This window comes from Hippopotamus amphibius, chromosome 11 (genome assembly GCF_030028045.1).
Source record: "Hippopotamus amphibius kiboko isolate mHipAmp2 chromosome 11, mHipAmp2.hap2, whole genome shotgun sequence".
In the NCBI taxonomy this organism is placed as follows: Eukaryota; Metazoa; Chordata; class Mammalia; order Artiodactyla; family Hippopotamidae; genus Hippopotamus; species Hippopotamus amphibius.
In genome coordinates, this window is record NC_080196.1 from 87,215,615 (window position 1) to 87,287,703 (window position 72,089).

Here is a 72,089-nt window from a genome sequence, read left to right on the forward strand (position 1 = left end):
GCTAACCAGTATGTCCACTGCATGCAAAGGCACCGCAGCACTCCTTTGTCAAAACGTTTCAGCACCATTTATAGGAGTTTTGTTGCAATAAATACATAAATGTCTAGGATGTTAATGGTATTCCTTTAGACACGGTGCATTTTTTCAGTGCACCCCCTTAGGTACTGGCTGAGGATACCAGAGACCTACATGATGGGCCTGACACTAGCCTGAGTTTAGTTTAAGAGCTGGAAAGGTGATGCATGGACAGAAGGAATGATAAAAGTCATAGGTAAGGGTGGAGGTTTTCTCTCTCTTCTGCTGTGTGCAGGACAAACAATCAGATACTCAATGGAGCTGAATAATTGCACAAGTGCATTTAAAAGCTAAAAATGTAGACGCCTCAGTGCCTCCTGCCATCACCCATCCCCATGCCCCCCTGGCCGGGGCGTGCAGCGCAGGGTGGAGAGGTGCGCACTTCGCGCCCGCCTGCCTCTTGGCTCCACATCTAGGGAATGCCTACCTCAAAGGGTAACCCCGAGTGGCGTTCTGGGTCAGTGGGGGTTTTGGCTCTTGTCTGGAGCCTCTTTGTCTGACTGTTTACCAAACCAAACACTGTGGTCCCAGAACACAGGGCAGAGGGATGTTCTGTACTCATTTTGCAGTCTTTGCTTCTCTCTGTGGGGGCGGGGGGACAGGAAGAGAAGACTGAAACTGCTTTTTCTTTAGCGCTCTCTCTTCCATTTAGAAAAGCCCTGCTCAGGATGCAGAAGAGTCCTCTGCTGGCTCCTCTCCTGCAGAACTCCTGAGTGTGGTACAAATGATTTGTAAGGTTGAATTGCCTATAGATGCATACATCAATATCAAGCAGCAACCAAAATGAAATAGTGTTGGGATAATTCCTGAAGCAAATAATATATATTTTAAAATACCTACAAATGTAAGACACTGTAGGAAAAATATTTAAATCGTGTCATTATCCATAGGTTTGTTCTTCCTTCTGCATTTCTTCATCTAGTTCTTCTTTCCTCTCACATATATTTTTATGAACTTGCTCAAAAACCTTTCTGGAAAGAAAGAGATCTGTTATCAATAAAAAGAACTATTACTATCCTCCAGCCCAGGTGGGACTGTGCACTATAAAATATTTTTTTAAATAAAAGACAATAGCAGATTTGTCCCAGGGCCAAGGAGACAGCCACTTGTAAGTGAGAAACATGGACATAACTGCTTTCAGCTCCCAGGAGTGCAGTGTGGACGAGTGGAGGGAGGAAAGCTGGGTCTGGACGCTTATGCAAAGTGGGTGGGGAGAGAGGAGAGGGGCAGGAACTTTCTAGGGGCAGAAACTCTATGAAGAAAGTCAAAGAGGAGCGAAACCTCCTCTTTGTTCAATTGTGACTGAGGCAGGCAGAGGGTGAGAGACGAGTTCTGAGAACCAGGAGAGGAGGGGCACAGTAAGGAGGGCCTGGGGGCAACTTGGGAAGGGAAACAAGGTTGGTTTAATGATACCAGGAGGGGCTGAAAAAGAGTCATTGAACTGTGTAATTAGAGCTGGATGCTCAACATCACTCATCATCAGAGAAATGCAAGTCAGAGCCACAATGCGGGATCACCTCCCACTGGTCAGAATGGCCATCATCAAAACATCTAGAAACAATAAATGCTGGAGAGGGTGTGGAGAACAGGGAACCCTCCTGCACTGTTGTTGGGAATGTAAGTTGGTACAGCCGCTATGGAAAACAGTTTGGAGGTTCCTTAAAAAACTAAAAATGGAACTACCATATGACCCAGCAATCCAACTACTGGACATATACCCTGAGAAAACTAGAATCCAAAAAGAAACATGTACCATAATATTCATTGCAGCACTATTTACAATAGCCAGGACATGGAAGCAACCCAAATGCCCATCAACAGATGAATGGATAAAGAAGATGTGGCACATATATACAATGGGATATTACTCAGCCATAAAAAGGAATGAAATTGAGTTATTTGTAGTGAGGTGGATGGACGTAGAGTCTGTCATACAGAGTGAAGTAAGCCAGAAAGAGAAAAACAGATACTGTATACTAATTCATATATATGGAATCTAAAAAAATGGTACTGATGAACCCAGTGACAGGGCAAGAATAAAGATGCAGATGCAGAGAATGGACTTGAGGACACGGCCCGGGGGGTAGGGGTGTGGGTAAAGGGGAAACTGGGACGAAGTGAGAGAGTGGCATTGATATATATACACTACCAACTGTAAAATAGATAGCTAGTGGGAAGTTGCTGTATAACAAAGGGAGATCAACTCGATGATGGGTGATGCCTTAGAGGGCTGGGACAGGGAGAGTGGCGGGGGGGGAGTCGCAGGAGGGGGGGGATATGGGGATATGTATATAAATACAGCTGATTCACTTTGGTGTACCTCAAAAACTGGCACAACAGTGTAAAGCAATTATATTCCAATAAAGAGCTTAAAAAAAAAAAAGCACCTACTAACCTATGTATGCACTTGTCATTGAGTGCCCAATTATTCCTCTAATGTCCAGCTTGGGGTTCTCTCCAAAGCCATAGCCACTAGACGAGGGCAGACCCTGGTATCTTGGGGTCTTGCAGTGTGAGAACTTGGCTCCCGCCTGTCCACTTCAGGGTTCTTGCTGAATATTTGTCTCCATGCTCATAACTACACCCCTTTGAATGTCAGAGCCAAGAAGACTTTTCCACTGGTTCAGGCTGGGAAGAGGAACCCTTCCAGGAATCTTCAAGGACAAATCAACCCAGATTGAAATGGGCAGACATGGAATGGTGGCACCATGTGTCAGGTACAGAGATTTGCATTCATGGTTGGAAAACTTCATCACAACCTTACAAAGGAAGTCAACTTACCCAACTTTACAATGAGAAATCTGAGGTCCAGAGAGGCTAACATACCTCAGGTCACACAACTAGTTAGGGACAAAGCCAGGAGTCAAACTCAGGTCTGTCTGACTTGGAATCCCACATGCTGTGCACTGCCTTGTACATACCATATAGCATGGCTGTAGTTTGTAACCGGCACTTAAGGCGTGACTTTACAAGGACCAGAGAAGAGGGCAGGGAGGAAGGGTGGGGAGGAGGTGGTTCTGCAAGCAGACTTAAGACTCAATACACACCCTCCACCCCTGACTAGCCCACTCAGGCCACTGAGGCAGAAAGCTGCATGGGTGCCACGGGGAGGTGGTTTCAGGATGATGTCTAGAGATACAAGTTGATGGCTGAGCTCACTGAGTTAAATAATGAATTAATGAAAGGCCAACAATGGGCAGAAGTTGGAAATACTGGATGATGCTAGGGTACCTCAACGTACAAGCCTTGATGTTAGACTTTGGACAAGTTGTTTAAATTCTGTGCGCCTCCGTTCCCTCCTCTGTAAAATGCGGATAATGGCATTTACCTCATGGGACCTTTGGGACGGTTCAATAATTAACACACATGAAGCGCTTAGCACAGTGCCCAGCACACAGAGGGGATGCCCAACCATGTGTGCAGTTCTAATCATCGCCACTATTACTATTACCATGATGGATTGTAGCCATTTGCGTAAGGAACTAACTCATGGAAACACTGGTGTGATTCCTTTCATTCCTATACCAAGCCCTCAGACTATCCTCTTGTGATTCATTTTTCTCCTTCAGGGTAACCCGAGGAATTTGTTTTCTCCTTATTTTCCCAGGAAGAAAATGGTTGGAGCTTGGCCTGAACCTCAAAACTCTGATCATGAACCTGGACCTATGGTCTCCCTCCCAGGCCCCAGACACACACACCCTGAGCCTGCAGGGGACACTTGCAGGGACGGAATCCCCAGGAGGACAAGGAGCCCTGTGGTTTGGCTGGTGTCCAGGGGGTGGAGCCCAAGAGTTGCTGGCCGCCTCCCTAACGAGGGTGATCAGTTCATCCAGGCGGGAGGGAGGCCCTGCTAACACCTGCACAGTTTTCTGTGGGTTTTTCGTTGTTTTCAAGTCTCCTAGAAATGGTGCTCATAGAAATGCACCAGGGTTCGTGTGATTTCTGCCATCACAGAACAAGCCACAAAAGTGGAATTTAAGAAAAATGGGGAAAAAAGGGATTTGTCACTTGAATTTTAGATTCCTCTGCTATGCACTGTTTGCCTCCTGACTTTTAAAGGCAGCAGAGTTTGTCCTGAGATTCTCACCTGGAAAAAGAGGGGCACTCCAGGAAAACATTTATATTTTTGTTTTCCTCCTCACTGGGGAAAAGGGCAGGTCCGTTTCCAGAAAACAGCTTGTAGACCCCGGTTCTTCCCACACTTGCACCACACCCAGCAGGACTTTACTGGATTCCTACACTTGTGCAGGAAACGCACAGGTGTGAGAGACCCTCCACCCCAGGAGCTGCCATTTAGCTCCAGAGTCTGCTGTGTAGCAACCTGTCTCTAGGTTTTTAGTTTGTGACATCCTTTTCAGTTACAAATCTTCCCCAGAATATCTCAGGGTGAGGGTAGGCACTAAAGGAAACAGCATGGGAAAGAGAATGATGAGCTTGAGCAGGACTGTTGCTGGACAAAGACCTGGGAACCCACAGAAACGATGGCAGAGCAGCTGGCACGAAGTCAAGAACAGAGACAGACAGACAGGAGGTACAGGACAGAGGGCCAGTTCCTGGGCAGTGCTTTGGCCCTGATGCCTGAAGTGGGAGGAGACAGCCAGATGCACAGATATGCAGAATGGGTTCTGAGTATAAACGTGTTGGGTGCCACTCCCAGCACCCTCCTCCTAAGCACCTCCCTTTTAATAGAGCCCAGCAGGGCTTTATCAGCCAGTGCCTTCTACCCGGGGAGCCAGCTGCAGTGTGAGTACTCTCCTCGTCTCTGTTCATTTCCAACGGTTCATTGCGGGGCGGGGAGAGGGGAGGGGGTGAGTGTTGTCTTCTTAGACCTCTCTAACTTTTACTCTTTTTCACTTTTTTTTTTAATGGAGAAATATGTTTCAGATGATTGGAACTGAGTAAAAGCAGCAAAGTCAGAGTTCTGGTAGACTAGAAAGCCATTTACCCAAACCACGGGCTTCTTCCTGGATGCTTGAAAGCAGTGTCTTGGTTCATGGTTTCTGCAACAGGGTGGATCAGCACCAGAGCTCCGTGTGGAAAAGGGTTTCAGCAAGGAGTTCCCTTGAGGTGCTAAAGGACTCTGAGCTCAACCAGCGCTGTATAGGAGTTTCAGGCTCTGTTCCTGAAATAAGTAAAACTGGAGATGTATCAATACAACTCAAAAAAAAAAAAGTCGGTACTGGGAACATCCCTTTCCAACCATGGTTTCACGGATCATCCTGCATGTGCTGTTGTGCTGGAGGGAGGTGCTGGAACACCCCCTGAGAGAACGAGGCAGTCACACTGCAGGCACGAATTTGGCAGCTTCTTTGCAGCTACACTCTCTGAAGTGGAACTCAGACCTCTAGGCTTCTAGGGGAGTGTGTTCCGAGGAGAGAGGTATTTTAATCAGGAGACAGGCTACCTGACAGCATTTTCTTTGTTTCTGACTATAGCTCTAGAGAAACCTGAGCACCTCCCACTGCTTAGAATCAAAAACTACCTAAAATAAAGATTACTGTAAGTATCAGATAAATGTCAATGCTAAAAAGTCTCTTATTTATGATAGAGCATGAATGTTTATATGCTTTCTTCTATATCTATATCCAAAACTTTGTGTAATTTTTACAAGTGATACTTGAGACATAGAAAATTAAAGATTTTCAGGGCTCTCTAATTATACAAAGTTCTAATATATGCTGAGAATAGAATGAGTTATATTTCCTACAATAAAATAAGGAATGTAGTTGAACTGAAATCTTGATATTTCAGCATGATGAGTACTGCTTTGTTTCACTAGTGATCTGGGCTATGAAAAGTGCTTTCTGACTCCTGGTGTAAGCTCATCGGGTGCAGCTTCCAGGATATTCTCAGGCTGTTAACTTCAGGGCTTGTGAATATGACAGCGATACAGGAGAGTGAGGCTTTCTTTGAGGCAGGGCGAGATGTTTGTTTGTCAGAAGAGTCACTGCTTCTGGCAAGGGCACAGGGTGAAACCAGGGGTAGCAGAGCCCTTTGTTGTTTGTTCAACACCTCCCCGCCACAGGGTTATGTCGGGGAGGCCATAAGACAGGCTGTGTCCACTGTGTCACTGAGCCCTAACCCCTCCTGCAGCCCAGCATTCAGAAGCTGCTCTTTCACTGTGTGTTGTCTTGAATAGAATCTCGGGCATCAATGTGTGTGACTCCAGCCTGGAAGACAAAGAGCCACCAGGGCTTACCTGTTCCATAAGGCTAACTGTTCACTGCTGAGTGAACGTGGATGGTCCCCACGCTGGACCCCAGTTTTCTCCTCTATAAAATGAAGGCTTAATCTATATGCGCTCTCAACTTTTTTTCTCTCTTGGCTCTAAGAAAATATCAATGTTAAGCTCAAGGATGTCATTCTCCAAGATGTGTGTGATTTTGGTGGTGGGGAAACATGACAGGGAAATGTCACAGTCCTGCCTGTCTCCTTTTCTTTTTCTTTCATTCTTTCTTTCTTCTTTTTTTTTTTTTAACTGTGTATAAGATGAGAGCCCTACATGGGTTTCTTGACGTTGTTCTTTATCAAACAAAAATAACCCATAATGCAACCCACCGGCTTGCTAATAGCCAGATGGTTTAACCGTGGTTAAACATACACACATACACACAGTTTTTTTTCTAAGACATGTCAGTAAAGTTTTCCACAATTGTGGATTTTTCTGAATCACTCCAGTAGAGTGTACATTTTCAGATTTCAAACCAAGCCAGTAGAAGAAAGTAAAAATCAAATAAAAGAGAAAGAAAAAATAAATACCACACATACACCTTTTCTGGAACTTCTGAAGGAAGAATGCTATCCTTGGATGTGATGGAAGTTTTTTGTTTGTTTGCTTGTTTGTTTGTTTGTTTGCTTTTAAGGGGGTGTCAGGGACAAAAATTTGCCACACTTGAATTCAACTAAGAATTGTTTATTATTAACAAGGTGATGTCCAATTTTTAGCAATTCCTATTCAGATACAAGGGGGGAAAATGCCATTTAGCTTTCTCTTAGACTGGGCTTTTGCTGTGCATAGAAATTGTGGCTAGCATCTTATTACAGAAAATAGAACCCATACCAGGCCTTCTCCTTCTCACATTTGTAAAGATCAAGGCTGAAGGAAATTGTGGCATTGGCTTTGACCCCCAAAATGGAGCCCTAACAGTTTGCCTGAAGCGTTTCAGAGCCTGAAACCCACCCCTCCCTCTGGAAGAGGCTTCAGATCTGTCAGCTTCCTGCTAGTGGAGAAATACAGCAGAACAAAATCTCTGCATGGGTCTCTGTGCAGGATGGTTTGCCATTTTTTTCTTTTGTTCTAAGTGAAGTAAAATGAACGTTCGGTATCTGCAGTCAGCTCATCATCTCTTTTGCTGATGGTGCTTTTGCTGATGGAGAAGTCTGCCTTCTCTGTTGAGGTCTCCTCTCCCCAGGAACTCCTTGGGAGAGCTCCTGCCTCCCTCTACCTTGCACTTCACATCACAGCCAGGGCACGAATCCTGCTGGTCCACGTATTTTTGCCCTTTGTCGTGTATGGAAAGAAAGGAAAGATGAAAGGACGGTCTTTGATTGGCGCCGCTGGTGACGCCCCTCCTGGTCCTCTTTGGAGGGACCCTTTTGGAAAAAAAGCTGGTGAGGCAGCGCGCAGAGGCTTCTTCTGGCTAAGCTTGCCCCTGGTCCATGGGCCACCAGAACAGGTATGCTACCTTTGTGCAGCTTCTGTCTCTGTCACTCTGCTATGTCTTTTCTGAACAGAGCCTGGGAAGTGGGGTCCTCATGCAGCTTGGGCTGAACCAGATGTACAGGGGTCTTTGTCAATAAAGTCACACGACACTCATCTTGGGTTGGATGCTGGACCTTTGTGCTGCAGAGTTTTGAAAACCATGGAAAAGCTAAGGAAAAGTATTCTGCTCCTATTTTACAGAGTTTCTTCCTTTTATTTTCTTGCCTGTCTTTTTAGCTGAAATTTAATGACCTACTTAGATTGAGACGTTTGAGCATCGGTTGAAGTTCCTGCTTTATCACCTTGCATTGCCTTCCCAATTAGGATGTGTGGATTCTTAAAGTTCCCTAAAGAGATGCAAACAGTCTAGTGTGATAAAATTCTAGGGTGAACCACAACCATTAAGTTACTGGTTTCTCATAACCAGTTCTCATGCCTTTGTTCTGGAGCAAGTCGTCCGGGTTCCCGGGGCTCCCGAGTATTCAGGTGTTCAGAATAAATTGTTCCTAGGGGGTTCGGCCACAGCAGCAACTGTCTGCTCAACTCACGGGAAGACCCCTCTCTCTAGGCAATGGCAGCCCCACAATCCACCCCAATATGTGGATACTGGAAAGACAAAGCACAGCAAGCCTCTATATTCTGAGCTGTGGATTCAGATAAATGGTTCAATCTTCATCCGGATTTGGGTGGCTGGGCAGGGAACTCTGGCCAGTCAGGTTCTCAATCATGTCTGGCCAGTTAGAATATCAGGTTTCATATCCGTATCTCCAAAATCTCTGAGGTGATGATGTATTTTAAACCCTCTAAAATAAATAAATAAATGCTGCAAATTTGAGAACATGAATTTTTCACCCTAGAATAACCCATATAGCTAATTGCTTCTGTAAGTGCTGCAGAATGCCCACTTTAATGTTTTCATTCAGTCCTGCCTCTGTAGGGCCAGATCTACTCAGTTACAGAAACTCAAGGCAATTTCTTGTCATTGCCTTGACTGAAGCCTGATGCCTCTCTTAAGATGTATGGCTTTGAGAATGGGGTCACGTTAGTTGAGGAAAGGGCTTACAAAGCAACATTTTCAGTTATGATGTTTAAGGAGAGAGATTCATGAAAATACATGATAGCCATCACTTAGATTATGAAGTAAAATCCAATTTTTCATAATTGCTTAATAATTCGAACAGTTTTCCTTGTTTAACTTTGGGGCCAGGTGAGCTCCGTATAGACTTAGTTTTGGCTCCTGCCCTCCAGCATTTTTCAGTTTAAGAATTTCTTAATGCAAAGGTTCATTGGAAGTCTCACAAATGCTGGTTTCTATCACTATTTTGCCAAGACAAAATGACCTTGGTCTAGAATGCATTGCATAAACAGCTCCTACTTTGTGGAATGGTTGGCCATTGTTTAAAAGCAGAATGGTTACTTGGGCAACAAAATAATACAACTGAAGTGTAATTGTGACTCAGTAAAAAATGAGTTCCATTGATTTCTGTACTGGGGTTGATAGAAGCCAAAACTAAAATCAGGATTGCAAAAAAAATAAAAATTTTAAAAGCCATAACTTTTATTATCTGTTATTAGCTATTTGTTGGCTATGGTAAATGGAAAGAGAGTGGGACCAAAAATAGCCGTAAGAACCCCTTATTCACAGCTTGGCTGCAGGGAGAAGACGAGCCGGTTGAACTGCACGAGTTTTGGGTATTGCCTCGGTCATGACTACATGCCTGTGGCTCCCACATTCCACACTTGTGCCTTCCGGGGGTCTGATGGTTTGGGTGTTCCCCTCCTTCACACCGGCCTGGCTGCGCTCTTTACTTTTCTTGCAAACTCAAGGCGGTTTTGCCATTGTCTTTCTCCCTTTGCCTACTTCTGAGATAACATCACCGATGTTCTTTTATATCTACCATTGGCACCATAAAACCTTCATTTTTGTCAGCCTGTCATTTTGTCAGGGTACCATATTCTGATGATGCTGGTGCTTTCCTATTACTCACTTATCATGAGAAGTGAAGAGTGAGCACAAGTCACAGTGATGCTGTTAGTATTTCCCGAGGCACACTTATTATAAGTATGCCCTGTATATTCTTATAGGGTACAGTTCTTAAACTGTAATTCTTTTAGTTTTCAACAGCTTGGTCCATGTCCACCTTTCCCATTTTCTACACCTTTGTGGAATATTATTTTGCCAGTCTTTAAACATTTAAATAAGAGAAATAAAGAGTATCTGAGGCAGTTGCCTGATGTGAGGACAGAGTCAAGAAATCTTTGACTTGGAGAGTATGAGGGGGTTTTCTTAGGCAGTGTCAACATACACAAACTGTTTTGTAAACATTTCTTCTCTTTCAAACTTTTAAAAACAAAACCCTTTTTTGTAAAATAAAATTTTAATTTAAAATGGCTGCTTGTTTTGGAAAGTGGCTGATCGGTCTGCATTAGTGAGCATCATTTTGTAACCTGACATCTAGCTCCTTTCATTGGCAGCAAGAAGCTTAAGTACTTGATCTTAGCTGTTTCTATATTATTATCTGACTCATTATGTTGAAATTAACTATTTTTCAGTCTTTCCCACTAGACTGAGCTCTTTGAGCGTAGGGTATATGTGCTCAATAAATATTTGTTGAGCTAGAAAAGGGTTCAGAAAATGAAATTAAAGATGAGAAACTTCTCACGGTGGCATTAAAAACAGTGATGACAAAAGTAGTATGGGGTTTGGGTTTTGCTAATAATCTCCATGACAATATTTCAGGAGAAAAGTGGTGCTTTCTTAGTTCCATGGGATGCCTTGGTCCAGATGAAGTGCCTTTAAACTCGTCCTCTGTGGCTACTGTGACCAGGTCCTACACTGGCCAATCTGAAGTGTTCTGCATTAGGATGTTATGAGCTCCATTCTTTCCTCAAGGATCCAGAGGAAGAGCTATCCATGGAGGACGGCCCCACTGTGGTTAAACTGGACCAGGGTAGAAATCAGGGTTCACCAGGTCGCAGGAGAAGATGCCTCCCCAAGGCACTTGGTTACATCACTGGTGATATGAAAGAATTTGCCAACTGGCTTAAAGGTATTTATGCTTCCATCCCTTGGAGAAGTGGCTTTGGGGGAAATGGTTTGTTGGTTCTTCTACTCATATCTTTAGTTATACGCCCCGACCTCTCATCTATCTCTTTCCTCTCCACTTTTTACCTTTTTATCTTCTAACTTGCAAACTTCTTCAAAATTTTTTTTAATGGAGATAGCAGTCAGGGCCAGGGTCCTGTTCCTATCAGAGGAAGGCACCTGGTTCCACCTCGTAATTCCGGTACTTAAAAACTAAAATTTTGCTACTGGTAATTCATTCCCTTGGCTCACAAGTCTGAACCTCTAAGCATGGTAAATACATGCATTCAATGCTTTCTGGAACTGAAGTTCTAGTAGGGGCAGTTGGATTGAACAGAAAGAAACTGGATGCTTTCAGGGATCTGAAGGTCACCAAAGGGGAAAGGGTTCAGAGAAAAAGCTTCAAGGAATATCAAAAACTAGCTTCACCTTCATCAGAGGTGATTTTGCTCCGGGTAGGTCCTGGACTTGGGAGGGAGCCCATTTGCCTTGTCATTTCCTTAGCTCTGCCCATCTCTTCTCTTCCAGACAAACCCCAGGCGCTCCAGCTCGTCGACTGGATTCTTCGGGGCATATCCCAAGTGGTGTTTATCAGCAACCCCATCAGCGGCATCCTGATTCTGGTGGGACTCCTGGTCCAGAATCCCTGGTGGGCTCTCAATGGCTGTGTAGGAACGGTGGTCTCCACCCTGACGGCCCTGTTACTCAGTCAGGAAAGGTAGGCATGTCCCTCCAAGCCTCCACTCCTTGCTTCAGAGAACACAGGAGCCAACCAGTGACTCTGGGCAACAATGATAAAAGCCCCACCCTCCCCAGGAGAATCAACCTTTTATTCCACAGAACGCTTTGTATTTGCCTTTAGTCAGAGGTCAGGAAATCATTTATAGCTTCTTTATTCGTGGTACCTGAATAAGCAGCCAGCCTGAAGGATGCCAGCTCCTCCTGGCACTACATGGTGACCAGAACTAAGCTATAAGTAATTCCCAGGGGAGGGTCCAAAGGCATCTGCTTTAATGATCGATCAATTACTTCTCATCAGCATTTTGTTTATTTGGGCAAAAAAATGCATATGGTTCAGGAAAAGTTTTAGTGGCTTAAAAATCCTACTATTCCCATTATATCTTATTTCCATGTTTAGTTTAGCAAATTCATTCTTCATGGACCGTGCAAAGTTTAGCTCAGCTTCCAGAGATATAAACTGACATAAATTCCAAGTAAGCAAATTCTGACTTAAGAAATGTTACTGTGTTTTCTGAACTATGTGTTAGGCTAAAAATAGCATGTACTTTATAAATTATCTGCCACTGAAGAAGTGATGAGCTGACTCCCACCAGGGGAGGAGACGGCTCCTGCCTAATCAGTTCCTTCAGGGAGGCTGCTGGTCTAGGTGTCCAGGATCCATGCATCATCCCCAGTGGATGGTTGTTACACAGCTAAGCTCCTGTAACACTTACTGTAAACTGCCTAAGGGGCTTCTCGGGGAGAGTCAAAGCATTCCACTTTCCCATCAGGTCCAAGGAGCCTGACTTGTTATCTTTGGAGGATGATTTTATGTCTTGGTCAAATTCTGTTCTAATGCACATCAAGAAATAGTCTGTCCAGTTTGTAGGTGTGGTCCAGGATTGTGTTATATCAAATCTTCTTCATTGTTTTGCCCCAGTAGAAGTTGACCCATTTTCCTTATCAGGTATAGTTTAGAAGACAAACCATATTTACATGTGTTTAGTTTTCAGATCTCCTTTACTCTCCTTGGTCCTAAAGGACACATTAAAAACAGCAATCTGCAGCTTTAAGAGAATACACGTCTTCCTGTTGCTGAAACTATGGCATTCCACAACATGTAGGCATTGCAGTTAATTTTTTCTTGCTCAAACTCAAGCCTTAAATCTGAAAGTCAGTTGTTGAGAGGACAAGCCTTGCGTAACACTCCACTGCCATCAGGTATGGCCTCAATGATCACTTCCTGGGTTAAATCAATACGAGTCACTTCACTTGCCATGTATCCTGAAGGACTATTTAAGGGAGACAAGGGCTTTTGAACATGGAGTCCCATCTCTGATGCTCTTGCCCAGATGAATCTAGGTGACATCACCCTGCTGTTGCACTGGTGCCTTCTGCTCCAGTGACAAACAAGCAGGGAGAAGTTCTCACACCATCCCGTATTGCCCTGTAGCGTGATTCACTGTTACATCACCTCCCGCTCAGGCCCTGTGTTCAGCCTCACCCACCCACTTCACTGTCTGCACACCCATGACTCCTACAGACTTCATCCTTGAATGCTGGGTACCTTCAAGGTACCAGCTCTCAGAACCCTGGTGGGGCAGGGCGGGAGGGACCTGGTTTGTCAGCCTTGGGGCTTATTCTATAGCAATCATTCCATTTCTCACTTGGAGCTTCTAGTCCCCAAATATGAAATGGGAACCATTTTGTCCAGGAGTAGAAACTTACCCACAGGACAACATTTACAAGTGAGACTAAATGCTGGGAAGCAAAAAGGACCCAAGAAAGAATTAGGTGCTAAATATGCACATAATTAAACGGAGTAATTTGCCAAGTAAAAGTAATTGTTTTTCTCTGCAATAACTTGGAAATGTATATCTAGAGAAAACGAAATGGAAGAACAGGAAGGTGAAAATATATGCTAAGTTGAAAGATTCGTGTTTATAAGAGCAAAGACACCATGGAAGTGAATTTACATTTCAAGAATCTTACATCTCTCACCAAGAAAATCAGACTTGGGAAACAGTTTCAAATCAAAGCTCTATTCAATCAGAGGCCCTAATGATTTAAAAGAAATAATAACTTCTGGAAGGAAAGGGTAAAAGGAAGCAGAATAGGTTGGCTTGCTGATTTTCCTTTCCTCCCCTAGGTGCCGGACGTCTGTCTTTACCTATGACACCTCTGTAGGGGTTGATCTATATGCACATTTGTATTTTATCCATGTATATTTTACTTTTTCATGCTTTTATTAGTATTTGGCTCCTAGATACTTTGTGATAAAATCCTAAACATAATTTCATTTTCGATTTAAATATTACCTAGAAGTTACAAGTGTCATTTATGTGCACGTCCAGCCAACATCCACCTGGGAGGTGTCCAAGCTGTGCCTCTTGCCCACAGGTCCTCCATCGCAGCAGGGCTCCAGGGCTACAACGCCACCCTGGTGGGAATCCTCATGGCTGTCTATTCAGACAAGGGAAACTATTTCTGGTGGCTGTTATTCCCTGTATCTCTTATGTCCATGACTTGGTAAGTTGTACCTGGTTTTCAAAACGCCTTTTTGAAAAAACATATGGGGGAGGAGGCAATGGGGGACGTTATTGCTGAGTACAGGGTTTCCGTTTTGCAAGATGAAAAATGTTCTGTGAATGGATGGCGGAGACGGTTGTACCACAGTGTGAATGTACTTCATGCCACTAAACTCAATGCTTCAAAATGGTTTACATGGTAAATTTTATGTTATGTGTATAACACAATTTTTAGAAAAATACGTTTTTTCATTTAGATTCAGAATATGTCTATTGGAAACATTCAAACACACTGACGCATATGGCCTCCACACACCCCTCACCGCCCCCACCCCTCAACAAGATTCTGATGTAATTGGACGGGGGTGTTTCCAGGGCATTGGGAGTTTTGAAGTCTCCCAGGAGGTTCTAAAGTACGAAGTTGAGAACCAGTCCCCACGTCAGTGGTCCTCAAACATGCACAATATCGGGATCACCTGCAATGCCTGTTGAAACACGGGCTGCTGCTCCCTCCCCCACGCTTCCTGATTCAGTCCATCTGGGGCAGGGCCTCAGAATCTGCATCTCTAGCAACTTCCCAGGTGAGGCTGATGGGGCTGATCCAGGGGCCACACTGAGAACCACTGAGCCTGTAGGAACTCCCCTTAGCAGCTGTCCCATCCGCTTCAAAATAATTCTTCACTAAATTCAATTCCTTTTTTAACCCTAAATCCTTCAAACTAATTTCTGCATTGACACTGTCTTAAATAGGAGTTTTTTTTTTTTTTTGGAAAGCAAACATTTCTTTCTTACTCTGGTATATTCAGAATATAAATACTAGTATCCACACAAATGAGATGTGCACTATGGACAGTGTGTCCACCCTGGCTGCAGCACAGGTGTGTGGAGGAGAACCTGCAAGCACAGCCAACCTCTCCGGAGGAAATTCCCACCTGTTCTGAAGACCAGGCTCAAGGGCAGGAGGCATTGCCTGTGCTTACCCTCTCCCCGAGTAGGGAGACTCCAGAAAGCTGCAGTTCTGACCTTGAAGTGATGGCTCCTTGATTGGGTCAACAAGTGAGGGAACAAAAAGGGCCCAGAGACCATTAATCCAACCTCCCAGTTTACAGACAAGGAAACTGAAAGTACCTCCTTGCCTGAGGCCACACAGTTCAACGGCTCAAGGGTTAAAATTCAGCCCTCCAGAGTTTAAGATCTTTTTCCTCCAGTCCACACCACCTGCATCCTCCCTGGGACCATTGTTTCTCTTTTTTGAGACTAAAATACTAAGACTCGTGGAGATGGTATACAAGTTCAAGATCGAGGTTGCCTCTGGTGGGGAAGGTGGGGCATATGATCAAGCAGGTTACCTAAGGGTCTTTAACTGTTTAGACAGTATTTTTTCATATGTCTCCAATACTTCAAAAACATTTCTAAAACTAGATTTATAACTCACTGTGAGCAACCCCAGATCAACCCCAAGCCAAATAAGCTGAGAGTTTATGTAAGAATTATTCTATGACAGGATTTAGTCCAGCTGTGTTTGGGCTTTTTGTTTGTTTGTTTTTCTGTGAAAAGTTTGGCAACACAACACCTTGGGGACGTATTTTCCAATGAAACAAAGCCCCTCCATAGCACAGAGGTTCAGTTTGTCAACCTGGTTTGTCACATTCGTATTCCTCCATTCTATTCTGTTGTTGTTGTTGTTGTTGTTGTTGTTGTTGTTGCTGTTTTTAGTCCAATTTTCTCAAGTGCGTTGAGCTCCGTGTTCAGCAAATGGGACCTCTCTGTCTTCACTCTGCCCTTCAACATGGTGCTGTCAATGTACCTTTCTGCCACGGGACATTACAATCCATTTTTCCCAAGCAAATTGTTCACACCTGTCACCTCAGTGCCCAATGTCACCTGGTCTGACCTCAATGCCCTGCAGGTAAGATACACTATCTTCTTACATTCCCACCCCCACTGCCCCCAGCCCTGGAAGACACCTCCTGGTTAATTGCTCGTGGACATTGGAGCCTTATAGAGACTCAGCTCTGGGGTGGCCTTGCCACCTTCCTCTTGCCATCTAAATGCTCATTTATTCTATTCCAAAACTTTGGGCTTTAAGGGATTTTTTAAATGACTACCTGGTCAAAGCTAACTTTTCCTCCTCTTTTCCTAAAATCTGCAATGCTAACTCCTGAGCATAGCTCCAGTGAAATTCAGAGACTCTATTTCAAACTTGGCCCTTTATTTGGGGGTATGATGGGGGCCAGCCCTTGCGGCAGGGGGCCTCAAGCCTGGGGTTATGTCCTCCCAGACCTGCCTCCTCCAATCAAAAGAATTGGCTGCTTCCTGTTAGATCTTGTTGCAGAACCTCCCTGTTTTCCTTTTTCTTATGTTGGATCTCATAGAATATGTACAATAATTCAGATTTGTCAAGCTTTGGAGGCATCAGAATCATTATTTTTTTAAATACTCATACAAGCTCCATCTCAGACTCCCTAAATCATAATCATTGGGGTGGAGCCTAGGAACCTGTGTTAAGAAGCTCCCCACATAATGGTGACATGGGCCAGAGTTTGAGAACACTTCTGGTAGGGCTAAGATAGGCATAATCAATCATGCTAGTTCTGTTAAGGAATTATCATGCATAGGGAGAACGCTATTTTTAAAAGCCTGATTAACCCAAATCAAATTCCAGCTCTTTGTACTGGTGTTTAAGAAATCTGTTTAAGGTTTCCTGATTATTAAAAAAAAAAAGAAAGAAAGAAAAAGAAAACACTTGAAATCAGAAGAAAACCAATCTTATCTTTTTTAGTGTGCAAGAGACTGGCTTTTCCATTATCAGGTTATAAAAGACCTTTTGCTGTCCTCTTTGCTGAGCGGTCAAAACATGTGAGGAGTTCCAGTCGCCTTTTCTTTAGCTTCTAGCCCAGACAATGAATGGGAGCACTTGGAAATAACTCAGAAAGAAAATAAAAAATTTATCGGAACTACCCATGAAAACATAGCATTAGTTGATCTGTCTAAAACTGCCCTGCCCAATACAGTAGCTATTAACCCCACCTAGCTATTTTAATTTGAATGTAAAGTTAACATTAAATAAAATTTAAAATTTAGTTCTTAGCCTCACTGGCCACATTTCAGGTGCCCAGTAACTGCATACATTGGACAGCACAGATGCAGAATATTCCATCATCACAGAAAGTTCTAGCGGACAGTGCTGACGTGGGGAAGTGGGGTCTTGTCCTTCTCTTCACTCTGGATTACCTATCCAGCATCAGCATAATTATTTCCCATCTCATCACCTCCCCATTTCCCTGGTTACCTGAGAGATAGCTCTGCTGTCTAGTTCTGAGATAAAAGACCACATAGTCTTTGCCTGTGTCAAGTTTCCTGGTCTAGAAGAAACAGGAAATGATCCTGTGTAGACATGAAGATCCAGCATGGGCTGGAAGAATTTAGGGCCCGTCTTAGGTTAGAATCAAACTCACAGTATGATCATGGGCCCTGAGCAAGGACCAGACCAGCACTGGAAGCCAGTGTTAGATCCAGCCTAAGGAATGGAGGGAGTAGACACTTCCTCATACCAAAGCTGGCCTCCCTGCATCAGAGTCACTGCCTCCCAAAGGTCCTTGCCAAAAGGTACACATATGACCCAGAGAAGGTGGAAGGAGCAAGATGGGAGGTGGGGAAGGCCCCTTTTAGTGATAGCCTTGGTCAAAACAGAACTAACATGACTGACTATGCCTATCTTAGCCCTCCCGGAGGTGTTGTTATAAGGAATTATCATTTGTTAGCTTGAATCAAACCCTGTACCTTCTTGTAAGAATTACCATTCTGTGAACACATTACCTGAATTCAGAACTCAGCCAGAAAGTTAGAATTGTGACATTTTTGTGTTCTGAGGACTGACAGTTGTTGATAACTAGAATAAGCTAAGGATGTCTTGGTTTAAATTAATACATGCCCTCTAAAATAATTAATTAATTAAAAATAAGTAAAATTAAATAAAAATAATTCTACTTAAAAATTTTAAAAAATAAATATACATAAGTAAATTAAAATTTAAAAAATAAAATACAATAAAATTAATTAATACATGTTCTCATTAACAACAGAAGCATAAATGTGGTCCAGATTCATGAACCTGCCAATAATCGCTTCTGAGTGGTGGAAAAGATAACCCAACTTTGGGTCGCTGGCCTTAACGCTAAACAACTAACTTGCATGGGAGTAATAATACTTCTATTGACCATAGAGATGCACTGATTTACTAGTCTCAGAACTGACGGAGAGTTGAAAGCAACGGAAGTGTAAGCTGTGGTCCCTGCCATCCTCACTGGGAGGCGTGGCCGATGCTCACATTGGGGAGCAGTGACACCTCACCGGAAGCTTATCAGCTACCTAAGGCTGGTGTCAGTGCAAGTGTAGAGCCAGTGAGCGAAGAATCTGGAGAAGGCACGCTCAGCATCTGGAAGGGCTGGTGTATCTCTGGGGATAATGCAGAAGAATGAGATTTTTCCATAGAGAGAGAGAGAATTTCAAAAATCAGTAACCCTGATCTTGAAAGATGATATGCTAAATCTAAAATGACATTGTATTGTGTTTGTGGGTGCCCTATAGGTTTCTGTCCAGTAGTTTTAATGACCGCATTTTCTAAATTGTTTATGCAGTTACTGAAGTCCCTGCCCGTGGGTGTTGGTCAGATATATGGCTGTGATAATCCGTGGACAGGGGGCATCTTCCTAGGTGCCATCCTCCTCTCTTCCCCACTCATGTTCCTGCATGCTGCGATCGGGTCTTTGCTGGGGATTGCAGCAGGTGAGTGTTAGACTTGTTACCAGATACCAATCACCTCCTCTGCCCCATCCATTGTGGCAGGCATCTGCTATACTCCAGAACTTTCTTGAAGGTCTGCTTCCAAGGAACCAATGGGAGTCCTCAGATGCCTTACCCTCAGACTCCTTCCAGAACATTCTGCATTTAGTCCAAAGCTCTGACTCCTCCTGTCTTGCCTAATAGGACTCAGTCTTTCAGCTCCATTTGAGAACATCTACTTTGGACTCTGGGGTTTCAACAGCTCTCTAGCCTGCATTGCAATTGGAGGAACGTTCATGGCGCTCACCTGGCAAACCCACCTCCTGGCTCTTGCCTGCGGTGAGTATCCCATGCAACTGGGGAATGGTTGCTTATGACTATGGGATGAAAATCAAGGACAAACAGTCACAAAGGACTGTGTGAGAAACTAGAGCAGGAGTTCTAGTTTGAGCCGCCTGCTATCTGCTAAGTGTGTGACCAGGACAATTGGCCTGCCCTCTCTGGGAGGACTCAGGTCTGCTCTGTCTACCTCGTTGCTCATTTTGAAGACGAGAGAGCCTGTTGAGTCATATTAACCATTTTACAATATGTGTATGTTGGGGATAGAAACTTGACTTGTCCTTTGTTCTTCATACTAATTGTTTGACTCAAGAAACTAAAAGGAAGCAAGCTAGCTATAGAGTCAGTTCTCCTGGTGAGTCAGATGGTATTAATTGGCCCTTAGGGAATCACATTAAACTGGCTGTTCTCAGACTGGAGCAAACATCAGAATCACCTGGAAGCCTTGTTAAAACCCAGATTGCTGGGTCCCACCCCTAGTCCCTGAGTGTGTCTAACAGTGAGTGTTGGTGGCCCAAGCGACCATACAGCCATTGTAAGAAGGTCATTTTTCAACCTGCCTCTGTGAAACCTAAGGGGTTCCCTGAGCCCCCTTGGGCCCAGGAATTGAGAGTTAGCTAGTTGAGATCTTTGTTTTTGTTGTTTTATGTTGAGTGTCATACAGATACTCCAATTACCTATTCTAAAATATTCATGCTCAAAGTAAACAAAAATACAGGATGTTAATTCATGGACCTCTATGCCAACCTTAACGGTATTTGGGAAAATGTTATTGTGGGGAGGATCCCAGGTCTGTGTTCAGTTTCTGCCAACTTCTGAGTTACTACCATATATATATATGATTTTTTGGAACTGTGAGTTCTAACCATTGATCTGAGAATCCCAGATGCTGTGAGATTCTATGCTATATCAAGGAACATTCATAAGTTTAATTTTAATTAAATTATGCTTGAATAAAATAATGGGGAAATTTATTTACCATGGAAGGCCTTTTCCTTAAGTATTAGCAATAACAGCAACAAAATAACACCACAGAAAAGCTACCTTTATTGAGTATTTACTGTGTGGTAAGCCCAAGCATTATCTTCTTTCACACTCACACCAACCCAAGAGAGAGATTCCTATTACCTCCTTGTACAGGTGAGGAAATGGGGGCTTTGAGCGGAGGAACCAAGCTCCTAAGGGGTAGAGTCTGGATGTGAACCCAGAGCTGCTGATTCTAAGCTCATACTAGTAACCAGGGTGCTGGGCTCGCTGGTGAAACGCACAAGTTTACATTCCAGGGATTTATACCTAAAAGCAGTCTTTCTGTAATGAAAAGTGCACCTACCAAGCATTCTTCTTTCCTTATTTTTATTCATAGCTCTGTTCACTGCCTACCTTGGAGCCAGCATGTCCAACCTGATGGCTGTGGTGAGTTGGCCTTAATCTCACTTTCTCATCAGCATGATTGATCAGTTTTCAGATACAGAAGCCCTCCTGAAGTCCACCTCAGTGGCATCCCAGGGGGGGATCCATGACAGATAGCCTCTACTGTCCATCTCCCAGACCTGCCTGTCCTCACTTACCCTCCAGCATCACAGTAAATCTTAGTCCAAACTATAATTACCAGGCTTGCTAAAAATATCAGATTGTTTGAATTAAGGAAGTGAAACTTAGGGTGCATAATATATTATCAAGTTCATACTTTAGCTCTGTGTGTCAAGAAGTTGACTTTAGAATATCTTTCACTTAAACAGAAAACTGGGACTATGTATTAGTTGATAAGTCACAAAAGTGAGGGAAAGGATAATTAGTTAAAGACCCAGATTTTTTTTTTAAATTAAGCCAACATTTTTTCATACCCCTTGTCTTTTTTTAATCCCCAGTCAGTCATCAGTAAGACTTTTTTGGACCCATGTCCTGGCTGAATTATTTAATAGCCAAAATCATTGCCTATTAAGTCCTCCTGCTACTCTCTCTTTCCTTTGACTTCGTCCTCCCCCCCTCCCCCAGAAGCCCAGTATCCCCAGACTATTCTTGGGTCCCCTACCTCTCAGTGCTCTTCCTCACCCATCACTGCAAGTGATGCAGGGCCAATTCCTGATAACTTCATCCATGTAGATGTGGTCATGCCTGCCAGTGAGTCAAGACAGCATCTAGCCATCTCAACAACAGCTCAGAGAGCTTACCTTGGAGGCCCCTTCTGGAAACACAGGATCTTTATGGTGGAATGTCAAAGCCATGTTACAGGCATGATGGGATGCCTTAGGGCTTGTGGGGCCCTTCACATCCCAACAAAGGTTCACAGACCTTGGCCTGTGGGCCAGAATTGGACAGGATGCAAAAGAGAGTCAGCTAGGGAGATTTTGAAAAAAACAGATCCTCAGGCCCTGTCCCTTGGCATTTCTGGTAGAGTAGATCTTGTATGATGCTTGGGCATCTGTGTTTTTTTTAAAACTCTTCCTAATGATTCTGATGTGCAGTCAGGTTTAGGTACCATCACATCCTGGGGGTCCATTTATAGGGCCAAACCTAACCAAGTACATGGTGTGTGCTCAGAATTGCATGAGTTGCCATGGACGCACAGAAAGAGGAGCTACCCTCAAGGAGCTCAGAGTCTATTTGAGAAATGGAACAAAAAGAAGTAAAGCAAGTAGAGTCCAAGACCTAGTCTGGGTGAAGGTCAAGGGGAGAGAGGGCTGAACTAACATCAAAGATGGCCTTGTGGACATGATGAGTGATCAGGAGCCATTGATGATTTGCTAAATGGGCTCTGGGAGCCAAGTGTCATCTTTGCACACCCGGTATAGGAAGTCTGACTGTATGAGAGGGAGAGAAAGATATACATCATCCCTAAGGAATGCATGCTGACGTTTCAGCTGCTGAATGCCCTGAGATCTTAGACTCAGTTTCCATGGGGACAAGCAGTGTCCAGAGCAGTGCCTCCAATGAGTCATCCCCTGAGCTGAATGACAGTGGAGTGGAAGCATGGTGCTTTGTGCAGATTAGCTTTCCAAAAGGAACTCAAAGTAATGTGTTGCTTGTCTCTTTTTCTCCAGGTCGGATTGCCCTCTTGTACCTGGCCCTTCTGTTTGGCTACACTACTGTTCCTCCTGCTGACCACAAAAAACCCCAACATCTACAGGATGCCCCTCAGTAAAGTCACTTATCCTGAAGAAAACCGCATCTTCTACCTACAAGCCAAGAGAAGGACTGTTGAAAGCCCTCTGTGAACGCAACCCCCATCCACAGCCATGGTCACAAATCATTGCTGACTAACTGCCCCAGCTGACTTCCAGGGTCTCAAAATTGCTGTTTTTACTAGTAACAAATTTCATACTAAGCCATCAGTGATCTGTTCTTATGCTCATTTTGTATTTTTCTCTTACACTCCAGAACATTCCCAAATAAGTGATAAGACACATGAAGGTGATATGCGCTGGCTATGGAATTTTAAACCTTTGTGGGGCAGTGGCACTAAGACTATTCTACAAAATCAGAATGGTCCAACAGAAAGAAGAAGTAAAACCAAAGTTAATTATCGATATTTATTGATATCCTTGGTGTTTGGTTGTACATGATGTTAACAGTATTAAAAATTAATCTCTATAAAGCCAACTGAGCCTTAAGTGAATGGAACTCACAGTCACAAAATCAGTCAACCCAGAATTCTCAGATAAGCCACTTGGCTTATTTAAAATCAATGCAGGGACTATGCTGGTTGTCCAGTGGTAAAGAATCTGCCTTACAATGCAGGGGACGTGGGTTCAAACCCTGGTCAGGGAACTAAGATCCCACATGCAGCGGGCAACTAAGTCCACACACCACAACTACTGAGCTCACACGGCTCAACTAGAGAGCCTGCATGCCACAAACTACAGAGCCCACACACTCTGGAACCTGCACGCCACAACTCCAGAGCCCATGCGCCCTGGAGCCTGCATGCTCACAACTAGAGAAGAGAAAAACCCCATGCCACAGCTAGAGAGAAGCCCATGCGCCACAACGGAAGATCCCCCATGCCTCAACAAATATCCCTCGTGCCGCAACTAAGACCCAACGCAGCCAAAAATAAACAAAATTTATTTATTTATTTAAAAGGCGTTCACAGGAAGATGGCAAAGGAGTAAGACATGGAGATCACCTTCCTCTCCACAAATACATCAAGAATACATCTACATGTTGGAACAGCCCCTAAAGAACATCTCCTAGAATGCTGGCAGGGGACATCAGACTTCCAAAAAGGCAAGAAAATCCCCACAAAACTGCATAGAGCAAAAGAAAAAAGACAAAAAAAAAAAAAAAAAAAAGACAGAGACAAAGGAATTGGGACAGAACCTGCCCCTCTGGGGGGAGCTGTGAAGGGAGAAAAGATTCCACACACTAGGAAGCCCCCTAAGTGGCAGGAACAGGGGGAGCTTCGGAGCCTTGGAGGAGAGGGCAGCAACAGGTATGCAGAGGGCAGAGCAGAGAGATTCCCACATGGAAAATCAGTGCCAACCAGCACTTTCCAGCCTGAGACACTTGTCTTCTTGCCCACTGGGGCAGGTTTGGGCTGGGTGCTGAGGCTTGGGCTTCGGAGGTCAGACACCAGGGAGAGGACTGGTGTTGGCTGTGTGAGGACAGCTTAGCAAGGCTAGTGCACCACAGCTAGCCGGGACAGAATCTGGGAAAAACCCTGGGCCTGACGGAGATGCAGGAGACCTTTGCTTTGGGGTGCTCGAGAGGTGGCCCATGGTAGGAGCTTTCTGCTCAGTGCACTCACAGACTGCAGGGCAACACCCTCACGAGCGTGAGTGCGAGCTGTGTTATATTGGAACCTAGAGACTGCTGCTGCTGCCCCCAAGGGTCCTGTGTGCAAGGCAGGTCATGGTCCACACCCTCCTGGCAGCCTATGCAGCCCCCCACTGCCAAGGGTCCCTTGATCTGGGGCCAACTTCCCTGGGAAAACACTCAGTGCGCCTCAGGCTCGTGCAACTTTATGCCAGACTCTGCTGCTGCAGGCGCCCTCCACATTTCAATTGTGACTTCCATATCCTGCCCCCGCTAGGCCTGAGTGCACATGTGAGCCCTAATCAGCCCCTGTTTTCACCCCGCTTGCCTGGGAGGGGAACAGACACCTGAGGGCAGCCCACACACAGAGGCGGGGCCAAATCCAAAGCTGAACCCCAGGGACTATGTGACCAAAGAAGAAAAAAGGAAATATCTAAGAGCAGCCACAGGAGCAGTGGGTTAAATCCCCACAATCAGCTTGGTAAACCTTGTATCTGTGGAATATCTGAATAGAAAACAAGAGTTCGAGCAATGGAGGCTGCAAACTTTGGAGGCAATTGTGGACTTTGAGGGCAAGTACATGTGGGAATAAGGCCAGATCAGAGTCTGAACTGGCCCCCCACAGTGTCCACAGCAGGTCCAGAGACCTACCTAGAAGTATCAAAGGACTTTCTGGGTAGGCAGGGTTTAGCTGTGGCTCACTGTGGGGGCAAAGACACTGAGAGTCAAGGCCACAGGAAAATATTACCCTTTTGCTTTTTGTTTCTTTGTATGTTTGGGTTTTTTTTTGTTTTGTTCTGTTGTTCTTTTTCTATTATTCTTTTAATTTTAATTTTTATGTACTTTTTGTTTTTATGTTTTTATTATGTTTTTTATTTTACTTATTATTTTTTACTATTTCTACTGTACTTCTTTGTTGTATTTTTTTTGTTGTATTTTATTTTTTCCTTTGTTTTGCTTTGTTTTCATTTTACTTTAAACTATATTCTATATTTTTCTATTTTTACATTACTACATTGTTGATTTGTATTTTTTCCTTTTGTTTTCATCCTTCTCTTGTCTTTACAGTTATTTATTTTTTATGATTGTTTTTGTGTTTGTTTTATGCTTTCATTGCCTTTCTTTTTAGTTTGCTTTCTGAATTTGATTTGGTTTTGGTTTTATGTTTTAGTTTCGTTTTTAGTTTTTAGTGTTTGCTTTCATTTTGGTGTTTGTTTATTGGTTTCTTTGCTCTCTTCTGCTTTGTTTTCACTTTTTTTTTCTCTTTTTGTGAGTGTGTAGGTGTACATTTCTTTGTGTGATTTTAACTGTTTAGTTTTGCTTTTACCATTTGTCTTAGGGTTTCGTCTCTTCATTTTTTGTTCTTTGCTTTTTGTATTTTTTTCCTGATCCTTCATTTCTTCCATGGTGGGTGGCTTGTGGGGTCTTGGTGCTCCATCCAGGAGATGGGCCTGAGCCTTCAAAGTGGGAGAGCAAAGTCCAGGATGTTGGGCCACCAGAGAACTCCTGGCCTCATGGAGTATTAATCGGTGAGAGCTATCCCAGAGGTCTCCATCCCAACATTAAGACCTGGCTCGACCCAAGGGCCAGCAAGCTCCATTCCTGGATGTCTCATGCCAAAAAACTAGCAAGACAGGAACACAACCCACCCATCAGCAGACAGGCTGTCTAAAGTCATACTAAGCTCACAGATGCCCCAAAACACACCACTGGACATGGCCCTGCCCTTCAAAGAGACAAGATCCAGCCCTACCCACCAGAACACAGTCACCAGTAGCCCCCACCAGGAAGCCTACACAAGCCACTGGACCAACCTCACCCACTGGGAACAGACAACAGAAGTAAGAGGAACTACGATCCTGTAGCCTAAAGACAGGAGATGCCAAACACAGTAAGTGAAACAAAATAAGAAGACAGAGAAATATGCAAAAGATTAAGGAACAAGGTAAAAGCCCACAAGAGCAAACAAATGAAGAGGAGATAGGCAGTCTACCTAAAAAAGAATTCAGAGTTCTGATAGTAAGGATGATTCAAAAATCTGAGAAATAGAATGGAGAAAATACAAGAAACATTTAACAAGGACCTAGAAGAATGAAAGAGCAAACAAACAGTGATGAACAACACTGTAACTGAAATTAAAAATACTCTGGAAGGAATCAACAGCAGAATAACTGATGCAGAAGAACGGGTAAGTGAGCTGGAAGATAGAATGACAGAAATAACTCCCCCAGAGCAGAACAAAGAAAAAAAGAATCAAAAGAATAGAAGCCAGTGTCAGAGACCTCTGCAACATTACATGCACCAACATTTGCGAAGAGGAAAAAAAGAAAGGGTCTGAGAAAATATTTGAAGAGATTATAGTCAAAAACATCCATAACATGGGAAAGGAAAGAGTAAATCAAGTCCAGGAAGCACATAGAGTCCCAAATAGGATAAACCCAAGGAGAAACATGCCAAGATGTGTATTAATCAAACTATCAAAAGTTAAACACAAACAAAAATATTAAAAGCAGCAAGGGAAAAGCAACAAAAAACATACAAAGGGATCCCCATAAGGTTAACAGCTGATTTTTCAGCAGAAACTCTGCAGGCCAGAAGGGAGTGGCACAACATACTTAAAATGATGTAAGGGAAAAACCTACAACCAAGATTACTCTACCCAGAAAGATCTCATTCAGAGTCTATGGAGAAATCAAAAGCTTTACAGACAAGCAAAAGTTAAGAGAATTCAGCACCACAAAACCAGCCCTACAACAAATGCTAAAGGAACTTCTCTAAGCAGGAAACACAAGAGAAGAATATGATGTACAAAAACAAACCCAAAACAATTAAGAAAATGGTAATAGGAACATACATATCAATAATTACCTTAAATGTGAATGGATTAAATGCTCCAACCAAAAGACACAGATTGGCTGAATGGATACAAAATCAAGACCCATATATATGCTGTCTACAGGAGACCCACTTCAGACCTAGGGACACATACAAACTGAAAGTGAAGGAATGGAAAAAAATATTACATGCAAAAAGAAATCAAAAGAAAGCTGGAGTAGGGACATCCCTGGTGGCGCAGTGGTTAAGAATCCGCCTGCCAATGCAGGGGACATGGGTTTGAGCCCAGGTCTGGGACGATCCCACATGCCATGGAGCAAGTAAGCCAGTGCACCACAACTACTGAGCCTGCGCTCTAGAGCCCACGAGCCACAACCACTGAGCCCGCATGCCACAACTACTGAAGCCCACATGCCTAGAGCCTGTGCTCCACAACAAGAGAAGCCACTGCAATGAGAAGCCCACGCACAGCAACAAAGACCCAATGCAGCCAAAAATTAAATACGTAAATAAATATTTTTGAAAAAAGAAAGAAAGCTGGAGTAGAAATACTCATATCAGACAAAATAGGCTTTAAAATAAAGACCATTACAACAGTCAAGGAATGAAACTACATAATGATCAAAGGATCAATCCAAGAAGAAATATAACAATTGTAAATATGTATGCACTCAACATAGGAGCACACCAATACATAAGGCAAATGCTAACAGCCATAAAAGGAGAAATCAGCAGTAATACAGTAATAGTAGGGGAATTTAACACTCCACTTACACCAATGGACAGATCATCCAAACAGCAAATAAACAAAGAAACTCAAGCTTTAAATGAAACATTAAACCAGACGGACTTAATTGATATCTATAGGAGACTCCATCCAAAAACAACAGAATATAGCTTCTTCTCAAGTGCACATGGAATGTTCTCCAGGATAGGTCACATCTTGGGTCACAAATCAAGCCTCAGTAAATTTAAGAAAATTGAAATGGTATCAAGCATCTTTCCAACCACAACACTTTGAGAATAAATATCAATTACAGGGAAAAAATTGTAAAAATACAAACACATGTAGGCTAAACAACACACTACTAAAAAACCAAAAGATCACTGAAGAAATCAAAGAGGAAATCAAAAAATAACTAGAGACAAATAACAATGAAAACACACTGATCCAAAACCTATGGGATGAAGCAAAAGCAGTTCTAAGAGGGAAGTTTATAGCAATAAAATCCCACCTCAAGAAACAAGAAAAAACTCAAATAAACAACCTAACCTTACACCTAAAACAACTAGAGAAAGAACAAAAAAACCCCAAAGCTAGCAGAAGGAAAGAAAGAAATCATAAAGATCAGATAAGAAATAAATGAAAAAGAAATGATGGAAAAAATAGCAAAGATCAATAAAACTAAAAGTTTGTTCTTTGAGAAGATACACAAAATTTGATAAACCATTAGCCAGACTTATCAGGAAAAAAAGGGAGAAGACTCAAGTCAACAGAATTAAAAATGAAAAATAAGAAGTAACAACTGATACCGCAGAAATACAAGGGATCATGAGAGACTACTACTAACAAATATATGCCAATAAAATGGACAACCTGGAAGAAATGGACAAATTCTTAGAAAAGCACAACCTTCCAAGACTGAACCAGGAAGAAATAGAAAATGTGAACAGACAAATCACGGGTACTAAAATTGAAACTGATTAAAAATCTTCCAACAAACAAAATCCCAGGACCAGATGGCTTCACAGGCAAATTCTACCAAGCATTTAGAGAAGAGCTAACACCTATCCGCCTCAAACTCTTCCAAAATATACCAGAGGGAGGAACACTCCCAAACTCATTCTATAAGGCCACAATCATCCTGATACCAAAACCAGACAAAGATGTTACAAAAAAAGAAAATTACAGGCCAATATCTCTGATGAACATAGATACAAAAATCCTCAACAAATTACTAGCAAACAGAATCCAACAGCACATTAAAAGGATCATATAAATGATCAAGTGGATTTTGTCCCAGGAATGCAGGGAATGTAAATGTCTTCAATATTCACAAATCAATCAATGTGATACACCATATTAACAAATTAAAGGATAAAAACCACATGATCATCTCAATAGGGGCAGAAAAAGCTTTCAAAAAAATTCAACACCCACTTATGATAAAAACTCTCCAGAATATGAGCATAGAGATAAACTACCTCATCATAATAAAGGCCATAGGATGAATTGGGAGATTGGGATTGCCATATATACATTACTAATAAGAAAAACAAATCAAATTGTACACTTTAAATATATTCAGTTTATTGTATGTCAATTATATCTCAATAAAATTCTTTAAAAAAAACATAATAAAGGCCATATATATGACAAACCCACAGCCAACATCATTCTCAGTGGTGAAAATCTGAAAGTATTTCCTCTGAGATCAGGAACAAGACAAGGGTGCCCATTGTCACCACTATTATTCAACATAGTTTTGGAAGTCCTAGCCACAACAATCAGAGAAGAAAAAGAAATAAAAGGAATATAAATTGGAAAAGAAGAAGTAAAACTGTCACTGTTGGTGGATGACATGATACTATATATAGAAAATCCTAAAGATGCCACTAGAAAACTACTAGACCTAATCAAAGAATTTGATAAAGTAGCAGGATACAAAATTAATGCACAGAAATCTCTTGCATTCCTATACACTAACAAGGAAAAATCGGAAAGAGAAATTAAGGAAACACTCCCATTTACCATTGCAACAAAAAGAATAAAGTGCCTAAGGATAAACCTAACTAAGGAGGTAAAAGACCTGTACTCAGAAAACTATAAGACACTGATGAAAGAAATAAAAGACAATACAAACAGATGGAGAGATATACCATGTTCTTGGATTGGAAGAATCAATATTGTGAAAATGAGTATACCACCCAAAGCAATCTACAGATTCAATCCAATCCCTATCAAATTACCAATGGCATTTTTCACAGAACTAGAAAAAAAAATATGCAATTTATATGGAAACACAAAAGACCCCAAATAGCCAAAGCAATCTTGAGAAAGAAAAATGGAACTGGAAGAATCAGGCTCCCTGACTTCAGACTGTACTACAAAGGTACAGTAATCAAGACAGTATGATACTTGGCCCAAAAGAGAAATACAGATCAATGGAACAGGACAGAAAACCCAGAGATAAACCCATGCACAAAAAACAAACAAACAAAAACAAAAACAAAAAAAAACATGCACATATGGTCACCTTATCTTTGACAAAGTAGGCAAGAATATACAATGGAGAAAAGAGCCTCTTCAATACATGGTGCTGGGAAAACTGGATAGCTACATGTAAAAGAATGAAATCAGAACACTCCCTAACACCATACACAAAATAAACTCAAAATGGATTAAAGACCTAAATGTGAGGCCAGACACTATAAAATTTTTAGAGGAAAACATAGGCAGAACACTCTACGACCATAAATGACAGCAACATCCTTTTTGACCCTCCCCCTAGAGTAATGGAAATAAAAACAAAAATAAACAAATGGAATCTAATGAAACTTAAAAGCTTTTGCAGAGCAAAGGAAACCATAAACAAGATGAAAAGACAACCCTCAGAATGGGAGAAAATATTTGCAAATGAAGCAATTGACAAAGGATTAATCTCCAGAATATACAAACAGTTCATGCAGCTCGATATCAAAAAAACAAACAACCCATTCCAAAAATGGGTGGAAGACCTAAATAGACATTTCTCTAAAGAAGACATACAGATGGCCAAGAGGCACATGAAAAGATGCTCAACATCACGAATCATTAGAGAAATGCAAATCAAAACCACAATGAGGTATCACCTCACACCAATCAGAATGGCCATCATCAAAAAGTCTAGAAACAATAAGTGCTGGAGAGGGTGTGAAGAAAAGGGAACCCTCCTGCACTGTTGATGGGAATGTAAATTGATACAGCCACTATGGATAACAGTATGGAAGTTCTTTAAAAAACTAAAAATAGGCTAGATAGCTTCCTCTACAAGAGGGCAGACAGCAGTATCAAGCAGTATCAGCAGTGTTTTGTCTTGTGGAACTGAAAACCACAGCCACAGAAAGATAGAGAAAATGAAAAAGCAGAGGACTTTGTACGAGATGAAGGGACAGGATAAAACCCCAGAAAAACAACTAAATGAAGAGGAGATAGGCACCCTTCCAGAAAAAGAATTCAGAATAATGATGGTGAAGATGATCCAGGACTTTGAAGAAAGACTGAATGCAAAGATCGAAAAGTTTACCAAAGACCTAGAAGAATTAAAGAGCAAACAAACAGAGATATGCAACACAATAACTGAAATGAAAAATACACCAGAAGGAGACAATAGCAGATTAACTGAGGCAGAAGGGCAAATAAGTGAGCTGGAAGACAGAATGGTGATAATCACTGATGTGGAAAAGAATAAAGAAAAAAGAATGAAAAGAACTGAAGACAGCCTAAGAGACCTCAGGGACAATGTTGAACGCACCAACATTCATATTACAGGGGTCCCAGAAGGAGAAGAGAGAGAGAAAGGACCCGAGAAAATATTGGAAGAGATTATAGTTGAAAACTTCCCTAACATGGGAAAGGAAATAGCTACCCAAGTCCAGGAAGCACAGAGAAGCCCAGGCAGGATAAACCCAAGGAGAAACACACCAAGACATAGAGTAGTCAAATTGACCAAAATTAAAGACAGAGAAAAGTTATTAAAACAGCAAGGGGAAAACGACAAATAACATACAAGGGAACTCTGATAAGGTTAACAGCTGATCTCTCAGCAGAAACTCTGCAAGCCAGAAGGGAGTGGCATGATATATTTAAAGTGATGAACGGGAAGAACCTACAACCAAGAATACTCTACCCAGCAAGGAACTCATTCAGATTCGATGGAGAAATCAAAAGCTTTACCGACAAGCAACAGCCAAGAGAATGCAGCACCACCAAACCAGCCCTACAACAAATGCTAAAGGAACTTCTCTAAGCAGGAAACACAAGAGAAGAAAAGGCCCTATAGAAACAGAAACAAAACAATTAAGAAAATGGTAATAAAAACATACATATTGATAATTACCTTGAGTGTAAATGCACTAAATGAACCAACCAAAAGACAGATACTGGCTGAGTGGATACAAAAACAGGAGCTTTATATATGCTGTCCACAAGAAACCCACTTCAGACCTAGGGACACATACAGACTGAAAGTGAGGGGATGGAAAAAGATATTCCATGCAAATGAAAATCAAAAGAAAGCTGGAGCAGCAATACTCATATCAGAAAAAATAGACTTTAAAATAAAAAATGTTACAAGAGACAAGAAAGGACACTACATAAAGATGGAGGGATCAATGCAAGCAGAGGAGATAACAATTATAAATATATATGCACCCAGTATAGGAGCACCTCAATACATAAGGCAAATGCTAACAACTATGAAAGAGGAAATGCAAGCCATAAATAGAGACACAGATGTGGAGAACAAACATATGGCACCCAGTGGGGGAAGCAGGGAGGGTTGGGGGGAAATGAATTGGGAGACTGGGATACCAAATTGTACGCTCTAAATATATGCTGTTTATTGTCTGTTAACTGTATCTCAATAAAAGTTATAAAAAAAAAAAAAAAAAAAAAAAAAAAAAACTAAAAATAGAACTACCATATGACCCAGAAATCCCACTACTGGGCATATACCCTGAGAAATAATTTAAAAAGACACATGTACCACAATATTCATTGTATGACTATTTACAATAGCCAGGACATGGAAACAACCTAAATGTCCATTTACACGTGAATGGATAAAGATGTGGTACATATATACAATGGAATATTACTTAGCCATAAAAAGGAACAAAATGGGTCATTTGTAGAGACGTGGATGGGTTTAGAGTCTGTCATACAGAGTGAAGTAAGTCAGAAAGAGAAAAACAAATACCATATGCTAATGAATATATATGGAATCTAGAAAAAAGGTACAGATGAACAGAATGACAGAGAGGAATAAAGATGCAGATGTAGAGAACAGACTAGAGGACACAGAGGGGGAAGGGGAAGCTGGAATGTAGTGAGAGAGTAGCATTGACATATATACGCTACCAAAGGTAAAATACATAGCTAGAGGGAAGCTGCTGCATACACAGCGAGATAAGCTCCATCTCTCGTGACAACCTAGAGGGGTGGGATGGGGAGGGTGGGAGGGAGGCTCAAGAGGGAGGAGATATAGGGATATATCTATACACATAGCTGATTCACTTTGTTGTACAGCAGAAACTAGCACAACGTTGTAAAGCAATTATACTTCAATAAACACGTATTAAAGAAAGAATAAAAAAATAAGTAAATAAATAAATCTTTTTTAAAATAAATAAATAAATAAAATAAAATAAATGCAAGCTACCCATTACAGCTGTGGTTAACATCGCAGGGCCCATCACTGAGCCCACTCCCACGCTCCTCAGCAGAACGGCCTCCATGCTGTCCCATGTGTGTAACATTCTCTTACAGGAAATGGTCGCTTTGTTTCAGGCTGGCAGAGCTAAAGTACAGAGAATGGGACCCCGTGCATCAAAATTATTCTGTATTGTCACTTTTGCTGAATATTGCAAAGGATATTTTAGGTAGTTTATTATCTTCTTATAAGAATGAATTTGTTTTTAATGAGGTAATATAAGAGAAGTTCCTGGCTTTACCAATTCCTGGATACTAAAGAGAAGTTACATTTTTCTAAAATACTCAGCATAACTATTTTTACTATAATCCCTAAGTTGATTTTGTAAATGCCACAAAAGCAGAGAATCAAATATCAAATCACCAACATCCAAGGGCCCTTTAATGTAACATTTTCAATTCATTTAAGGATGTTGTATATTATAAAGCCTGAAAATTAATGCCAGATTGCTTCTGGGTATTTAGAAATTGTTTAATTCTTATTTTTAAAAAATTCACTGTTTTCTGCACACTTACAATATTCTCACTCAGAAACCAATGATATTTGAGCCGCCAAAAAGAAATACAGGTAAAGGAGTCTCCTGTTTTGCTTTGTCTGTGTAAGTTATCAGTCCTATAAAGATTCCATAACTGAACATGCTGAAGATGGTAGCAGGAAGCTTCAGAATTTTGGAGGATTGGAAAGTGAAACTGGAATCCTCAAGGTTTTTTTCCTCTTTGGGTTTGAAGTGCTCAGTGCAAACTATACAGTTTGCTGAATGAACGAACAGAAGAAGAGAAGTAAACTACAAATATTTTTGGGAAATGTTTACTTCATTTTCTCAGGAAAACACTGTTTCAATTTAAAAACACTGTGACCAAAAATGAAATAGAATAGAGGTTAGCAAACTACAGCCTGTGGGTCACCACTTGTTTTTGTATGGTACATGAGCTAAGAATTTTACTTTTTAATTTTTTTATATATTTGATTTACTTTTTATATTTTAATGGTTAAAAAACAATAGGAGAATAATATTCTGTAACACATGGAAATGTTATAAATTCAGATTTCAGGGTCAATAAATAAAGTTTTATTGGAACATACACAAAAAATAAATAAATAAATAAAATAAAAACACTGTGACCAAAGCCTTTTGAAGCCATGACTTTGCAACTGTCATAGAGTCACATATATTCCTGTGGAAAAACTAAATTTTCAGTGTTTGAACTGAAATCTCCCTTGTCAGGGAACTTGTGAAATAACAGTTGGGAGTGGGGGGATGAAAAAGCAAGCAGACCAGAGATCACCAGGACCGGAGACCCTGGGCCATGGTGGAGTGAACCAGAGCCTCTCAGTGTCTCCAAGTCCATCTTCACAGGGAAGCCCTAGCGGGCTGACCACACACCTTCTTCCCATGTGCTCACACCGACCTGTAAATAGGAACATTTTAAAGCCTTGCGCATTGTCTAATTTCAATTTCATTTTCTCAAGCTATTTTTGTTGCTAAGCATTATCCTAATAATTTTAGTATTTTATTGATTTTCTTAGGGAGATCTTTTATTCTTTTCTGTTGCCCGTATAACAAATTTTTATGTAAGGATATGAATAAATGATACACACAGCTCAGTTTTGTGTAAATTTTGTTTAAAAGTCATATGTGCCTTTTGGGCTTCCTAGGTGGCTCAGTGGTTGAGAATCCGCCTGTCAATGCTGGGGACACGGGTTCGATCCCTGCTCCAGGAAGATCCCACATGCAGCGGAGCAACTAAGCCTGAGCGCCACAACAGTTGAGCCTGTGCTTTAGAGCCCGTGAGCCACAACTAGTGAGCCCATGTGCTGCAACTACTGAAGCCCACGCACCTAGAGCCTGTGCTTCACAAGAGAAGCCATGGCAAGGAGGAACCCGTGCACCACAACAAAGAGTAGCCCCCACTCACTGCAACTAAAAAGAAAGCCCGCACACAGCAAAAAAAGACACAACACAGCCAATAAAGTAAATAAATAAATTTAAAAGTCATATGTGCCTTTTATAGCTATTGTGTATATTAAGTCACATGCATAGATAATGTATTGCTTATATTTCAATGTACTAGAATCCTTATTTCTTTCTTATACGTTGTAATAGTACCAGATGCATAGTTGAAAAAACCCTGTTCAATTTCAGATTTATGAGCCCACCTCCTCAACTATCCATTGATCTCCTCACTCAGAATTAGAATGCATTCCTAAGGACAGTTACAGATGTTCAGGGCACGCTTCTAACACTTTGAGAAGAATATCCTGAGAGCCAGCTTCCATGCATTCCCAGACAGGACCTGGGCACCCATCAGGACTGACACTGGGCCATGACCTGCCTCAGGGGTCAGCATTCTAGGACAAACTACTGTTCAGAATGCTATCCTCTGAGGGTGAAGGCCAGTGCTTGTCTCTGCCTCCTTTCACCCACGGTTAGCATGGGTGAAAGAAAACATGGTAAAAATGGAAATTTAGTCCAACCAGTTTCAAAAGCTGCCCAAACAGTAAACAAAAGGAGGCCACAATGGGTTGGCCCCTTGGAGTACACTCTGTCAAAGCAGAACCACTCCCACCTATAGTTTCAAGATAATAAATTTACCAGAGTGATCTGCCCCCTTTTGTATGAGGTAGAAAACAGAAAGAAGGTTTCAAGGCTCTTTTGCTAAAGACTCCGGACACTATTTATATTTCTGAGTTACAGCTGCCAATTTCCTTGCTACTCAGACACCTGATTACTGTGCAATATGTTGAGATTGGAAGGTTAAGTTCCAGGAGATCAGGAATTTCCAAGGGGGCTTCTTACAAACAAGCTTGCAAGAATATTTTTGAAATTGTTAAGTATAGAGCGAGGTTTCATACATGTAAATGTTTTCAGCCTCCTCCTTATCAAATGACTTCCTTCCAAAAAGCCTTAATCTTTAGGGTTAAATATCCTTCTTGAACCTTATTGACAACACCTCAGACCATTAGAAGTCTTGTAGCTTCACAGCTACAGAGTACCATTCGTAGTGAGAGAGTAGCATTGACATATACACAGTCCAAACGTAAAATAGATGGCTAGTGGGAAGCTACTACAGAGCACAGGGAGATCAGCTTGTTGCTATGTGATGACCTAAAAGAGTAGGATAGGGAGGCTGGGAGGGAGGCTCAAGAGGGAAGGGATGTGGTGATACATGTATACATGTGGCTGATTCACTTTGTTGTACAGCAGAAACTGTTGCAATACTATGAAGCAATTATACTCCAATAAAGATTAAAAAAAATACCCCCTCAATTTCAACACATCTAGGACAAAATTCATCTCCTTCGACTATTCGGCTCTCCCTCCCATGTTGGCTCATGGTGGAGGCAGCACCCTCTAGCCAACCACACAAGCCAAAACACTGTGCCAGCCCTGCCTTCATTCCCACACCTCCAGGTGACAGCCACATTCTAGGGATTCTACCTCTTGGACAGCCCCCATTCATCCATCAATTGGCAAATATTTATTGAATGACTGCTTATTACATAATGGGAACCACGACCACAGTAGTGCAACAGACAGTCATAATTTCTTCCCTCAACAAGAATCTTATGAGGTGAACTGACAAGTAAATGAGTAGATGGAGGAGTGGTGATGAGGATGAGAGGTAACCAGGTGACAAGTTTGAGGGAAGAGTATTCCAGCAATCTCTTCTTCCCAAGAAACAGAAAACAAGAACATATCATTAAATACCAGGCATCCATACCAGTCAGAATGCTTTTGGCTGCCAGCAACAGAATAGCTGACAAAAATTAGCTTAAACAGCAATAGTCTTGTTTCTAAAAGTAGGAAGTTCTGTTCCAAGTTTGATGCAGCTGCTCAACGAAGTCATCAAGGATGTGATCTCTTTCCATCCATCATCATTCTCAGCATCCTCAGATGGCTTCACTTTCATCCTCAGGTTTGTTGTCTTATGGTTCCATAATAGCTGCTTTCTTTGCAAACACAACCAAATCAGGAAGAAGGAGACAACCAGAGCTGCAAGAGAATCATTCTCTGAAGTGTCTCTCTTCTTATCAGAGAGAAAAATCTTTCCCAGAACCTCTCCAAAAAATACGTTCATTTGAGTCATTTTGGCAGAACTGGGATATATGGCCATTCTTGGCTAAAAAGGAGTCTGGGGAAGCGTCCCTCTGGCACGTCTCCATTACTGCAGGGGAGCTCTGCCATGTTGCAGCAAAAGAAAGAGGAATAGCTCTTGGATGGGTGCCAACATGCCTGCCTCAGTGGTATACGGTATCACCACACAGCATGCAGTACCTATGTGCCCAGACCACACTGGAGAGAGAGAGCCCAGGGTGACAGACAAGACTGTCTACTGTGGAATTCACAAAGATTTGGGACAGAAACCTAAACTAAGACCTTTTCACACAGCAATACTTTGTTGAATACTTAGTGAAATATCCCCAGAGTACTTTAGATACCCCAGCCTCATACAAGGTTTTATAGCCTCTAATAGGATTCTAAACAAAGGGTGAGGCAGCCAGTGAGATCAAGGCAAGGGAAGCTTGGGGTCCATTCGTGTTCCAATCAGCCCTCTGGATCTAACAGTTGAATCTGCTAAATCATTCTATGTTGGAAGGCCTCTTTGGAAATAATTGAATTTCTATTCAGTTCCAGCTCAATAAAATACTGAAAACAAGTGTCTGACATTTTCTACTTCATGGTTCCAAATAAACAATGAGAAAGCCAGTTTCCTGTCTGGGTAAGGTCCGTGGGATCCTAGCCCATAGAAGCTTTGAATTAGAGCGCAGTGACATGCAAGGACTTGAAGGGAAAGAAATGAAGCACAGAGGAAAGTTGGCACAGTACCAGGAAACCTGGCTAAAGTTAAGTCCATCAGACCAAGGAAACAATAGCAGCCAGGATATGAGTTAGTGGCCCAAGAGCAAGATCATCTTAGGGCCACAAGAGCACACACACGGGCCAGCCAAGGGAGGGGTCAATCTAACAAGGAGGGCTTTCTACATTCTGAGACCCTAGGCTGGCCTCTCAGCAACAGGCTAGATCTGTGAGAGCAGCTAGCCACATACGGCACTGAAATAAAGCTAGCCCAAATCAAGGTAGGCTTTAAGCATAAGATACACACTGGATTCAAACATGAAGGACAAAAAACATGTAAAATATCTCGATAATTTTTTTATATTGATTAAAAGTTGAGATGACAATACTTTGGATACATTGGGTTAAATAAAACATATTATTAAATTAATTTTACCTTTAAAAAATTTTTTACTGTGGCCACTAGAAAATTTTAAATTACATATATGACTTGCATTTGTGACTCACGTCATATTTCTATTGGGCCATGCTGGGCTAGATAGTGCCCAAGCCCTGGGCTGTTAATGGTTTACAAAGCCTCCATGGCAACTTAGCCCCGAGTTGTTAGAACATAATGCAGAGAATTCATTCTTCCCTTCGAAAGAATGAATGGGTAAAAAGCCTTTCCTCTATTACATTGCTAGCTAATTCTGGAGTCTTTATCTCAAATCCATGAGTTCAAAGATTGTAAATGTCAATTTCAGGTAAAATTTTACACCTTTCCAGGACTAACCTGTGCACATCAAGGGTGTCATTTTTTTTAAAATCATTATTATATAGCTAAGGAACGAAGAGACCGATTTTCTTAGGTGTGTTATAAAGTTATTCTGAAATTAGTACCTGAAAAGGACCCTCAGAAACACTCAGAGCTAGAGTAGCACCACTGGAATAAGTGGGGTGCCTCCCAATGTACCCATGTGAGGGATGCCATCACCCAGATGTACTAGTACCCATCAGTCACAGGCAATGAAGAATGGAGCACCTGGTTATAAGGCAATAGGGGAATAGCAAATTGAAGATTGCACATCCCTGCCTAAAAGCATTCACATTTGGATTTTTTTAACACTGTGCTAGCCAAACAAAGCTCACTTGGGAGTTAAATTTCTTCTATGGGCTCCCTTTTGCAAGTTCTATTCCCAGGCACCTCTTGTAAATGCTCCACAATGCTTCTCAACCAAGGGAATTTATCAGAATTATGCATAAGAGCCTTTGAAAAAATGCAGTTGTTCCCATCCCATCTTGGGACTCCTGAATCTTTAGCAACTCTATAGGCGATTCTAATGTACCCTCCTGTGTAAAAATGACTGCAAATTCAGAAAACTCAAAGATTCATGGAAGCTGGAGTAACTAAAGATGGCTTCCAGAGGAAATGTGACTCTGCCCTTGTTTTGACACATTCCCTCCCTAACTCACCTGGACTTGACCTTGGAAGCTCATTTGGGTTCCTCCTGGATCCCTTGAATACCACCCTCCCCAGAAAAACTGCTAGGGTCCAAAGAAATGATGCTCTTACCAAGGGGCCATGTTTTGGTGGGCCCTAGATTGACAGTACAGACAGTGTATACAGAAGGTGGTCAGGGGCGGAAGGAAGTGCCTGTGGCGGAGAATCTATTTCCCCTAAGTGCACAAAGCTTACCTACGTCGAGTCAGCCAGTATTGATCATCATTCCCATCTCACTCTCACCCTCAGCCAAGGCAATGGCACAGAGTTCATTTTGCCCATCCTCATGGGCTACTCTTTTTCATCTGTAAGAATGACCTAGAAATAGCCAACCAGATTTTACATAGAAGTAAAATAGCCAAGAAAAGAAGGCTGACATTGTGATTCCCAAGCCCTGCCCCTCCCGCTGCCTCCACCCCTCCACTCATCGTGTGAGGAAGGCTTGTCCTTCTCTTTCCTTCTACTATCACCTGCAACCCCACCCACCACTGCTCATCACAGGGCCTTCAAAACTTCAAGACACAGGCCCACTGCAGCCTGAGGAGTCACCTTCCTCAGCATCCTGGATCTGATTTGTTGGTACCCTTACCAGACCAGTTGACAATGTTTTTTAATGTCACCCTGCAATACATTTGGTCAAACAATCCAATGCAGACAGACTTTGTGTACCTAATGCTGGTTATAATGTTTTTAAGCCCTTTATTGGAATATAATTGCTTTACACTGTTGTGCCAGTTTTTACTGTGCAACAAAGTGAATCAGCTGCATCTACACATATATCCCCATATCCCCTCCCTCCCTCAACTCCTTCCCGCCTTCCCTATCCCAGCCCTCTAAATCATCACCCATCATCGAGTTGATCTCCCTGTGTTATGCAGCAGCTTTCCACTAGCTATCTATTTTACATTTGTTAGTGTATATATGTCAATGCTACTCTCTCACCTCATCGCAGCTTCCCCTTCATACCACACCATCCCCCGACCCCGCCCGTGTCCTCAAGTCCATTCTCTACATCTGCATCTTTATTCTTGCCCTGTCACTGGATTCATCAGTACCATTTGCTGGTTATAATTTAATTCAAAGCAGTATTTCTTTCCAGGCCATGAGGTGGGGTCTAAGAACCCAGGACTAAGCATTAGGGGCCTGAGGGGCGTGCATGCACCTGGCATCAGGATCAGCACAGTCACACCTGGACTGAATCAGGCCAACACTTCCATGATCTAAGAGGTACCAAGACCCTACGATGCCTTCACCAGCAGCCCCCACCCTTAGAGCCTGAAGTTTCTCCATTGAAGTCTCAGTAAAAGAGCATTACGCTGTGACAGCAGCAACTCATTAAGATCTCAGATAGTAAAGCCCTAGTGGAATTAGTTTATCTGGTCTCTTCCCACCTAATAGCTGGTAAGAGCAAATCCTATAGGAAAGAGATTCTAGAAAGACTAGTTTTGACGGGCAAATCCAAGGAAGGTAGTCATCCAGAACTAAGACAGTCATCATGCAAAGGAAAGGAAAGAGGAGGGGAGACAAATCAAAAGAAAACAAGAACAATGCATGATTAAAACACATTCCCCAATGAACACATCACCATGAAGAGAAGGTGAGGACCAGGGAGCTTAATCAGGTATGTGCCTATGCCACCAGGGCGTTGTATGGGGTCTAGGTTGGTTAAGAAGCTTTCCTCCTCCATGCCGTTTAGAACGTGGCTGCTTCCTCTTTTCGTAAACTTTAAATCCCTGCTTGCCTGCCCTAATGGCCATTTATTGTTTTTATCTCCCCAACATACTTCCCACCTTCTTGTGGTAACAGCACCTCCCTTTCCTTAGGAAATCTGTTTTTTTCCCCATCCATGGGATCCTCTTGGGGCTGCCAACCTCTATACCCTGCCCCAAGCCACAGGAGAGTCAAAGAACTCAGACCTAGTCTATCATATACCTCAATCCACTGGCCACAGGGATTGGCCCAGGGGATAGCTACCTGACCCAAGCTAAGCCAATCAGATTCTGCCCTGCAGGAATTTGAAATCTGAGCCGACATCCCAGATAGAAGGAAATTGGAGCTGAGTCTGACAACAGAGATCTGGAGAAAGGCTCTGAAATACTCAGGGTCACCATAGCTTCTCCCCACAGCCCACCCCCTAAGGCCTGGTTACTACTACTTTCATATAGTGAACTATCCCCATATCTTTCCATTAAACTCACTTGGTAGTTAGGTGGGTCAGAATCTGTTTCTCTTGTTGCAACCAACAACCAAAACAGATACAGAATATTGCAAGTGACACACCTAGAAGATGAAATACGCTAAGTCAAGATGAACTGGGCGGCTGAGGAAGGACCCTCACCCCCACAGATCCCCATCCCAGTCTGGGAATCTGATAATCCCTGCTACACGGTTAAACTATTAATTGATGTACGTTGTGACCCAAACCATGTGTCCCCATGGCTAATTCTTTAGAAAAGCCTTGGCAGAAACATGTCAGCATGTTGGGGTACTCTGGCTATGTCGGGGAGCTTACATGAAAGCAGGATGCACAGGCCTGTTGAGATTGTCTTTCCACCCTTAGCAAATGCAACAGATCCCTGGGGTTGAATAACCATGCACTCCTCCTGCACACGTTAGTAAGCGATTGTCTCCCAGCTCCAAATGCACCTTTCTGCACTCTGCTCTGTCGTGCCAGGGCTGGGACTCTGCAACCCCCATTTCTCCTTTGCCTGTTGATTTCTGCTGATGAGATGGATCAGAGGGAGACTGGGAGGCAAGACGAAGGGAGAGGGATTTGCCATTTTCAGCAATAGTCTCCAGTTTCTCGTCATTCCCCAAAACTTGACCCAGCAGGCTCCCTGGGAGGTCCCTTCCTTAGCTGAGTTCTGTCCCTGTGCTGAAATTAATGTCCTGACTAGGAAACAGCTATCTGGGAGGATGAAGAGAAATGGGGAAGTCCAATCCCGAGGCTAAATACCTTCTAATATAAATTCACCCCTTGCCAAAAAAGCTTAGCAATTCCTAGCCGTAATTAAGTGTCAAGTACTAGGGAACAGCCCGGGGACAGAGGCAGTACTGGCTTTAGACCTGGGCAAGAAAGGCCCTGTCCTGATTCCCCCACCCCCATGCTTTCAAGTGTCCTAATGTGACCTTCCTCTGGTCATGCCCTTCCCCACAGGAATAATAGCCTGGATTCAGGGGTTGGAGCCTGGGATCCCTTTCTAGATCATGCTTCAAGCACCTCAGACCACAGAATGTCCTTCCCAAATGTCCCGCAGCCTGCTTCCTGGGCCCATGAATGTCACTTCCCTATATCATTCTTCTGAATGGAACCTGTGCTCCCAGGTTACACATCCCTTGACCCCTTGATGCTAGAGAGATGGCTGATGGGAGATGGGGGAAAACAGAGCTTGGATGCACCCACTGAGTTGACTGCATGCGGGCATGAGGCCCTGTTGAGCAGAGCTGAGTGGAAAGAAAAAGCGGGGGGACCATGGACCTCTTTTTGTGCTCTCACTCCAGCCCCACAAATGTTAGAGGAGGGCCTGACAGAAAGCAAATGGTCCATGGTCCCTGGATCCAAGGCAAAGGCCAGGCAAAGCCATTATCAAGTTTAGGACTTGGGGGATGAGCTAAGAGATAGAAATGCAAGGCTGGTGTCCAGACGCAGACATCATGACTCACCAGTCAATGAAGCTCCCTCACAGGTAACCAGCGGGAGTTTTATTAAGCTTTATTGACAGAAACAATGCAGGCTGGACAAGCAGGAGCTTATAATTATCAACCTTAAGGCAAACCCAGGCCCCAGAGCCCACGCCAGGAGGGAGTGGCCCCAAGGCAGCCTAGCCCCAGCAGCAAAACCTGCTCAGCACCCCTCAGGTGTGGCCGAGGTGAGCCCTGGATGGAGTGTCCAGCGAGCAGAGTTCAGGGAGGCCACACTGGCTGACCAAGGACTCACCCATGGCTGGAGCAGTGAGTCAACAAGCATGTCTACCCGCTTACTCACCAGCCAAGGGCCATCATCTCCTGTTCCCTTTCCCCCTTTTTAAGTGGAAATTTTTATTGTTCTCCTGTTCCTCCCTCATAATGGTTCCATATTGGCTGTGTTGTGGGTGGCGCATTTAACCCTTTGTGAGGCCATGAAGTGCACCCAGGCCTGCGGGGGAAGGTGATTCAGTAGACTTCTGGACATTTCCCATGGGAAGGAGGTCTGAGCAACGTGGTTTCATCTTAAACAGGGACACTTTTGAAATTGCGTATATGGGAAGAAGAGGGTGTGTGAGCTGAGCCGTAAAGTGACTGTCATCTTTGTCCAGTCTGTGCCCACCTCCCACCCCCGACCCTCTGGTCACAGACCTTGAACCCTTGACCACAGAGGGAGGCCCATGGGCCAGGTTAGGACAATCACTGCAGCTGACCACAATGATTGACTCAGGAGGTCATATGACAGCAGTTGCTGGAGCTGGTGGCGAAGAACTCCTCTCTTTCGCAGAGATGCAGCTGCTGGAATGTGAGTTCAAGGCTGTCAGTTCCCCACTGTGTAGAGAAAGTCCCCTGGGACTAGGAGAGCAGGGTGAACAGGTAGAGAGACAGAGAGTGTATTCTAGAAGGCTCAAGTCTCTGGTTCCAGTCCCTGAGGTCCCTATAAATTCCCTGATATTTGTGTGTCTTCCTCACCTTTTGATTCTGTTTCCTCACCTTTTCTGCTTAAGCTCGTGTAGAAAGTATAACTGTCTCTTTCATCTAAGAGTTCCAACTAATTGACCAACCCTGAACGTTTGAGTTGAACTTTCTTAAACCATGGCCTTTTACAATACTTTTTCATTTTGTTGTATGTCCTTGCCAACCAAATAAATTTTATCGAGCTTTATTTTCAGTAGTTTGTATTTCAAAAGAAAATAAATAATTGAATTAATTGGAATGAAGTATGACTGAAGGGATATTTCTCACTCCTCAGTGGAGAAATCTAGAGGTAGGCTATCCACAGCTGTGTGCCCCCAACTGATGAGGGGCCCATGTCCTTCTGTCATTCCCAAGGGAACTTCCTGGTCTCAGCTGACTGCTCTAGATCAGTGGTTCTCAGTCAAGGGCATTTTCCCCCCAGAGGACAATAGGCAATGTGTGGAGACATTTTTGATCATCATAACCCAGGGGAGGGGGGAGGGGTGCCACCGGCATCTAGAGAGTACAGGCCAGGGATGCTGCCAAATGTCATACAGCGCTATATCCTAGAGAATCATCCAAGGCCAAAATGTGAATAGTGTCGGCATTGGGGAACCCTGTTCTAAATCCATAACACCTGTGACCCAAGAAGCAGGTAAGTAGACAGAAGAAGGAGACAAAAGGCATATGCCAGTTGTCTTTTAAGGAAAGTTTCTGGAAGCTTCCACACAGTTCCACTTGTATCCCATTCACCAGAACTTAGTCACACAGCCATGCACGACTGCAAGAGAGCGACAAGAAAATGCAGCCCTTATTCTCAGCAGTGTGTGCGGAGAACACACATACGCTGCTGAGCATTAAAAACTGAGGGCCAACTCTCAGTCTGTGACACAGTAATTACATTGGTCATGATATTTTTCAAATTACATTTGCCTTCCACCCCCTTGCTGCATTTCCCAGGACTAACCCTCATCTTCCCTGCAAAGGAATGGGTGCTTCCCCCATCCCAGCTCTGAGAATCGGTGTTAGGAAAAAAGGATGTGGTCATCTTGGACCATTAACTCAAAACCAGTTGAGGTTTTCTCTTGTTTCACTGACTTCACTCAACAGATATTTACTGAGAGCCTATAATGTGCTGTGCATGGTGCTGAAGGCAGCATGGCTCCATCCACAGGCCCAGTTCAGACCCAAGCATAGGGCCAAACTGGCCCCTAATTGCTAGAATAATCACCCTCAGGGCATTGGCTACAAGGTATGGAGAAGCAGTCTCTGCATCTTCCCCATCAACAAGTAAACTATGCCAGCTCTTGGGACCAAGACAACTTGGTTCATTGAAGAATCATACCTACAAAGGCTTGAAAGTAGTACACCTAATATTCTGAGTAGTACTGAAATTTAGATTGACAGTGAATAGGGAGAAAATAAAAGCCTTCTACAACCTCTGCCTCTTGGGTTCCTGCACCCTCCTATTGCATTACCACCAAAATAATCAAAATACAATGAGGTCCCAAGTTTGACAGACCTAGAACATAAAGATACTTACAGGGTAGAGAACGAGTACAGGTTCAGGGAAGGGTTGTCGAAGGAGACAACAGCAAAGCTGAGTCCTGAAGGCTTATTAAATGTTATTCACAAGAATTGGAGAAGTTGGAGGACACTGGTCAGGAGAACCAACATATGCTAAGGCCTGGAAGTAAGGTATCCAATGCAGTGCATGAACTACAAGCAGTTCAGTTCATCTGGAACCTAGTAGGAAGTGGTGAGCAATAACTCCAACTATGTGTAGAGAATGGCCTGGAGCAAAGCAGTACTCCAAATAGGGAGACTAGTTAGAAAGCCAGTGCAGTAACTTAGGTAGGAGATGATGGAGGTCTGACCCAAAAGTATGGCATTGGTGTGGATAAAAGTAAGAGATTCTAAAGCACTTTGGGAGATGGAACTAAGATTCAGTGATCAATTTCATGCAGGGAACAGGACAAAGGGAATGGTTGAGGATGACTATCCTTGGCAAGTCAGGTGTTGATGACATTCACTGAAAAGTGAAATACAGAAAAGAAGCAAGATGCAAGAAGCAAAATCCAAGAAGAGGCTCCCAGGAGGCAGCTGGCCATAGCAGTCTGGGCCTTAGGAAAGTGATTTAGGCTGCAGGTGATAATTCAAACCACAAGTCAATAAAATGACCCCTAGGACTTCCCTTGTGGCACAGTGGATAAGACTCTGCACTCCCAATGCAGGGGGCCCAGGTTCAATCCCTGGTCAGGGAACTAGAGCCTATATGCATGCCACAACTAAGAGTTTGCATGCCACAATTAAGGAGCCCACGTACTGCAACTAAGACCCAGCACAACCAAATAAATAAAAAAAAATTTTTTTAATGACCCCAAGAAAGCACTAGGAGTGAAAAGAAGATAAACAAAGAGACCCCAAAGAAAATCAGGCTTTAAGCTGCAACAGAATAAAATGGGCATGAGAGAAGCTGAGAGGGAATAGCCAGAGAGGTGAGAGGAGAACCAGAAGAGTGAGCACCACACAATCCAAAACAAAAGAGGTTTAACGAAGAGAGTGCTATCTAGGTCTTCCATCCAATTTTTGGTTGGGTTGTTTTTGGGGTTTTTTGTTTTGGTTTGTTTTGTTTTTGGTATTGAGCTGCATGAGCTGCTTGTATATTTTGGAGATTAATCCCTTGTCAGTTGCTTCATTAGCAAATATTTTCTCCCATTCTGAGGGTTGTCTTTTCATCTTGTTTATGGTTTTCTTTGCTGTGCAAAAGCTTTTAAGTTTAATTAGGTCCCACTTGTTTGTTTTTATTTTAATTACTCTAGGAGGTAAGTCAAAAAGATTTTGCTGTAAATTATGTCAAAGAGTGTTTTCCTATGTTTTCCTCTAAGAGTTTTATAGTGTCTGGTCTTACATTTAGGTCTTTAATCCATTTTGAGTTTATGTTTGTGTACGGTGTTAGGGAGTGTTCTAATTTCATTCTTTTACATGTAGCTGTCCAGTTTTCCCAGAACAATTTATTGAAGAGACTGTCTTTTCATCATTGTATATTCTTGCCTCCTTTGTCAAAGATAAGGTGATCATAATGCATGGGTTTATCTCTGGCTTTCTATCCTGTTCCATTGATCTATATTTCTGTTTTTGTGCCAGTACCATACTGTCTTGATTACTGTAGCTTTGTAGTATAGTCTGAAGTCAGGGAACCAGATTCCTCCAGCTCTGTTTTTCTTTCTCAAGATTGCTTTGGCTATTTGGGGTCTTTTTTGTTTCCATATAAATTGTGAAAATTTTTTGTTCTAATTCTGTGAAAAATGCCATTGGTAATTTGATACGGATTGCATTGAATCTGTAGATTGCTTTGGGTAGTATGGTCATTTTCACAATATTGATTCTTCTAATCCAAGAACATGCTATATCTCTTCATCTGTTTGTATCACTTTTTTTATTTCTTTCATCAGTATCTTATAGTTTTCTGATTACAGGTCTTTTACTTCCTTAGGTAAGTTTATTCCTAGGCATTTTATTCTTTTCGTTGCAATGGTAAATGGGATTTTCCCTTAATTTCTCTTTCTGATCTTTCGCTGTTCATGTATAGGAATTGAAGAGATTTCTGTGCTTTAATTTTGTATTCTGCAACTTTAGTAAATTCATTGATTAGCTCTAGTAGTTTTCTGGTGGCATCTTTAGGATTTTCTGGTATAGTATCATGTCATCTGCAAACAATGAAAATTTTGCTACTTCCTTTCCAATTTGGATTCCTTTTATTTCTTTTTCTTCTCTAATTGTCATGGCTAGGACTTCCAAAACTATGTTGAATAAAAGTGATGAGAGTGGACATTCTTATCTTTTTCCTGATCTTAGAGGAAATGCTTTCGATTTTTCACCATTGAGAATGATGTTTTGCTGTGGGTTTGTCATATATGGCCTTTCTTATGTTGAGGTATGTTCCCTCTATGCCCACTTTCTGGAAAGTTTTATCATAAATGGGTGTTAAATTGTGTCAAAATCTTTTTTTTCCATCTATTGAGATGATCATATGGTTTTTATTCCTTAATTTGTTAATATGGTGTATCACATTGATTGATTTTCATATATTGAAGAATCCTGCATCCCTGGGATATATCCCACTTGATCATGTATGATCCTTTTAATGTGTTGTTGGATTCTATTTGCTAGTATTTTGTTGAGGATTTTTGGGTCTATGTTCATCAGGCATATTAGTCTGTAATTTTCTTTTTTGTGTGATATCTTTGTCTGGTTTTGATATCAGGGTGATGGTGGCCTCATAGAATGAGCTTGAGAGTGTTTCTCCCTCTGCAATTTTTTGGAAGAGGTTGAAAAGTATGGGTGTTAGCTCTCCTCTAAATGTTTGATAGAATTTACCTGTAAAGCTGTCTGGTCCTGGAATTTTGTTTGTTGGAAGCTTTTTTTTTTTTTTAAGAATTTTATTTTATTTTATTTCATTATTTTTGGCTGTGTTGGGTCTTTGTTGCGGTGTGTCGGTCTCAATATGGTGGCTTCTCTTGTTGCAGAGCACAGGCTCTAAGCACGTGGGCTTCAGTAATTGTAGCACACAGGCTCTGTAGTTGTGGCATGCATGCTCTAGAGCACAGGCTCAGTAGTTGTGGTGCATGGGCTTAGTTGTTCCCTGGTATGTGGGAGCTTCCCAGACCAGGGATCAAACCCATGTCTCCTGCATTGGCAGACAGATTCTTAACCATTGTGCCACCAGGGAAGTCCCTGTTGGAAGATTTTTAATTGCAATTTCAATTTCATTACTTGTAATTGATCTGTTTATATTTTCTAATTCTTTCTGGTTCAGTCTTGGAAGGTTGTACATTGCTAACAACTTGTCCATTCCTTCCAGATTGTCCATTTTATTGGCATATAGCTACTTGTAGTAGTCTCTTATGATCCTTTGTATTTCTGCAGTGTCAGTTATAATTTCTCTTTTTTCATTTCTAATTTTATTGATTTGAGCCCTCTCCCTTTATTTATTTATTTTTTTTTTTGATGATTCTGGCTAAAGTTTATCAATTTCATTTATCTTTTCAAAGAACCAGCTTTTAGTTTCACTGCTTTTTGCTATTGTTTTCTTCATTTCTATTTCATTTATTTATGCTCTGATTTTTATGATTTCTTTCCTTCTACTAACTTTGGGTTTTATTTGTTCTTTCTCTAGTTGCTTTTGGTGTAAGATTAGGTTGTTTATTTGAGATTTTTCTTGTTTCTTGACGTGGGATTGAATTGCTATAAACTTCCCTCTTAGGACTGCTTTTGCTGCATCCCATAGGTTTTGGGTCATCATGTTTTCATTGTTATTTGTTTTTATGTATTTTTTTATTTCCTCTTTGACTTCTTCAGTGATCTGTTGGTTATTTAGTAGCATATTATTTAATATCCATATGTAGGTATATTTTACAGGCTTTTTTTTGCCTGTAATTGATTTCTAATCTCATAGTGTTGTGGTTGGAAAAGATGCTTGATACAATTTCAATTTCCTTTAATTTACTGAGGCTTGATTTGTGACCTAAGATGTGATCTATCCTGCAGAATGTCCCATGTGTACTTGAAAAGAAAGTGTATCCTGCTGCTTTCAGGTGGAGTGTCCTATAAATATCAGTTAAATCTATCTGGTCTATTGTGTCATTTAGAGCTTGTGCTTCCTCATTTATTTTCTGTCTAGATGATCTGTTTGCTGGTATAAGTGGAGTGTTAAAGTTCCCCACTATAATTACTATCAATTTCCCCTTTTATGGTCGTTAGCATTTGCCTCTCCAAAGAAGACATACAGATGGCCAAGAGGCACATGAAAAGATGCTCAATATCACTAATTATTAGAAAAATACAGATCAAAACTACAAGGCACCACCTCACATAGGTCAGAATAGCCATCATCAAAACATCTAGAAACAATAAATGCTGGAGAAGGTGTGGAGAAAAGGGAACCCTCTTGCACTGTTGGTAGGAATATAAATTGATACAGCCACTATGGAGAACAGTATGGAGATTCCATAAAAACTAGAAATAGAACTACCATATGACCCAGCAATCCCACTATTGGGCATATACCCTGAGAAAAACATAATTCAAAAAGACACATGCACGCTAATATTCATTGCAACACTATTTACACTATTCCAGCAAGGTCATGGAAGCAACCTAAATGTCCATTGACAGACACATGGACAAAGAAGATGTGATACATATATACAATGGAATGTTACTCAGCCATAAAAAGGAATGAAATTGGATCATTTGTAGAGACATGAATGGATCTGGAGTCTGTCATACAGAGTGAAGTAAGTCAGAAAGGGAAAAACAAATATTGTATATTAACGTATATATGTGGAATCTAGAATAATGGTACAGATGAACCTATTTGCAGCACAGGAATAGAGACACAGATGTGGAGAATGGATGTGTAGACGCAGGATGGTGGGGAAAGGGAGATGAATTGGGAGATAGGGATTGACATATATACACTACCACGTGTAAAACAGATAGTTAGTGGGAACCTGCTGTATAGTGCAGGGAGCTTATCTCTGTGCTCTGTGGTGACCTAGATGGGTGACACTGGGGGGTGGGGGGTAGAGGTCCAAGAGGGAGGGGATATAGGTATACATGTAGCTAATTCACTTCATCGTACACCAGAAACTAACACAACATTGTAAAGCAACTATACTTCATTAGAGAGAGAGAGAGAGAGAGAGAGAGAGTGCTAATAGTGGCTTCTGTTTCTATGGTGTTGTCCATGAGATTCCACAACAAGAAGGTCCCTCATGACCTTGGGAGGAAGAGCATGGTGTGGTGGAAGCAAAAGCTCGAGAGCCCTGGATTTAGGAGAGAATGGGGGCTAGAAAGTAGAAACAGTGATTTGGAAAACATTTGCTAATCTGTAAATAGTTTTTAAAAAGAGAGACAGCAGCAATTAAAGTTGGATGAGAGATGAGTGATTATCTTAAAGATGGGAGACACCTGCGATAATTTAAATGACAGATTTTATTGAGCATTCATCTATGATCTCATTTGAACCTCATAATAACCCCATAAGGAAGTTTTCCCATTTTGCAAATGTGGAAACTGGAACTTAGGCTAAATGACTATTAGAAGGACAGGGAGATCGGTGGTAGGGTTTGGAGGAGGAGACACAGCCAGTCCTTCCTTCCCGATACTCTGGCTGCCACTGCATCACTCTGGAAGCCAAGGCAGGAACTGTGGAGACCAAGAAGGTGAGGAAGATGAGAAGGAAGTCTCACACTTCTGAAGTCTTTGTTAGGTGCAGGAACGGGTAGACGCTTTATGTACTTTATCCCCTTTAATAAAATCCCACCACACTGAGGCAGGCACAATTATAGCTTCATGGTATCCATGAGAAAGGACCCTGAGGCTGAGAAAGGTTATATTTTCACCAGGTCACACAGCCAGTAAGTGACAGCATCTGGAATTGAACTTGGTCTGCAGATGCTGACCTGCAGTGTTCTCAGCACTTGCAGCAAGCCCTTCATCTCAGGCCTCCAGGCCCCTCCTCCAGCCACAGTGACCTGGCTTCCATGCCCTCCACATCAGGCTGCTTAGGAACATTGCTTTCACCTCAGTCTGTGCCCACTCAGACCCACGTGACCCCAGGTCTCACTCAGGGGCAGCAGTGGTACAGCACTGGGAGCCGATGTGCCTGGAGGATGGGAAGATGCCAGCCCCTGCCCTCTTACAAAATTAGTCATTTAAAAGATCGTTTTTATATTAAAAATAAAAGTGGAGAAACTGAGGTAGAACACAAAATTGTGAAGTAGAACACATGAATTTCTGAGATAAAACCTGAAATGCCTTCCTTGCAGTTGCCACTTTGGACTCCAACCTTCTTAGAATATTTCAGAAGACAACTATGAAAAACAACTGGAAAACAAATAAAGGGCTTAGGATGGGATTTCAGAAATTCCCTTCTGTCCTGCTTAACTTCCAGGCTCAGCTAACCCCAATGCCCCACAAGAACCTTACTTGGTACCCTCCTACATCCCTTTGGCTTTCCTCCCTCATCTCCTGCTTTCCCTGAAGTTTTCCTTCCTTCCTCTAACTCGTTTATTTGAAACATGCTCACCTTCCACAAAGCCCTCACAGTATCTCTCCTCCGCTGAGCTCTGTACTAAGCCAACACTTGTCACAGCTGCCTTGTGCTGTCACGTTACCCATCTGTGGTGGACAGCTTGTCTCACTAAGCTGCTTGAGAATAAGGACAGCAACTGCTTACACCTTTGTGCCCCCATGCACGGAGTAAGATATCTTCCCAGAGAAATAAAAACTACAACAGCAGCACCAACTTAGATTTTATTAAGCACTCATAAGTAATCTCATTTGAACCTTGTAATAACCCCATCTACAGATGTGACAACTGGCACTTAGAGAGGCTAAGTGATTCTAGCAAGACAACATGGGTGGGAAACAATGGCGCCTCTGTCATTCCAGAGTCTGTGCTCTCAACTACTGTGCTAAGGAGGTGCTCAATAAATGTATATTGGTTGACTTTTTCTTTCTCTTCCTCTTAAATGGCAGCAAGTACCACCAAGTGACCTTCATAGACTCCACACAGAAGAATCACCCAGCAGAGCCCCACCCGCATTTCTGACCCACAAAATCATCAGATATAAATGGTTACTGATTTAAGCCACTGAGTTTTGGAGTAGCTTGTTTGGCAGCAATGGAAAGCTGGGACACCCTCACGAGGTCTGAAAAAGCCTCCTCCTCATAGCTGGCACATAATGTCTTTGGTTTTATAATCACTCACTGCACATTAGGCAAAGTTTGTGTCTAGTGCCCTCCCAGCTCCTTGGTAATGCCCTTTCCCAATATTCTGTGCTCTTCCACTGCCACACCCAAGTATCTCCCTGCAGACACCCTCCCAGATCTCCCTTCCCCAAAGTGCCCCACACCTCAGAATCCTTCTTACCTCCATCCCTCCTGACTCCCTTTCCCACTCTCCTGTAATCCTTCCCCTCTCTCCATTAAGGAGTGTTCCAGGTGTTTGCACTTTATTGGGGTGTTTTGGCTCCTCAAAAATCATATTTACACAATGTTTTACAATATATGGAAATGCTTATTCTACAGTAAGTTTTTAAATGCTAAATTTGACCTGATGTCATATGTAAAAAATGTGCATAGAAAAAAATTTAACATATGTATATATATATATATATATATATATATATATATATATATGCATAGAAAAAACTGGAAGAAAGTACACTGAAATGCTAACAGTGGTTGTCTGGGTGGTGGGATGCCAGCAGGCAGCCCCTTTATTTGGGAGCCAAGTGGTGGGGGCCCTGCCACATCCTGCCCTGGATTTCTCTGCACAATCCAAGTGTTCTACCATGAGCATGCATTCTACAAGCACAAATTCTTTTTAAAAGTCCGAGGGGATAGAGAAGCAGACGTAGAGAATGGACTTGAGGACACGGTGGTGGGGGTGGGGCTCAGGGGAAGCTGGGACTTAGTAAGAAAGTAGCATTGACATATATACACTACCAAAGGTAAAATAGATAGCTAGTGGGAAGCTGCTGCAGAGCACAGGGAGATCAGCTCGGTGCTTTGTGAAGACCTAAAAGGGAGGGATAGGGAGCGTGGGAGGGAGGCTCAAGAGGGAGGGGATGTGGGGATATACCTATACATATAGCTGATTCACTTTGTTGTACAGCAGAAACTAACACAATACTGTGAAGCAATTATACTCCAATAAAGATGAAAAAAAATCACTGAAGATATGGGAATCCCCTGGTGGTCCAGTGGTTAGGACTCGGTGCGTTCACTGCCTGGGGCCCAGGTTCAATCCCTGGTCTGGGAACTAAGATCCTGCATGCCACACAGTGCGGCCAAAAAGAAAAGAAAAGAAAATCACTGAAGATAGAAATCTCTTATCTTCACCTCTGTCTTGATTGGGGTGGTTCCACATGTGTTGACATTGCTCATGACTCCTCAAACCACACACTTAAAGTCTGTGCACTTATTATGTTAATTATGCCTCAATTTTAAAACGCATCAGGACAAAACCAGTCTCTGTGGAGCAGGGCTCCTTCACATCCACTCACTTCTCCTGGAACAGAAGCTGGGTTCTGTACAGCCTTCCCCAACCACATGTTTCCCCTATGTCCCGACTTCCAGGAAGCATCCTTGCCCTGAACAGGACTTAGGGTACCTTACGAAACTGCTCTCAATATAGTATTTTAAAGTTGAAGAAATTAGGAGAAAAGGAACTCAACGAGAAAATCGAGGTAATAATGGGATAAGTTAGCACACAAAGGAGGCGAAGCAAGGCCCCGGCACAGGGTCACATCACCACAGTCAAAGTGGGGGCTGAGCAGGGGCCTTGCTGCCAAAGGCCAGCACAGAGCTATGTCCCTTTCAGGCTCTAGGCACAAGGTCACAATACCTTGGGGAGGAGCAGCCCAGCCTTCTCTGTCCTCCCTGACTGGTGTCTGGGCTACAGAGATTCTGGCCCCAGAGCTCTCCCGAGTTGGAAGTTCACTGGGCCCCTGGGTGGGTGTGGCGGCGGCAGTACTGGAGGAAGGTTTTCCTTAGACAAGGTTCATGGAATGAAGGAAGTGAACAAACAACCAAGGCGCTTTGAGCAACCTGCCAGCAGCCAAGAGCTGAGCCTCCTGGCTGACTCTGGCCCTCCCCAGGCCCCTGTGCTCATCTCCAGGGTGATAGCAGCGACGGTGAAGGAAGGGCTGCAGGGCCCAGGGAGCAATCAGGCCAGCGCTGCGGTCCGCCGCCCTTGCTCAGGCCAGCAGTAGTGGCCAGATAACCCCAAAGCTTCTCCGTCCTATGCTGTTGCTCTTGGTTCTCCGCTCCCACTGACGCCTGGGGTCAGGTGTTTGCACTTTAAAGGAGGAATCTGGCAACCCCAAAGACACTCCAAGGTGGTGAGTATAAAGAGATAAATTCATACAGCATCTTTTGGGGATGCTTGGGGGGAGAGAGCTTGAACATTCAGCAGTCTCCCTGGTGTGTCTTCTCCATCTTCTGCCCATAGCCCCCTACACAAACTGGAGAGGACCATCAATTTTATACAAGATGTGAAAAGATGTCAACTACCACCTCCCTCCCCCAGCAGTAGGTTCTCATTAGTACCTGCTACATTCTAAACCTAAAAATGATGTGAGGGACTTTCCTGGTGGCGCAGTGGTTAAGAATCCACCTGCCAATGTGGGGGACACGGGTTCGATCCCTGGTCCAGGAAGATCCCACATGCCATGGAGCAACTACTGAGCCTGCGCTCTAGAGCCCGTGAGCCACAACTACTGAAGCCCTCGCACCTAGAGCCCATGCTCTGCAACAGGAGAAGCCACCTCGATGAGAAGCCTGAACACCACAAGGAAGAGTAGCCCCCACTCACCAAAACTAGAGAAAGCCTGTGCACAGCAAAGAAGACGCAATGCAGCCAACTAATCAATCAATTAATTAATTAATTAAAAATGACACTTCGTTTTCTTTGAATTTGGGTGTTCTTTTCAGGAAGAAAGTCTGTTAGGCTAAATAAAACATTAGTAAATATAAGTATTTTTCAGAGCCTTTCAGAAACATCAGTCCTTCCCTGGGAAACTTCTCTCTTCCAGCCCTGCTTTGATTACCAACTAAGAACCCACTGAAACTGAGATTTCCTTCAGCCCTGCATTTGAATAAGCCATTAACGTGTCCAAACAGAGCTTCTTAATAAAAAGGATCACCCTGGAAGATAAATGTCAGGCTCCAATTATGTAGCTGCCCATAAAGCCCCAGAGGGCTTCCTGCTTTCCAGTTTGGATCTCCTGTACCCACCCAGGGCAGGCACCATTTCCCCAGTGGCTCTGAGGAAGGCAGAAAAGCCAAAGCCCACAGAACTGCATTACTCAGTCTTTGTCCTGGCTCTCGGGTGTCACATCCTGTGGCCTTTACCAAGGTCACTTGAAGTATAAAGGTAGCACTGTATCTGCTGGAGGAGAGGAGGTTCCACAGGCCAGCACACACCTCCCACCCCCAACTCGGTCACACCTCATCACTCCTCTCCACGCTCCCCTCCAACTCCACTGGCTCCCCTCCAACTCCCCTGCCAACCTGGAAAGATCCCTCTCCTTCTGTCCAGCCAGCTAATGGCTGCCTATTCCTCTGAAGGCCACTACAAGCCCCACCTCCTCTCTGAAGCCTCTGTTGCCCAATTCAGTGACCTTTCCTTCCAACGCTCACAGTGCAGATGGTGACACGTGTTTGTTTTGTGTCATTCCTGCAGGCACCTCTGAGATGGTGGAGTGGAGTGCACGGTGAACTCTGCCTGTGGTAACTGTCTCCCAACATCAAGTTCCTGGAGGACAGGAGTGCATGCTGTCACATGCCTAGCAGGGGACAATGTACCTGGCAATGTACCTGGCAGACACATGATAAACACTTTCTGATTAAACAGAAAGGGGATGACATCGGTCAGTCATCTGTTCCTATTATAACTAATACTATTAGTTGCTATTATTAAGCCTGTGGTGGCCTGCAGCGATCAGGACAGACACGGGAGCCACGCTCCAGGCCGTAACACTCCGAGAACTCCCCAAGGACTCAAGCCTCGTGGAGCCTGCGGCCGGCGCTCGACGGTACCAACCGCGGCTGACCAGGCGGCGCCGGGAGCGGCCGAGGCGGGAGCGGGGCCTCGAGCCCGGGAGTCTTGCAGGTCCTTCCGGACCGGGGGGGCCACCGTCTGCAAAGACGGGTTTTCCTGGCGGTGTCGGGAGTCGCCAGCCACGGTGCTGGCTGAAAACCTGCCAGCGTAGATGCATTATCCTAGGTTCAAACGTTGCCTTCTTTAGGGACCATCTTTAAAACTGAATCATAAGGCTTCCTAGGTGACGCAGTGGTTGAGAAACCGCCTGCCAATGCAGGGGACACGGGTCAATCCCTGCTCCAGGAAGATCCCACCTGCTGGAGCAACTAAGCCCGTGTGCCACAACTATTGAGCCCATGTGCTGCAACTACTGAAGCCCACGCGCCTAGAGCCCGTGCTCTGCAACAAGAGAAGCCACAGCAATGAGGAGCCTGCGCACCACAACCAAGAGTAGCTCCCACTGAATGGACTGGAGAACTCGAGGTATGGGAGGGGGTGGGGGGTGAAGGGGAAGCTGAGACGAAGCGAGAGAGTAGCACAGACATATATATACTACCAACTGTAAAATAGTCAGTGGGAAGTTGTTGTATAACAAAGGGAGTCCAACTCGAGGATGGAAGATGCCTTGGAGGACTGAGGCAGGGAGGGTGGCGGGGACTCGAGGGGGGGGAGTCAAGGAAGGGAGGGAATACGGGGATATGTATATAAAAGCAGATGATTGAACCTGATGTACCCCCCCCAAAAAAAAAAAAAAAAAAGAGTAGCTCCCACTTACCGCAATTAAAAAGAAAGCCCAAGCATAGCAAAAAAAAAAAAAGACCCAACACAACCAATTAAATAAATAAATAAATAAATTTAAAAATTGAAAAAAAAAAAAAAAAAACCTGAATCTTAGCATAAACTGGGACAACCAATTTCTTTCCTTCCTAAATGGCTGAGAGCGAAGCCTTGAGAAAGGAGTATGCTTGAGGCGGAGGGGGCAGGTAAGGCTATCTAAGATGCAGGAAAGGAGGAACTCCCCTGGACTGGGGCAAGTAGTGGGGAGAGGGGAGGGGGTGCTGGTAACAGCTCTGGTTACCTGGCTAGTTGGCCTTAGCGGTGTGGCCTTGGTTAGTGAATCTCCCCTCCAGGTCACAGCTTGTTTATCTGGAAGGGAAAAAAAAAGAGAGAGAGAGAGAGAGAGAGAGAGAGACTGGACTCGAGCAGTGGTTCTCAAAGTGGTCCCCAGACCAGCAGCAACAGCATCCATCTCCTGGGAACTTGTCGCAAAGGCAAATTATCCCGCCCACCTCACCTACAGAATCAGAAACTCAGTGGTGAGCCAAGAGCCCTTCAAGAGATTCTGACTGACGCTCAAGTTTGGAAACTGCTGGACTAGGTGACCCGGGGAGTTCCTTGCAGAGAAGAGAGCTCACACGTCTTAGGGAGGCTCTTAAGGCTATTTAAGGCCCTCGCTAGTCCGGTGCTCACGAAACTGCCCAGTCCCTTAAGTCAACAGACCTCCTCAGATGCATAAAAATGCTAAAAATTTCCTTGAGAAGACTTGCTCTTTGAAACTCTGTGCCTTTTACACGTGTTCTTTCTTCTTCTGAAATAGCCTTTTTCTTCTATTACCTATCTATCTCCTATTTGTCCTTGAAGACTGTTTTAGTGGTCACCTCTTCTAAGAAGGCCTCTTAATAAGTCCCTTTCCAGGTCAGGAAGACCTGTGCTCTTTCAACACTTTAGAAATATCTCTGTTACATCACTTGCCACCTTCATCTGGTCCCTGTCGACTAAAAAATTATTCACAACCTGAAAGTTGAGACTTAAGTTTTATGTGGCTGGAATTTTTGGGACCTCAAGCCCGGGAGGAAGTATCTCAAGTAACCCTGAGGGAACTGCTCTCAGGAGGCCAGGAGGGAGCAAGGATAGATAGGAGTTTTTCCAACAAAGGGCAGGTAGTTTGTACATCAAAAGATTATTGTTAATTAAAGACAGACAGATATCTCAAGTTAAGGAATTTAGCACTTTTCTATGTATGGGAAGATGCAAGAGTCTGGACTCACTGAAATCATTCCTTTGAGAGCCGCAGCTTTCTGGAGCCGGGAGCCTGTGTATTCATATCCTGAGTTTCCTCAGGGCTCACTGTGGGGAGTGGCTGCAGTCTGATGGCTGCTAGATGGCAGGTGTTCTTTTCCTTCCTGAGTTTCCTCAGGGCTCACCAGCTCACCACAGGTTGTGGCTGCAATCATTGATGACTGTGACGTCCTTTGTTTACTGATATGTCAGAGAATATTCCATTTCTCATCCCCCAGAAGACTAAGCTGGGTATGGGCAGAAACCATTTATTTCTGCACACTCAGTGCCAGGCACTTAGTACATCTTAGTAAACATTGTGTGCGCCAGTGAATGGATGACTTGAATCCTTGTGCCAACTACCTGAGGGCTAAGAGAATGACTTTTGATTCTTATTAATCTCTAATCATTGAGAGTTTAATGTTCTTCATGTTATAAATACCCAGTAATTGATTAATCAATGCTTTAAAGCAAATTTATAATCCAAGTTCCTTCACCTCTATTAGCCCACTTGAGGCTCTTAACAATCTCACAAATTAGGTTACAACAGTTATCGTTTAACCATTTTGACAGCTGAGAAAATGACTTGGTATTAAGTGTCTTTTTATGGTTACCTGTTTCTGCAAATATTATTTATTTAGTGTCTCCTCTGCACAGGGAATTGCAATGGACAATGGGAGATACAAAAGTTATTAAAGACATGATCCTTGTTTTCCAGAAACCTGTATTCTAGGAAAAATAAAATAAACCACAATACAAAACAATGTGTAATATGTCCAATCTTGAGTGAGTCAGTCCAGTAAGGCTCTAGGAGTTTGGTGGGCAGAGGGGTTATGAGTGGCAGAGCAGCTAGGAGAGACATCCTTGTGGCAGAGGCTAAAATTGCATGAAGACTACTCAGAAGAGGATGTGAATACACAAAGGTGAGAAGAGGGTCTCTCAAGAGAAGGGACTTGATTAATAACTGAACAGGGACAGGAACACACAGCATAGTTGGGGCAGTGACTGATAGCTGTTGCAGAGATCTTATAAAGGGGAGCTGTGAAAGCCGGATATAACTGGTGGGGCTACCACATGTGTCACTGAAAGTGGGCTTGATGGCATTGCTCATTTGCTTGGTTATTTTTTATTGTGTGTTGGACATTATGTTTGAAAAATTATCTGTAGAAACTATCAACTATAAGTTGGCAGTTGCCATGGGCACTTGCCATCTACCTCTACTACAAGGATTAAATCCCACGTGCTGCTGCAGCGGCTGACCTTCAACATCCCCTGAAGGGAATCCAGGGTGGAGACCAGGAATTAGGCACTCTGTGCTTTGGAAAATGGGCGGAACAGGTCTTCAGAGAGTTAGATGTTCTCAGGAGCTGATTTTATGAGCCCAACCCTTGCATCTCCTCACATCTAGAAAAGCACTAAGTCCCTACATGGTGACATCTGCTCCTCATGACTAGCAGAAACCCCCTCCAAAAAGATATATTTGACTGCATGTACTTCTCCTTTACCAAGAATATATATACACTAATCTTCCCCCCTGCCTCTTTGGAACAGTTTCTCAGAGCTATCTGGGATGCTGTCTCCTGGGCTATAGTCCTCATTTTGCCCCAAATAAACTCAACTCACAACTCTCACGTTGTGCATTTTTTTTAAGTCGACCAAACCATTTGAGATCTAGGATGGTCGCTTCTTCCAGGTAGGATTTTCCCTTGCTCTGCCAGGCACCTAGGGACACTAGCAATCCAAGGTCAGGTTAATCCAAATTCAAGGCTTCAGACTCTTTGGGCCACCTGTGTGGCTCAGCTAAGCCACATTCCACGTGAGGGCAGTTCAATTCTGGTTTACCTTAGTCCTACAACGCAGACCTTTGGGGCTTCAACAGTAAGTGCCAAGTAACTTATCTGGTCATCTACTCTGGAAAAGAAAGCATAAGCAATAGAGTCCAACTTTTGGACCCCTAGCCACTTGTCAAAAGCATAGCACATTTCTCAGCTTCCTTTGGAGCAGCAAATGCACCTCTCCTCCCCTCTGGGCAAAAGTAGCCCTAAATGGGAAGCCTACCTCTCTGGGTTTACATCTTCTAGATTTTGGCTTGTTAATTCCTCCATTTTGAAGCTCTAGGAAAAAAAATTTTTTTCAATATTTTCTTCACATTTTTTTAGTTGTTTTCAGAAGGGAGGTTACCAAAACCTAGTCAGCCTCTACCAGAAGCAGCAGTCTGATATATAGGTTCTGGACAGAGATGTGGATCCAAATTTCTGAGGAGTAAAGGCACATGAGCAGAGAAATTCATCAGAAACTGGTGTATAGCTTATACAGCAACTATGTCTCTTTTTTTTTTTTACATTTAAAAAAAAATACAGTGGTATATAGGATTATTTGAGGGGGGCTGCTGCTGGGGTCAGTAAAGAGGTAAGAACAAAAGAAAAAAATCCTTTTTATTCGTTTCCTTCCCTTGCTCTAGCCAACATGAAGGATCAAAGACTGTATTGGGTTAATGCTCAAATTGGTACTTCTAATCCTAGTTAAACTGATTGGATTTCAAAAACAGGCAGCATTGTCTAACTTACTTAATTGCTTCCTTGCTGGGGAGCCTTCAATTCCAATGGCAAATTGTGCCAAGAGGAAAGAGAAACCTAAACCACAGATAGATTAACCCCACTCCAGGAACGCTGAGCCAGTGTCCCTGCTCTGAGAGCCACCTCGAGGCATGCTGGGGCAGTGGGTGAGCTCAGGGAACTGAGGCAGAAGCACCAGTAAGTCCAGGGCCCTGTGTGGCCCCCCAGTTGCTTGCCTTCCAGGGCTGTGGGTGCTGGAGGCTTTGCTGAATAGGGAGGGTGGCAGGCCCTGCTGCTGGGACAGCATGGCACCCATCCTCCACTTCCTCTCCTTTGCTCTGCCCACTGTGGAAGCTAAAATAGTTAAATATCTACTTTCTGGTTTCCCTTCATCTTAAAGCGGTCCTGTGATACAGATCTGACCATGAGGTGTAATCAGAAGTTGGATGAGAGGGTTCTGGGAAAGCTTTAGCTTTCTTGATAAAAGAGAGAGAGCTGGCACTGATCCTGGCACTGATTCGAGAGTGGAGTGCAGATGTGTTGTCTAGACTTCAGCAGCCATCTTGTAAGGAGACACACATGCAGAAAACCTCTAAGATACTAGGCCTGACATTGCATTCTTCTTATGTGAGAAAAAGAAACTACTATTTGTTCCAAATGAGGTGGTTAAGTTTTCTATAATTTGCATATGAAACACTTCTAACTGATGTAGGGAAATTTCAAATGCCAGGACCTAACATTAGAGCAAAATCACATCTGCCTTTAGAATGAAAATGTGACCAAACAACAAACTGAACCCTCTGTGATCCCAGCACTGAGGTAGTTGGCTTTGTGGAAATCACCAAGTTAACAAGCAGTGAACAACAAGATAACTCATACTTAATTAGGAAATACAATTAATACAAATAAAACTCCTTTATCAAATGTTAGAAAGCCTTTAAGATAACCTAATGGTTTTTGACATTTTTTTCTCTATGGTAAAATCCCAGCAAAGCACCATGCAGAAACTCACAACATCTGCTTTGTTTTAAGAACTGATACCTAGAAACCTGCCTGATTGCCCCTCCATGTCTTCGATGATGAATAGCTGAAGTTTTCTGGTCTTTCACTGAATTTGATTTGACAATTGAGGAAACTAGGGGCCCCTTGGAGAATGGAAGCAGCTTGTTCTTGGTTTGTTGCAGTGCCTGAATGAAATTACATCTCCAGGGCCATTTTCAAGGCTGTCTTCTCATAGACATCAAAAGAGAGGAGTAGAAGATGACATGTTAAGTTGCACAACAGCACTAGTCACTGGTACAAGAGACCAAAGAAAGGAGAAATTCTCAGAAGCAGCAGGAGCCAGAGCAAGGTTCAGGGAGGAGGTGAGAGTTGAGTGAGCTCACAAAAGATGAATAAACTCCAATTGGATCCATGGTTCCATTGCCCCCCAAGGAATGTTTGGCAATGTCTAGAGACAATTTGGATATCAACCAGCAGCACGGGTAGCATCTTAAAAGCCAGGGATGCTGCTAACAGTTCTACAGTGCACAAGACAGCCCCTACAACAAAGAATTATCCAGCCCAAAATGTCAATAGTACTGACATTGAGAAAGCCTATAAAAGATGGAGAGAAGGGGGAGAGAAGGCCAGACAGAGACAATGGTGTGAGCAAATGCACAGAGGTAGAAATGTTCAACGAGTTACTTGAGAGCAGAGGCTGTGTCTCCTCTGTATCCCCAACACATCAATAGCTGCCTGATGGGTGATTATTTGTTGGATGAATGAATGAACACTGGCCATCTTTGAATCCTACCCTGCCTCTTTGGCAGCAAAGCCCTCTGCTGAGAATAAAGAAAGAAGTCAGCCTGGTTGATGATTCTTTTTCTGATTTCACCTGCCCTGCTTTTTCCTCAACCCGAATCTTCAGAAAAGGATGGTTGCCTCTCTTACCAAGTTACTCATCCTCCTCAATTCACGTACCTCCTCACACGCAGCCTACTCTCAGTACTCACCAAACCTGATACCTGGTGTCATCTTGCAGGGTTTCAGGAAGGACAGCTGCCAGCCCTTGCCCTCACTGAGCAGGCAGGTGGCAGGTGCTGGTAAACTGTATCCATCCATTTCACTGAGTATCGGCCTTTCGTGACTCCCAGAAGCTCAGCCCAACCTCCCAGGCCCCACCGTATCACCAGGGTGGAGGCTCAGGCCCAGAGTTCCAACCTCCTCTAGAGGACTTTTGAGTAAATGATAGGTGCTCTGTGGGCCCAGATCCATTGAACATCTTTTTATGCATATCCTGATGAGGGACATCTCCTTAAAATCTAATTGCTTCATAGACCTTAATACCATCCATTTTAAATGTGTACAAAGAGTGGCCAGTGCAACTGCTCAGGACAACAAATGTAGGCGTGGCAAGCCCATGCCTCCAGGCAGCTGGCACAGTAAGCAACACGTGGAGAAACAGCAGAGGATGAAACACCCATCAGCACGCACAAAGCCAGGACCCTGTCTATTGCCTGCCTCCAACCTGTCCTCTTCCTGATTTTCCACTCCTGCTCTCTTTCAGGCCTCACAGCCCTCACAGATCTCACTCTCTCTCTCTCTCCCCTCTTCTCTGTCTCTTCTTATCGAAACACACTTTCATGAGATTTGCTATCAGTCACCAACCCTCAGGCTACTGCAGCTCCAGGGGACTAGAGTCTCTTATCTCTGGTTATAGAAGAAAAAACAGTTTGTCCAAAATTTATTTCATGCTCTGGGGCACAGAGAGGGTGGGATCTTGTGTGGTGTTTGTGTGGAGTAGGGTGGGGGATCCTCCCTGGGATTCCTGAGGGAACAGCGTTATCACCTCCTTCACAGAAGCTCAACTGTGACTCTTCCAGATCAATTCATCCCACAGATGAGCAATATCATTTCCAAAGGCAAAGGAACTTGTTCAGGGTCACATAGCTACATAAGTGCCAAAACAGTATTTAAATCCAGATCTGTTCCACCCCAAGGACTGAAGCCATAACTCCTGAGCAGGGGAAGTGGGAAGTGACACGAAAGAGGACAGAAGTATGCACGCAGATTGAAATCTATTCCCCTGAGCAGACGTGGCAGTTCAGGCAGGGTAAATGGAGAGGCAGAGGCACACTCATACACACTCACACACTCACTCACTCTCTCTCACACACACACTATCTCTCTCACACACACACTCACACACTCTCACACACACTCACACACTCTCACACACACACACTCTCACATGCACACACTCTCACACATATACACACGCACACACTCACACACTCTCACGCACTCACACACATACACACACTCACATGCACACACACTCATACACACACTCACACACACTCACACACATACACACATACACATGTGCACACACACACAAACACACACACACACTCACACACTCTCACACTCACACACACATCTTATTGGAGGAATCGGTAGAAGTAGGCAGGACACTGAGGCTTATAATGCAGCAAGCAATGTTTATTGTACCAGTACAGGCCCAGTGGATTCACATCCAAAGACTGAGCCCCGAACCAAAGGAGAGCTTCTCCTTTTATAGACCAGTTCCCGCGCTTTTGAGAGCCTATAGCTATGTTTATCCGTGCAGAAGCAATGTACAGAAGCCAGAGTGCATACAATAGTTTTTCCTTATCTTGTTGACCCAGATGTTTGCGCTGCCCCTGGCAGGGTCTTGTGAAAAAGGCCATAAGTATTTATTCCCTGGGGCTCACACTTTCCCATGTTTGCTTTGTCCTTCCCTGTTTTTGTTATTAACCTGCCTCGTTCCCCTCTTTGATGCTTGGATCTGACTTAAGGTCCAATAGCATCATTTTCATTTTGACTTACTGGTCGATATTTCCCTAGCATCATTGCATGGGTGGCCGTTTTTCTCTCGACTAAATTTTCAATGAAGTTTGAAATTATCCGTATAATTAAGGGGACAAAACAGGGAAGTAATAGAATTCCCAATATTGTGAGCACACTTATTATTAGAGCCTTGTAACCACCTAAAGTTGAGAACCATTCTTCCAGCCAGCCAGTAACAGGGTTTTTAATTCCTGAATTTCTAGCCAGTTCATTTGCCAATGATGATAATCCCTTGAGGGCCTTAGTTATGGTGCCATCTGGGGTGGGGTTATTGGGGATAAAAGTACAGCAGTTTCCTCCCAGCATGACACATCCTCCCCCCTTTGCTGCTAACAGCATATCTAAGGCAATTCCATTTTCCCAGGTCATGCAGCTAGTGGCGTCTAACTGGCTAGCCACCCCTTCTAAGGCCTCTCTAGTGTAATTAATACATCTTTGCTGGTTGTAGTAAATATAGTTTATCCAATCTACATTTTTGTCAATTGTTACCCACCAGAAAAGGAACGACTCAAATCCTGCTGCTATCTGATCTCTGGCCTTGAACTCACTGGGGACTCCCCAGGGCACTCCTACTGAGTCTAGATATACATCTGGGTCGAAAGATCCACAAGAAGGACCTGAGCTCCCTTTCCAAATACCTGGGGTATGGGCAGAAGATAACCCCCCTGGACTGGCTTGAAACATTCCCCTGGTGATGATAGAACTAAAATCCAGGGCCAGGCCAATCCGCCAAAGACAGTATTTCATTCCTCAAAAGGCTCAGGTTGGGATGCAAAAACATTTGGAGAGGCTCCTAAAGTATGGGATTCTATGGCCTTCTCAGTCAGCATGGAATGCGCCTTTCCCATAAGGGTGAGAAAGGCCTCTACCCACCCTGAGAATGTGCACACAAACAGCAACAGGTACTTATAGCCCCGGACGCGGGGGGGTTCAGTGAAATCTACTACAATATTCTCAAATGGAGTCCCTCCAACACTCTGTGACCCGGGAGCCGTTACTGGCCCCAGGTGTGCAAAAGAATGCATCCTTTAGGTCTAGACAAGTAAAGTATGTTGCTTCAGCAGGAGTAAGTCCTAATAGCATGTAGGGGTTCGGACAACTGGATGCAGGGTGACAGTAGCCTGGTTTACGGCTCAGAGATCTTGAACTGGCTTATATTCCTCCGTGCCTGGTTTCTGTACAGCCTCAGAGGTTACCCTGAGCCGACACTTCTATGTTCCTCGGCTTTCTAGTATTGCTTGGGCAATAAGCAAACAATGTGAACTGTGTGCCAAAAACAACCCACAATGGTAGTTTGTTTTTGCAAAATAGGTCCCACCAATTGTGTTACTACAGAGTGTTCTGCCCCCGTGTCTACCATAAAGTCCATGGGTTGGCTTCCTACAGTCATTCGGACCATGGGCTCCTGGGGGCCTAGTAAAATAAGCCCAGTTTATCCTAGTCTTCCTCGTATCCTTCCATGGCAGCCAAACCCACAAAGTCTTCAGAGGAGGTCTCATGTCTCTGTGGCCCAGGCTGATATCGTGCCTGGATTACTCGCCCCCTTTCCTCTCCTTTATGGCCTGAATGACGGTCCTCTGATTGGTGAGGACATTCATTTTTCCAGTGTCCTTCCCTATGGCAATGGGCACATTGGTTTGGTCCCAGCCTGGATCTTGGATAGGCTGGCTTCCCCTCTAAACTCACTTCCAGGCACCTTCCACAGCCTCAACCTTGACCTCGTATGTCCCTCCCTTAGGGGTACCCGTTCCTTTCTGCTAGAGTGGCCACAAGTAGATCCGCCGTTTTCTTTAATTTTCTTTCAGCCTCCCGCTTTGCTTCTTGATCTCATTAATATAGACCTTGGTGGCTACCTCCAGCAATTGGCTGATATTCATCCCAGCAAAACCCTCAAGCTTCTGCAACTTTTGCTGGATATCTCCCTGAGCTTGACTCACAAAGGCTGCATTAAGCATCCTCTGGTTCTCTGCGGCTTCAGGATCAAATGGGGTGTGAAGGCAGAATGCCTCACACAGTCTCTCATAGTATTGGCTCGGGCTTTCCCCTGGCTCCTGGAGCACCTCAGTGGTCTTACTCGTGTTCATAGAATTTTTCCCTCCTTCTTTCATTCTGCGTAACAGGGCCTCCTGGTATCGTTCTAGCATTTGAAGGCCTTGGATTTCATTGGGGTCCCACTAGGGGTCTTCCTCAGGAAAATGGCATTGGGCATATGCCTGGGTGTTAAGAGGGCCTTCTGGTGAATGTTCCTCTAGCCTCCGCAGGGCAGCTTGTGTGACTCTATGGAGCTCTTCAGTGTTAAATAAGATCAATAAAAACTGACCGACAGTCCGCCCAAGTGGGCTTGAGTTTGAATTATGGACTGCATCAAATCAATCATACCTCGGGGCTTTTCTGTATACGAGGGGGTATGGTTTTTCCAATCGAGGAGGTCTGTTGTGGTGAAGGGCTGATGCATGAATGTACATTGTCCCCCCGTATCTCTCCATCCTGATCATAGTAGAGAGATCCCTGTGTTACCCTCAATGGCATTTCTAGGGCCACCCATAGGCCCTGAATGAGGGGTGGGCTGCTCTCATTTCCCTTCTGTTCTCCAGGGTTCAGAGTCTTCCCCCTAGGAGGTGGTTTGGAGTCTGATGTCTGGGGCATAATGGGTGAGGAGGCTTCAGGTGAGCTACAGACCTCACTATTCCTTGCTGAGTCAGTAGCGGGTAGGGGAGAGTATAAACGTACATACGTTGGGGGCACTTCCTCTGGCTCTCCCACTAGGACCGGCTTTTTTGGTTTAGGCTTGCACCTAGAGGAGGTTATTGCCTGTGCCATCAGGATCTTACAATTTTTTTCTAGGCATGACTGAAGCCAGGGTGGCTTTATCAGGACTACATCGGCCGTGAGTCTGTATAAGGGAATTGGTCTGGGTATCCCAGGTCCCCTGTCACTACTTTATATATCTTATGGTTAGTCCCCTGTCCAAGGAGCCCTCTGAGGGGCTCCATCCTACTCCAAATGATGGCCACCCTATTACGCACAAGGTACAGAGTTTTCTAGGGGTCAATTTAACTCCACAGTCTCCTGAGTATCCCTTTTTAAAATTCTTAGTCATGCATTCTAAAGGAGTGGGTTTACTTTGCTTTCCACCCATTTCCTCCCATCCTATCAGTTGACACGTACACACACAAGGGAGGGTAGGAGTGGGAAAATCGGGTTTCAGGAATTCACTTCGTCCATCTCTGGCCGCTTCCCTTGCAGAAATTTTCAGGCACCTCTTAGCATTGGTGGGACAGAATAAGCCCCTGTCAGAACTTCTCCAAAGAGAACCACCCTAAGCCATATGAGGATTGCCACGGAACCAGATCAGGACTCAATACTCGCTTCAACCTTAATTGGTCGTCTCATTTACTCACATTCATTCAACAAACCCCAGCCCTCCGCCCAATCTTTTAACCTTAGAGCCACAGTTTCACCTCTCCCTCTGCCTTGAGAGCGCCTTGGAGGTTACTCGGGTGACTCTTGGGAGGTGATCAGGCTCCCCTTCTGTCACTTAGGGATGGGCCTATTAAACCAAAATGAACCCGGGTTCTTACCAATCTGTCAGGCAGTGCTCCCTGCACTGGTTCCTGTGCCTCTCCGGGTTCCACTGTGCTCTCAGAAGTCTCACCCCGACACACTGGGAGGGCTAGTCTCCTACGGATCAATTGGTCAGCTGGTGCCAGGCAACGTCACCACCCCCGGCATCCCAGGGATCGTACCCCGGAGACAAGGGAGGTGAAAGCACCATCTCTGTATAACGTCTCCCGATCCCAGACGACCTCCCAGAAACATTAGAGGAATCAGTAGTGGCAGACAGGACACCGAAGCTTTATAATGCAGGAAGCAATGTTTATTGTACCGGTAGAAGCCCAGTAGATACACATCCAAAGACTGAGCCCCAAACCAAGGGAAAGCTTCTCCTTTTATAGACCAGTTTCCACGTTTTGGGGAGCCTATAGCTATGTTTATCTACGCAGAAGCAATGTACAGAGTCAGAGCGTATACGTTAGTTTTTACTTATCTTGTTGACCCAGATGTTTGCACTGCCCCTGGCAGGGTCTTGTGAAAAAGGCCATAAGTTATTTATTCCCTGGGGCTCACATTTTCCTGTGTTTGCCTTGTCCTTCCCTGTTTTTGTTACTGACCTGCCTCACACTTTAGTTTAACAGGCAGAGGGGCAGGTTTCCCTGTGGCAGGCCATTATGTATGTTTACAACTATAGAGAGTGATTATAATAACAAAAGCAATGAAAAGCAAAGGTTAAGGTAAAAGAAATGGATCCAACATGGAGTCAGAATTGGCTCTTCCTTGTTACAGTGTGGCTTCTCAGTTCTTCTCTCAGAGCAAAAAGAAAGAACTAGCTGAGGCCATGAAAGTGACATGAACCTCGGGAGATGGTGACTTCTCTCCTACTGTTGAAAGTGGATTTTTAAATACATAGATGTATTTTAAGACACACATGTGGATACATAAATATGTATAGAAAAAATGAGACGTGCACATGCAAAAATATTAATAGTATTTTCCAATGAATGAAGGGGTTACATTGTTTTAGTCTTTTATTACTTTCCTCTTTTGCATTTTCTGGATTTTTATGTTTCTTATAATAAACAAATATCACTTTTATACTTATATATAATATATATATATGTTTTGAAATTAATGATAATAAACAGCCAGGACTTGCTTATCTGTCTCTATCTTACTCCTTTCCCCCGTTTTGTCCTTCCCTCCTTTTGCTCTCTCTTAATCTGTCTCATCTCTAGGCTTCATTCTACAGAGACCCCCTCCATGTGGCAGGGAAGGTGGCCACCAGAGGCTCAGTCACACCTCCCCTCCCCTAGCCCAGCAACGTCAAGCAGAAAGATTTCTCTCTCCCAGTGTCCATAGACCAATCCCAGGCTCTGACCACATTTCAGTCTTCACAGATGAAACCAATCACTGTTGCCAAGAGTGTGGGTTCCACAATTAGCCCAACCCAAGTCATGAGCCTGTGCCTGTGGCCAGGTACCTGGATAATAACCCCAGGGCAGACAAACAGCCTAGGTCATACACATAATAGAAGAGAACCAGAAAGCTTCTACTACTCTACCTGAGTTCCTCTCCAGGATCAAATATTTTGCATCCTATTATTTTAGAATGAATGTCCAAAGTGTCATCAGATTCACCAACAAGTATGCTTGATAAATTATAGAAAATAGAACACACGCAAAAAGGAGACATATTTCCTTAAGTGGGACAAGTTGTATTTTGAAAGACCCTCTGGAAAATCCCCAACATAGAGCCCGAGTCCCCCTGACACTTCCAGGCAAAACTCTTCTCCTTCTCCAGGGAAATCAGTTTAGATCAATGGTCATCACTGTCTATTGTTCTTCAGTAAGGTCCACTAAGGCCACTGTGACCCTTCCAAGAAAGTGGTTGCATACGTGCAGTGGGAGAGAGAGCGTGAAGCATCTGCAAACCTACCACTCAGTGTTCCTTTTGTTTAGAAGTCACACTGACTATGTTTCTATAAAGAAATCATGGAAAACTTGTCCATCAATGTTTCAAATAAAAATAAAAGTAGGTTGTGTTTGGATGTCGCCTTCAACCCTTAACGTCTTTCCTTGGGGCCATAATAAAAGAATTCAGAACATTCTCACCCCCCCCCCCCAATACTCACTCAAGGGACAACACTGGCCTCAGGGCAGGCCCTGGACAAGGCCCTGTCCTCTCCTTCACTGTGGAGTGAGCTCTTTTTATACCTGAGAATGCATTGTGATTGCTGGCAAGCCCCAGGGAAGGGGGGAAGGGCAGGGCAGCAACAGTAGGCTTTAAAACTAGCAGGGAATAAAGGTAAGTGAAACCCCTGGACCAGCTTCAGATTCTTGGGTTCTCAAAATTCCTATTCATAACAGCCAAGGAATTAAAAGAGGACTTGCCTAGGAGGGCTTCTCCAGTTTGGCTGACCCATAAACAGGAAAATTCCCCAGACTACAGACCTTTTAGTTTCATTTGACTGTCTGCAAAATTATTGTTGCCTAAAACACATGATCCAATAGTCCTTTACCAGAACGCCACGCTACGGGGAGAAAGTGTAGTTGGTGTTGGGCACAGGCCCAGACAGAGATGAGGTGAATTTATTGTCATTTGCAAGTGTTCCTTGTAGGGACAGTTCTCTCAAGAAACTTCTGGAAGGATGACAGGGTTCTGCTCAAATACCTAATGTCAAAGTCATTCATCCTTGCCACTGCATGCCAGGATGGTGCAGAACTTGGGAGATGTAAAGATGAAAGACAATTCAATATTCAAAGTTATTTCACAGATGGAATGATGGACCGAAATGAAAAAGAGAAAGTTGAACATGAAGTCTTGCATTTCAGTTGTGAAAATTCTAGTCATACAATTGTGTAGAAGGAAGGGCACCCTCATGCCACTCTGTCCACCCTTTCTCAGGCTTCCCCTAAGAAGGAATAGCAATCCTATTGGTGACATTTCAGGATGTAGAGTAGACCGTGTCACTATGGTACCAAGATCAAGGTCACTGAGAGTCCCCCGTACCAGTTCCTGATCAAACCCTATTTGGAGCAGCACTCAGGTCTAACCCTGCTTACAGGAACACCACCTAAACAGTGAAGGATCTAGAAAGTGACTATTGGGTTTAGAAAACAGAAGACTTGGGGGGTGGTAAGGAGGATGTGGGGAATAAGTCAGGTTTTGTACCAGCCTTTGTTCTTGTCAATAACAGAAATCAGCTCTGGC

General features: G+C 43.5%; 1 protein-coding gene across 1 annotated transcript; it reads left to right on the forward strand.

The window, feature by feature from the left end:
- The first annotated feature begins 7,589 nt into the window (after positions 1-7,589).
- Positions 7,590-22,496, forward strand: SLC14A1 (solute carrier family 14 member 1 (Kidd blood group)). The gene is made up of 9 exons (XM_057699404.1): positions 7,590-7,751; positions 10,671-10,827; positions 11,391-11,580; positions 13,983-14,111; positions 15,827-16,019; positions 18,751-18,898; positions 19,100-19,234; positions 20,598-20,647; positions 22,276-22,496. Exons 1-9 carry the CDS (start codon positions 7,605-7,607, stop codon positions 22,447-22,449), a joined length of 1,323 nt encoding a protein of 440 aa, XP_057555387.1. The 5' UTR covers positions 7,590-7,604; the 3' UTR covers positions 22,450-22,496.
- Positions 22,497-72,089: the final 49,593 nt, after the last annotated feature.

What these genes read in the sequence shown, in the direction of transcription:
- SLC14A1 (XM_057699404.1), top strand. Translation starts at nt 7,605, where the DNA reads ATGAAAGGACGGTCTTTGATTGGCGCCGCTGGTGACGCCCCTCCTGGT. An exon ending in ATTTGCCAACTGGCTTAAAG is followed by an intron (nt 10,828 to 11,390) that starts GTATTTATGCTT and finishes CTTCTCTTCCAG; the next exon opens with ACAAACCCCAGGCGCTCCAG. An exon ending in CTGTTACTCAGTCAGGAAAG is followed by an intron (nt 11,581 to 13,982) that starts GTAGGCATGTCC and finishes TCTTGCCCACAG; the next exon opens with GTCCTCCATCGCAGCAGGGC.